At 40.0% G+C, this 71922-nt stretch overlaps 4 protein-coding genes across 7 annotated transcripts in view; 2 read left to right on the top strand and 2 right to left on the bottom strand.

Moving 5' to 3' along the window:
* LOC131240296 (MLO-like protein 1) overlaps positions 1-4351 on the top strand; it is a 7132-nt gene extending 2781 nt beyond the window's left edge. The window contains exons 7-14 of the mRNA XM_058238434.1: positions 80-154; positions 295-383; positions 773-822; positions 1972-2012; positions 2199-2408; positions 2739-2806; positions 2893-2953; positions 3847-4351. Coding sequence (XP_058094417.1) covers positions 80-154; positions 295-383; positions 773-822; positions 1972-2012; positions 2199-2408; positions 2739-2806; positions 2893-2953; positions 3847-4080 — 828 coding nt within the window. The 3' untranslated portion in view covers positions 4081-4351. The remainder of the gene's footprint in view (positions 1-79; positions 155-294; positions 384-772; positions 823-1971; positions 2013-2198; positions 2409-2738; positions 2807-2892; positions 2954-3846) is intronic.
* Positions 4352-13923: 9572 nt separating this feature from the next.
* On the bottom strand, positions 13924-29275 carry LOC131240294 (uncharacterized). Its single transcript, XM_058238430.1, has 14 exons — positions 29068-29275; positions 28832-28878; positions 24083-24153; positions 23889-24002; positions 23561-23736; positions 23384-23472; positions 23053-23170; positions 22321-22394; positions 22169-22216; positions 21247-21415; positions 17026-17148; positions 16413-16514; positions 16025-16120; positions 13924-14451 (listed from the first exon to the last, which is right to left on the bottom strand). Exons 1-14 carry the CDS (start codon positions 29149-29151, stop codon positions 14266-14268), a joined length of 1497 nt encoding a protein of 498 aa, XP_058094413.1. The 5' UTR covers positions 29152-29275; the 3' UTR covers positions 13924-14265.
* Positions 29276-32970: 3695 nt separating this feature from the next.
* Positions 32971-55363, top strand: LOC131240293 (putative protease Do-like 14). 3 transcript variants are annotated; one of them, XM_058238426.1, is made up of 11 exons: positions 32972-33126; positions 33224-33359; positions 37914-38021; positions 38116-38295; positions 38414-38541; positions 42722-42933; positions 43201-43279; positions 47503-47645; positions 54008-54128; positions 54357-54449; positions 54747-55363. In XM_058238426.1, exons 1-11 carry the CDS (start codon positions 33112-33114, stop codon positions 54861-54863), a joined length of 1332 nt encoding a protein of 443 aa, XP_058094409.1. In that variant the 5' UTR covers positions 32972-33111; the 3' UTR covers positions 54864-55363. The 3 variants fall into 3 exon arrangements, with proteins under 3 accessions (XP_058094410.1, XP_058094409.1, XP_058094412.1); XM_058238429.1 differs by having other exon boundaries at positions 33003-33126; positions 33229-33359; XM_058238427.1 differs by lacking the exon at positions 54357-54449 and having other exon boundaries at positions 32971-33126.
* A 2205-nt stretch (positions 55364-57568) lies between these two features.
* LOC131240292 (guanosine nucleotide diphosphate dissociation inhibitor 2) lies at positions 57569-66108 on the bottom strand. 2 transcript variants are annotated; one of them, XM_058238424.1, is made up of 13 exons: positions 65942-66108; positions 63942-64004; positions 63740-63823; positions 62487-62594; positions 62208-62380; positions 60833-60944; positions 60662-60742; positions 60513-60575; positions 59892-59993; positions 59383-59507; positions 58448-58658; positions 58284-58358; positions 57569-57749 (listed from the first exon to the last, which is right to left on the bottom strand). In XM_058238424.1, the coding sequence occupies exons 1-13, from the start codon at positions 66026-66028 to the stop codon at positions 57699-57701; spliced, it is 1335 nt and encodes a 444-aa protein (XP_058094407.1). In that variant the 5' UTR covers positions 66029-66108; the 3' UTR covers positions 57569-57698. The 2 variants fall into 2 exon arrangements, with proteins under 2 accessions (XP_058094407.1, XP_058094408.1); XM_058238425.1 differs by lacking the exons at positions 57569-57749; positions 58284-58358; positions 58448-58658 and adding an exon at positions 58771-59267.
* Between the last annotated feature and the right edge of the window lie 5814 nt (positions 66109-71922).

Genomic DNA, 71922 nt, shown 5'->3' with positions numbered 1-71922 from the left:
ACCAACGATTCCGCCGTAAGAGCGCATATTGTTATGTGCTTGTGTTTTACTTCATTGATTAATTTTGTTATTTCTTCAGCATTCTTTTGTCAAGCAATTCTATGCATCTGTGACCAAAGCGGATTACATCACACTACGTCTCGGTTTCATCATGGTAAGCAATCGATTTGAAATTCAAGAAGTATTATCGACTTAGTTCTTTCACATAGATTTATTATTATTATTATTTTTTTTTATTGATTTTTTTGTTTCTTTGGGAGTTTTTATTTCTCATCTATGTTATTTCTGGTGTAGACGCATTGCAAGGGAAACCCCAAATTCAATTTCCACAAGTACATGATACGAGCCCTTGAAGCTGATTTCAAGAAAGTTGTCGGTATAAGGTATATTACTAGTATCTGACAGTATTTACTCAATGTAACGATCCCAATGGTTTAAAGAGTGTAGCTTGACACATTCCATCAGTCCTAAGGCTTTTGGTGTATTGGTTGGATTCTTAACACTCAATGTTAAGGGCCTCTTTGTATCAGCAAAATCTGCCCTGTAATGAGAATTTGAGAATAACAGACTTGTTACTGTTTCATTCTCATTTTGAATGGTGAACCCGCGTGTCTGCCAGATTCCCAAACTGGCAATTTTATTTTTATTTTTATTTTAGCATGGGGTCTTGTTCATTTGGCATATATACTTGAGGATGAATGCTTCTTCTTCTTTTTTATATATATTTTTTTGTTCTGAAATTCTGATTCCTTTCAATTTACTTTCATTGCAGTTGGTACCTTTGGATCTTTGTTGTCATTTTCTTGTTGTTGAATGTTGATGGTAAGTTCAATCTCAAGATATTGTTGCTGAAGTTGATAGATGATGAATCTGTTGTTTCTATTTTATTCATAGAAAATGAATGCGAGGATCTCTATCTAATGTTTCTGTTCTTCCTCATTGAGTAATCCCTTCTGTAAGGAAAGGGAATAATCATCTTAAAGCTACTCCAATGAAGTTAAAGAGATCCAATGTTGTCTATATCACCAACCACCATCCATAGTTCTACAACTCAAAGACTCATGAGTCCGTTGAATTGAGTAACTTGGTTGAGTTTTTTGAGTCTTAAACACCAACTAGAGTTTTGATGAATCAAAATCAAGTTGACTGACAAATCTTGAACTGACTCTTGACCAGTCATGACCAAATTGAGTTTGTTTTTGATGAAATTAGTCAACCTGGCCATGTTTCAAGTCGGGCTTTTTTTTTCTTTTTCAAATATTCAAGCATAGGTTTGTATAGTACACGTGAATGAGATCCAGACCCATTATTGTTTCAATCTGGGCCCTACAGTGGATAGGATGTACCCCTGATTGGGGGACCATTGAGAATCACAAATGAGAAATTAAGAAAAGGGCAACCAACATTCAATTGGGAAAAAAAAAAATCCTCCAACTGACAGCAAGTATATAACATATAGCCTGTTCATGATAGGTCACAATGGATGAACAATCTGGATCTCTTACATGTGTGCCCTGTGTTGCCATGCGTAAGGATATCAAGAGCGTGTTAAATAACCTTGGCCCAATTTCAATTCAATGCCGAATGGCATTTTGCTCAATTTTCTACGAACCAAAATCGATGCTCGATGGAGTGAACCGACTTTCAGTTTCTGTCAAATGGCACCACCTATCCTATAGCCTGCTAACTTCAAGGAAGCCTTGTTTGATTATTAGCGGCCTATCATACCTTTTGGACACGTTTTAATAATCCTGCTTCTACCTATGCTTTAAAATCTAAATATAATGAAAATTTCAAGGCCTGCCACCGGATATCGTTACATCCAAACCCAGCCTTTGATATAACCGTTAGCATCAGACACTTTCACATTAAGCTTTTGCCGCACCAAACTATTGAAATCGAGCTAATGTAGAAAATGCTCAATTCGCTGACCGGTATTGGACTCACACTCTTTTCTATTACCTGCTGCAGGTTGGCATACATATTTTTGGATAGCATTCATTCCATTATTTGTAAGAAAGCTTACTCTCGGAATTACTCTTTCTAAGTCCATGCATTACAAATTCATGTATTGTCGTATATTCCTTTTGATTTGCAAATATTCCGTATTTCATTTGGGTCCCATTTGCATTGATCATACATACATGTGCAAGTTTCGTAAGGAACCGAAATGTGATTTTTCCGAGTGGCTTTTGTAGCTTCTGCTTGCTGTGGGCACAAAGCTGGAGCACGTTATCACTCAGTTAGCCCATGAGGTTGCAGAGAAACACACGGCGCTGGAAGGGGACTTGGTAGTTCGGCCTTCAGATGACCATTTCTGGTTCGACCGCCCCAAGATAGTCCTCTACTTGATCCATTTCATCCTCTTCCAAAACGCATTTGAGATTGCATTCTTCTTCTGGATATTGGTAAGTGACCATCCACAGCATCCGTTGTTATTAATGTCAAGATGGAAAATTCTATCAATCGTGCTTTCTCTGCTGGCTTTACAACATGGGTTGGTCAAATCTGTTTCGATCTCTTTAACAAGGGCCTGTTTGGACATCTCTCGAAAGAAATCAGAATTTGTTTGGATTTTTTTCAGAGGAATCCATGATACAAATCCACCGTATCATTTGGATTGGGTGACAAAACAGGAAACACATTGGGCAGGCGTCTGTTTTTCTGGATTTTTCTTCTCCAGAGCAGTTGCTTGCCTCTCGACATGCTATTGCTAATAAAACCACTGTCCTGTGCAGACAACATATGGCTTCGACTCATGCATCATGGGAGAAGTTCGCTATATCGTCCCCAGGCTTGTAATTGGGTAGAGATCTCTCTAACCTTGTCTCAATTCATTCATGTGATTCTGTCTGTGAAAGTTGTCATGATGCTGTGTTTGTTGGTGAATAGGGTGATTATTCAGTTACTCTGCAGTTACAGCACCTTGCCGCTTTATGCCATTGTCACCCAGGTGAGTCGCAGGAGAAATGATACAGCTGCTCAGTGATTTTCATTTGCACTAGAACTCGCTGACTCAGCTCAAAACTCAAATGAGCCGACCCGACAAGATTTTGAGCCAAGTCTCTAGAGAACTTGCTTGTGAGTGCTACTTGGTGCTGAATCAACAAAGCTCATCAAGTCATTGAGCTGACTCAGTTGACCCAATGAGATTTTGAGCTGAGTCACTAGAGAACTTTCTTGTGAGAGTGACTTGGTGCTGCATTGACAAGAGTCATTGGGTCAGAGAGCTGACTCAGTCGACTCAATGTGACTCACGGTGACTCAAGCCAAGTTGCTCATGACCTTACTGAGGAGGCAAACATCTGTAACAAGCACACTTTTGCATTGCATTTTTTAGTCGTGCATTTGGTTACACCGGATATGATATTTCCTGATTAATCAGGTACCAATATCATGAAATATCATGATATTGGTCCAACAAAACTCAGCATTAGCTATTTTATATATTTACCTAAATATAGGTATTTAAAATATTTGTTACACATCTATATATGTTTAAATTACCCAAGCCTGCCAGGCATCTAGTCTGGATGAGTTTTTCGAGTTCAGGCATGTCTGGCAAGATTTCAGCTGTTCATCATCAGGCGGATGTGGTCGTTGGTGTGCCACATCTATGAAGAAAATGGATGGTTATAAATACTTGATCAGTGGTCCAGATTTGATGTGGTCAGACAATCTACCTGATGAACAGCCTCAGAGAAATCTTGTGCACAGGTGTGGGAAGTGTAGGACTCAAAATCCTTCTCTCGAGTGTAGCCAGCAGGCTTGAAGCTCTTTCACTACAAGCTTCACTACAAAATCAAACGATAGCTACTGATGGTAACTGCCATTTTTCTGATGAAGATGGGGAGTTCGTTCAAGAAGGTGATATTCGATGAGCACGTGCAGGAGGGCCTAGTTGGGTGGGCCCAGAAAGTAAAGAAGAGGAAGGCAATTAGAGTGGCCAATGGCCGCGACAGTTCTAGCCATGTGGGATCCACAGATGGTTCTTCTTTGGGAATTCAGCTGCAGAAGGTGGGCGAGGGAGAAAAGGGGACTATTGATCGACCAACAGCCTTGAATGGGCATGACCCATGAACCCTCAAGCAGTGTAGTGCCCTCACACCATAATACAAATCAGCATGCATTGCAAAGCTGCTTGTATGTGTATGGCAAAGTGCATTTACACAGCTTGTGGTTGTCTCTTATACAAAATGTTCATACTTTGATATTTCGTAGAAAAGGAAGGCTATCATTCCCATACAGATTATAGGAATATTGTAGACAGTGAAAGGGTGTAGAAGATGAGTTGAAAATGCTATTTCAAGAGGTTACTTTTGGCATCAAATACTGTATTTCTTTCGCTACACTACCGACATTCTATGCATTTTTACAGTGAGGAAGAAGAATGCTTCAGTTTTCAGACAGGCAGGTAGGGCATGTCCCAATTGCTTTTGTCCACCAACAGCAGGGACCATCCATTCCATGGCAACCACACGCTCAAACAAATAACATTGTCTTGTTCCATCAATGGGAGCCCAAGGCACCAACCTAGTTTCGTCAGACAATGGACCTGTCATGGTTGCTCCTTGCCAAAATTCTGGATTTTGGACAGTTGGAAATTGAAATCCAGGATTTGCAAAAGGAGGTTCATTTCAATTACAAGGCGGTTACAAATTCAGGATTTTTATACTTTTTCAGTTCCAAAGGAGACCCCTTGCAAAATCTAGAATTTTGGGGTCATCTCTAACCACCATTACTACCATATCCTCCTCGCTTAAGGTATTCATATTCATTCACACCGTGGAATGTTTTCACTTACATTCACATTGACATGATGCTATAAAAATCAAGCCTATACATTATTATGTAGGCCCATACTATAGAGAAAAAATTGATAATCACCTAAAAAGAAATATAGAATTTAGTTTCAAATATAAAATTAGTGGGCACACATTTGTAGTTTACCAAAAACTTGTAATTGCCTTACTTTTTACTCAAGGCTATCTTACATTTGGTTCAATGCAATGATTGTTTCATGTTGCATATGTTAGAGTTATTTAAAGGGATTTAATTTATCATATTTATTATCCTATGAATATACTGAAAACAATTTTAGAAATCCAAGAGTCAAAATCCAAGCTCCAAACACAACTTTTGAAATCTGGGATTTTGAAAATCCGTACAATAAAATAGAACCAAAAATTCAAGATTTCAATTCTATGCTCCCGAACAAGGTGTAAAAATTTATTGGATATTGAAGAAATCCTCTTACAACCATAACAAATTCAGATTACGGCCTGAGATATTACCTCTTACAACCACAACTGATTCTGATTAGGGTACGAGAGAATACAAATAGCAACGCAGTAGAAATCAATAAATCATTAAAGATCATATGCTTTATTACTAAAAAGGAAAAGGAAAAATAAAAGTAAAGATACATCATCGCCTTCATCGTCTGAGCCTTATCCTAGACATGAATCTTGTTCCAACCAAGTTAACTTTTTTATGGTAATAAAAATATATGATAGTTTGTTACATTGTGCCTGTTGGAGTTTTGTGCTCTTGTAGCCTATGAGGGTTGCATTAAGTTGGCAACCAGAGCCGAACTTATACCACAACTTCAAGGAGGAGGGCCCCACCGTCGATTTGGATCGATGACGACATCTAGGGAGTGCCTCTTAGTTAGAAGATAGAGTTTTGGTTTATTGGAGTAGGCCTGGAAGTCAAGTAAAGTCCATCATGGGATCTCATGATCGTGGCCCTCTAGTCTGATCAATCTCATATTTTAGGTTTTGCTTATTAATGTTATTTAGAATATCATGTACGGTTTAAATTTCTTTGATTAGTTTTTATATTTGCTTACTTCATCGCCAAGTAATAGGTTGCGCACACAGCGCAAGTTTTGGGGTATAGAGTTTTCTTATAAATAGGCACCCTATGTAGTTTTTTTTATTCATTGAAGATTAATAAAAATTTCTACGTTTTTCTACTCCTCTGAGTTCTTGAGTTGTGGAAATTCAATTGGGTGCGAAGCCCTCCCTTCATCGAAAGGCTAACTACCGTGATGCGAAGCCACATCTATCTCGACCGCTCCTATCTTATATCATGTATACTTCTCACCTCCTACACCCATCTTAGCTTCGAATCCGTCAGCTTTTGCAGCAGTTCTTCTCCATACAGCCGATTTTCAAAATATAGCCCTACAGGAGGGCTGAAACTTCGGCGGAACACCACGTACAGACCGCACATCCGATTGACATGAAACTCGGAGGTTTTGAAGCCCTCCCATGGCTGACCAGAGCCAAGGAGGCGCTTTCCGCATTCGGTGCCCCCTCGCACGTGCGACGGGCCTGACCCGATGTCCGCGCGCGGGAACTGTCTCCAGGTTCAGATTTCCTACCTATTTTACTTCCCTTATACTTATTTTTCCTAACCCTAACCCTAGATTGCATTAATTTCAATTTATTTGTCCCTTTTGTAAAACTAGGGTACTTTTAAAACTGGTGAATCCCTTGAATTAGGGACTGATTACTGTGCACGTGTGGATGAGTTTTACTTCCCTTTGAGTATCGTTTGGCTCATAATTTTTATTAATCCAGCCCTAACATGTGTATGCCTGGACCCGCACAGATTCCCCTTGCTTGAATGTTTGAACTTTTGTGTGGGATGTGGAAATTTTATGTGAATGTTTCTGAATTAGTTTGATCTAAAGCCTGAGATCTTGCATATCATAATTAATTTTCATATCTTGCATCAAATTTGGTATCAAAGCTTAGGGTTTTTATAGGGGAATATATCACAAGTTTAGGGTTTAGTTTATTTATGTCCATTATACATCAAGTCTCATCACATATAGCTGTTTAGAGATCCATAAATCCTGATACAAGCGGCTGAAATTTCTGTTAACAGAAAGTTAGCAACTCACATTGCTAGAATTTTCTGTTATCCCCTTATTTTAATAGTTATATTGCTGAGTTTTAGTGACGTTGTATGGTTTTCCTCATATAAAGTCTCATAGCATCATTTAGTTTCATTTAGATGCATATAGTCACAGTAGAAGGTCCTTATGTTGAGTTAGTAGTTATATGTCCACGCGTACGGGTCGTGGTTTTGGCTTGCACCCTACACTAAACATGGAGCAATTGCAAAAATCATTGGACAAGTTGACCCAACAGGTTGATTCTTTGGGAAAGCGCTTAAAACAACATATGGACCAACGCCTTGAGCAGTTTAATGTGCGCGTTACCCAACTAAAGACCTTCCTCGGGGCAAACCCCACCATTGGGGAAAATGCTTAATCTCAAGTAGGGGGTCAGAAGGTTAGACCAAGGAATTTGTCATGGGCGCACACCCGTGCACTCACCCCGTGAGGGACATCATGATCAGTATGACCCAGATGCACAACTCCCCAAGGGAGTTAGAGTAGATGTCCTTATGTTTGATGGCTACTTGGACTCTAAAGCCTTTTTAGATTGGTTGGCAGATATGGACCACACTATTTTGAGTGGTATGACATATCAAATGCTCGTCGAGTCTGATTCGCCAAGATGAAGCTTGTGGACCAAGCAAAGAGGTTTTGGGCGACAGTAGAGCAAAAGAAAGAAAGAGCGAGAGATCTCTCAATAGTCAATTGGGGAGAAATGAAAGAAATGCTTAAAGAGAAGTACCTCATTTTCTTTTATCACTTACGGTTGATTGACGAATGACAGTCTCTTCGACAAGGTTCCATGACTGTTGCTGAGTTTATTGAGAAGTTCGAAGAGTACTTGACCCGTTGCAAGGTTGATGAAGACCCCGTACTCACCTTTGCTTGTTTTAAAACAGGCCTCCGTCCTGACATTAAGAGAGAATTGCTCGCCAAAGACATAGACATTATTGAACAATTGTATCAAGTAGTGTTAGACATCAAGCAATACCTCAAAGCATTTGTGGGAAGGTGGTTTGACTTTCGTGATTCACTGGGTATCAAAACAAACCTTCTAACAATTTTCAGCCCAGGCCCAAGGATAATAAGGGTAAAGAAATTGTCGGGTCTAACTCGCGTGGAATTGGGGCAACTAAGTGTTTTATGTGTCAGGGGTTTGGTCACTTTGCCTACCAGTGAGGTACGAAAGAGGGCACCAAAATATTCTTTATTGATGGGCAAGTAGAAGTAGTGCCCCTAGAGAGTGACGGTGAAGAGGAAGAATATGAGCCAGTAGAAATCCCTAGTGATGAGGAAGAGGGAGCGCAAGAGTCTGCGACCCTCGTGATTGTGTGTTGCATATTGGCTCAGGCCAATAACACTGATGATTGGCGCTGCAACACGATCTTCTATACTTATGCAAAATATAGGGAAAAGAGCTATAAGATGATCGTGGATAGTGGTAGTTGTGCCAACGTGGTATTGAGTAGCGCTGTGAGCCGTTTGGGCTTGAAGCTGGAGGCCCATCCTCAACCCTATAGAGTCTCCTGGGTTGATGAAACGTCCATTCCAATCTTGCACCATTGTCTTGTTCCTATTCAGTTTGGATTATATAAAGACACACTTTGGTGTGATGTTGTTCCCATGGATGTTGGCCATATCATTCTGGGTAGGCAATGACTCTATAATAGGGATGTTACCATATTTGGTCGTTCGAATGTGTGTACATTCTGGTTCGAGGGCAAAAAGGTCAAGTTAAATCCATCGCCACCCAAGAACACGACTGGAAAGGAGTTCACACAGAGTGGTGTAAGCGGCTCAAAAGAATTGAAGGATTCGAAGTCTAAGTCGAAACCACTCTATATTCTAAATGCCAAGGACTTTGAGCAAGAAACGGAGGCGGACTCGATATTATACGCCCCAATGGATAGGGAGAGTATACCAGAGGCTAGCGTAGAGTTACCCACTGAGGCCATTCAGGTAGTGCATGAGTTTCGTGATGTCTTTCCTGATGATCTACCAAATGAGATTCCCCCTATGAGAAATATACAACATGTCATTGATTTAATCCCTAGGGCAACTCTACCAAACCCCCCGCATTATAGAATGAATCCAAAAGATCACGCTGAGTTGAAGAGGCAGATTGATGAACTCCTAAAGAAGGGTTTTATTCGAGAGAGTATGAGCCCATATGCCGTGCCCGCCCTTCTTACACCTAAGAAGGATGACACATGGAGGATGTATGTTGATAGTAGGGTCATCAACAAAATCACAGTCAAGTATCGGTTTCCCATATCGCGTCTTGATGATATGTTAGATATGATGACCAATGCTACTATCTTCTCAAAAATTGACCTCAAAAGTGGTTGTTACCAAATCCGTGTACGCCCTGATGATGAGTGGAAGATGACCTTTAAGACAAAGGATGGGCTATACGAGTGGGTAGTTATGCCTTTTGGGTTAACTAATGCCCCAAGCAACTTCATGCGTGTGATGACCCAAGTGTTGAGACCCTTCATGAGGAAGTTCTTGGTCGTATACTTTGACGATATCTTGATTTATAACATGACTAAGGAGCAACACCTCGATCATTTGAGGCAAGTTTGTGGAATCCTCGGGGCCGAAAGGTTGTATGCTAACCTAAAGAAGTGTGCGTTTTTGTCTAGTAGTGTTATCTTCTTAGATTTTATTGCGTCAGCGAAGGGCGTATCGACAGATACCAAGAAAGTCAAGGCCTTAGTCAATTGGCCTGAACCTCGCAATATTCATGAGGTGCGTAGCTTTCACAACTTAGCCACCTTTTATAGGCGGTTCATTTGAGGTTTCAGTTCCATTATGGGTCCCATCACGGATTGCATTAAAAAATGAGAGTTTCAATGGAAAAAAGTATCCTCGAAGGCCTTCAAGGAGATAAAGGTCAAGATGACTGAAGCTCCAGTCACGCGACTTCCAAATTTTTCAAAAGCTTTTGAAGTCTCATGTGACACGTCAAGAGTTGACATAGGAGGAGTACTTAGTCAGGATGGGCACCTCGTTGTCTTTTTTAGTGAGAAATTGAATAAGGCTAAGTAGAAATATTTCACGTATGACAAAGAGTTCTATGCGGTAGTGTAATCACTGCACCATTACTTATCGCCATAAAAATTCGTCTTATTCTCAGATCACGAGGCCTTGATATACCTAAACTCTCAGAAAAAATTAAACTCTAGGCATGCCAAGTGGGCTCAATTCATTCAAGAGTACACTTTTGTGCTTAAGCACAAGGCCGGTGTAGAGAATAAGTCTGCCGACGCATTGAGTCATCGAGTCGCATTACTCAATTCCATGAGTGTCGAAGTCATGAGCCTCGAGTACATCAAAGAAGAGTATTCTGAGTATCCAAATTTTAGAGTTGTATATGTGTCGTTGTTAGAGAGTCCATCGGGAGCTAGCAGTGAGTACTTGATTTTAGATGGATACTTGTTTAAGAGTGACTGCTTGTGCATACCACGCACCTCCTTCCGTGATTTTTTTGTCTGAGAGTTACATTCAGGAGAGGTCGCGGGTCATTTCGGTCGAGACAAGACCATTGCCCTAGTGGAGGATAAGTTTCATTGGCCAAGCCTCAAGCGATATGTGACCAAAATTATAAGGCAATGTCGTACTTGTCAACTGGCAATGTAAAGGAAACAAAACACAGGATTATACATACCTTTGCCAGTCCCATTCATCCATTGGCAGGACATCAATATGGATTTCGTGCTTGGACTTCCTAATACTATTCGGAAATACGATTCCATATTTGTTGTTGTGGACCATTTTTCTAAAATGGCTCACTTTATTCCTTGTTATAAGACCTCCGTGCATCTCATGTTGCCAAGCTATTCTTTAGTGAGGTCATTAAACTGCATGGGTTACCAAAAACTATAGTGTCTAGCCGGGACGTGCGATTCATGAGTTACTTTTGGAAGACACTATAGCACATGATGAAAACTAGGTTCCAGATTTTCTTCTCCTTACACCCTCAGACCGATGGTCAGACTGAGGTGGTCAATAGGAGCCTAGGAAGTTTGCTCAAATGTTTAGTGGGGGAGCACACCAGGACATGGGACACCGTACTACCTATAACTAAGTTTGCATTCAATAGTTTTGTCAATAGGTCCACAAGTCTAAGTCCTTTTGAGGTAGTTACTGGTTATAAGCTTAGGAAGTCTATTGAACTTGTCCCTATGTCACTGTCCCATAGGTCGTTAGAGTCTGCAGAGTCTTTTGCGCATCACATTCATTCATTGCATCAAGAAATCAGGCGAAAGATCACTACTAGCAATGACCATTATAAATTTTCTGCAGACCAGCATAAACATTTCAAGGAATTCAATGTAAAGGACTTTGTGATGGTCTGCATTAGGCCCGAGCGGTATTCTCAGGGGGCCGTTCGTAAATTACATGCACATAGCGCTGGACCCTTCAAAATTATAAAGCGAAACGGTTTCAATACGTATGTGGTAGATCTCACACCTTCCATGGGAATTGGTTCCACATTCAATGTCGAGGATCTAGTTACTTTTCAGGGGACTACTGATACTTTGTCTGGCCCTTCGCCCACCTATCCTGATTCCCCAGATCTGTCCCTTGATACATGGCCTCTTCCCGACTTTTCTTCCCAGCTTCTACCTCCCATACCTAACCTTCAAATACCCAGAGAGGAAATAGAGGATATTCTGGACCATCATATAGTTTCAACGTCGGACGGCAGGTTTCAGAAGTACCTGGTTAAATGGAAGTTACGACCAGCTTCAGAAAGCATGTGGCTCACTGAGGAGGAGCTTTAGAGACTTGATCTTGACATCTTTGAGCAGTTCAGGAGTTTTGTTTCGCCAGTGGTAAAATCTTCACAGCCGGGGAGAGTTGATGGGGACATCACGCGCGCCGCCCCCCTATGCACGTACACAAGGAGAAAGAGGACTCCACCGTCAATCTGGATCGATGACGACGTCCAGGGAAGGCATCCTAGTTAGAAGACGGAGTTTTAGTTCGTTGGGGTGGGCCAGATAGTCAAGTAAAGCCCATCATAGGATCTCATGATCGTGGCCCACTAGTCTGATTAATCTCATATTTTAGGTTTTGCTTATTAATGTTATTTAAAATATCATGGATGATTTAGATTTCTTTGATTAATTTTTATTTTTGTTTACTTCATCGCCATGTAATAGGTTGCGCACATAGCGCGAGTTTTGGGGTATAGAGTTTTCTTATAAATAAGTGCCCCTTATAATTTTTTTATTCATTGAAGATTAATAAAAATTCATACGTTTTTCTACTTCTCTGAGTTCTTGAGTTGTGGAAATCCAATTGGGTGCAAAGCCCTCCTTTCATCGAAGGGCTAATTACCGTGGTGTGAAGACACATTTATCCCAATCCGCCATTATCTTCTATCATCTATACTTCTCACCTTATACACCCATCCTAGCTTCGAATCTGTCATCTTTTGTAATAGTTCTTCTCCCTACAGCCGATTTTCAGAATCTAGCCTTGCAGGAGGGCTGAAACTTCGGCGGAGCACCACGTACAGACCGCACATCCGATCGATGTGAGACTCGGGGGTTTTGAAACCCTCCCTTAACCGACTAGAACCAAGAAGGCGCTTTCCGCACTCGGCACCCCCTCGCACGTGTGGCCAAGCCCCTGTGCAAGTGCGACAGGCCTGCTATCCGGGCGCGGGAACTGTCTCCAAGTTCAGATTTCCTATCTATTTTACTCCCCTCATATATATTTTCTCTAACCCTAACCCTAGATTGCATTACTTTCAATTTATTTGCCCCTTTTTCTAATCTTAGGATACTCTGAATTGAAACTAGTGAATCCCTTGGATTAGAGACTGATTGTTGTGCACATGTGGATGAGTTTTGCTTCCTTTTGAGTATTGTTTGGCTCATAATTTTTATTCATCCAGCCCTAACATGTGTAGGCCTGGACCTGCACAGATTCCCCTTGCTTGAATGTTTGAACTTTTGTGTGGGATGTGAAAATTTTATGTGAATGTTTCTAAATTAGTTTGATCTAAAGCTTGAGATCTTGCATATTATAGTTAATTTTCATGTCCTGCATCATTTGGTTTAATCCTGTCCATCCAAATCAACCACATTCATTGGGGGGTCAAATACCATTCCGTAAAATTTGTCGACCATCCAAAAGATGGGTCATTTTCACTTGGGGGTTCAAAATCATAGTTTTAGAAGTCACTGACCCAACTCAAAACTCAGCCTAGTTAAATCAACTTGGCTAGAGATTGAACTGAGTCGCTTAGAAACTTGGCCTTCCATCGGAGAGACTCATTGAGTCAACTTGATAACTCGGACAATAATGACTCGAAACAAATCAACTGAGTCACTTGCCTGGTTGGTTGGGATTTTGTGAGTAAGAAGTGAAGGCATGGGCAAAGTTTGGGACCCTGCAACCTCAACACAGACAGAAGCCTGCAACCAGCAGTCTACATGCTGTTAATGTGAAGTTTGCCTATCATCCAAAAGATTGGCCATTTTCACTTGGGGGTTCAAATCATAGTTTTAAAACTCACTGACCCAACTCAAAACTAAGCCGAGTCACTTGGAAACTGAGTCTTCAGACTGAATCTTGGATCGGAGGGATTCATTGAGTCAACTTGATAACTTGATCAATTCCATTTGATTCAAAGCAATTCGGCGGCTGGCGACCTCTACACAGACAGAAGCCGGCAACCAGCAGTCCACATGCTATTAATGTGACTTCTAATGGATTTTATAGTGTGTGTGTGTGTGTGTGTGTGTGTGTGTGTGAGAGAAAAGAAGGCTATTTTATGCCTGAGTTTACTCAGTTGAGTCCTTAAAGAGTGTACCTGACCCAGATGGACAACAAGTCCAGTTGAAATAAGTTTTCAGATCTTAAGAATTATGGTTCGAATTTGATGAGATGGCACACCAAAGTACTGCAGTAGATGATGAAAAACATGGCCTCGCCAGTGTCCGGAATATTTGGAAAGATCAGATAATCCTCGTATCTCCAAAGACCGGGCAAAGATCAAACTATTAGGAAGACTTTATTCAATTCATTGGTATCGTTTGCCCATGCAGTCTTAAAAATATTTTGATAGGTTATAAATACAGGTAATGAAAATGCTATTTCCCCCCACTGAGGACAAAAATTTCTCTCACACCCAAATGCCTCAAATTCTTCCTTTTTTCAGGCCAGCTGTAAGCATTTGCCCGTTTGTGACTCAAACCTAACTAAACAAAATTGGTATGGAGTATCCCCCTCAACTGCCACAGCAAAAACAAGGCAAAATCTATTTCCTTGTCCTGTGTTTGTGGGAGCATTGATAGCTGGTTCTATGCATTCCCCTTTGTAGCATTCTCTGATCACCATGTGTTTAGTTGCTTCTGGATTTTGGAATTGTGGGAGCTCTTGCCACCCTTGTCCTTGTAGGAATTTCTAGAGGCAAAGACCTTCCGACTGCCCTGAGCAGCTGCTACTGCCCTTCGCCTCTGCTTATTCAAACGCTTCAACAGCAAAACATCGCCTTCCGCACTGTCATCGTTATCCTCCTGAAACAAAGAGCTCCCATTCAATACGATAATTATTATTTGGCTAATTTCTCGAATTTGAAAGCAACAAACATCAAGGATACAGACAAGCTACCTACCCCTGGGCAGATAATGCTATGGGCAGAAAATGTCTAATCTTCGTAATTCACAAAATGGGTGATATAAACAGCATAACCAACGAGTTCGTAGATATTATTGTCGCATTATAAAAGTTTTTCTGGGTCTCTACTCATGGCTCAATTGTAGACTGTATTTCTACTCTGAGGTCATGGGTTCGAGAACCCGTGTGGTGTGTGGGTGTGGGTGTAAGAGTGTGTACCTTTCAAAAAAAAAATTTATAAAAGTTTTTCTTCAATTTTTGTCAGTGTATTTAACGGGTTTATGGCCATTCAAAACAATAAAACATTCAGATTGAGCTCCTCTTCATTTAATTGCCCAGAGTTGATACATGCACAGCATAATAGACTTTTGAATGGAAGCTGGTGAACATCCGATACCACATGATTGATGCAAAGGAGTTCCCTTCCAATCACACAAGGGACATAGACGGCACATGGGTGGGAAATTTCATCAACCGGTGAAAGTGGTGGCGCTTCTGGTTAATTATAAAAGATCTAAATCACTTTCAGAAAATGTGAATTTTGTGAATCATTAACTGAACAAACATAAAATAAAATAAAATAAAAAGATGAAAACACATTGAATGGGGCCAACCTACACTACTTTTATTTGTATATCACAGATTCACATATGGTGAGTTGTCACAGACAAACAGCCTAGAAAGCTGATAGTTGGCAGTAATTTGCGAATGGAACACCAATGCTTGCAACAACAACTAGGCACTATATCAAGCAGTAACAAAGTAGCTAAACTTTCTCACATCGAGGCCCAGTGCTATCCAGCAGCCGAAATTTCCAGCATTGTACCTTGAAGGTATTCAGTAGCTGGGTAAACTGGGCTCTACTTACCTGGCCATTTATAGTCCTTCCTGGCAGGCTGTTGGACAACCTGGTATTACCAGATTTCAACTTTTCCCTTCAAACATTCATTTTTCCTCATCTAGAATCAAGAGGGCTATTTCTCCACCAATGCAGTTCTTTTTTATTCTTTCCCAAGCACAAAATAAATCAACCATGGGATATTGCATAAAGGCAGTGGTTGAGAGTCCTCATGGATTATAGTCCCATGGGGATTTACACCATCCATGGGCAGGACAGAGGAGCCCAAACAAGATAATGATGAGCACATGGGCCCCCGTCTTAAGCGGCCAACGATAAACTGTAGCCCCCACAGGGTTAAATTTGTGAGTGCTGAGCTGGGCCTCACTGCATAAATATCACTGCCTTTACCAGCTAAGAAAATGGCCAAGGAAAACAGAGAAGGCCACACAGAAAAGAAAAGTTGGTAATAAGGAATGTATGTATTACTTGTGAGTGGTGCCAAGTCCCAAGCTAGAGAGATTAGGTATTATCAAAAGGTTTTAACTTCACTCTTAAGACAGGAAACATCTCAATCCACAGAAGGCAGAAAACAAGAATGTTTTGAGCATTGTCTCGAAATGGACGAGGCATACCTTTTCACTTGTTTGTAAAGTTTCAGGTTCATTGCTGCCACTGGCTTGATTCTTGTCCATGTCACTCTCGGTGTCACAATTCACGATGTGTTCACACTGTAAGATCCAAAAAGAATAAGTGATACTCTTCTTGATGTATCAATAAACCAGTGCATAAAACAAGAAGAATTGGTAAGGGGGGAAATGAAACAATACACTAAGTTTTAGCAGGGACAAAAAGACCCAAAAGATTATAGTCATGATTCATTTGAATGAACAGTGATAAACAGTCTTATATTATATTTAAATTTCTATATAAATATCTGAGAATGCTTTTAGAGTAAGATCTGAAGGACAAAGAAAAAAAAGAAAAGCAGCTACACAGCTCAATCTCAAAAAGTATGAATACCTTCTCACTTGTTTCCAAAGATTCAGTGTCATTGCTATGACCGACTTTATGAGAACAGTGCTTCTCCTCCATTTCATCATCGGCACCCATGTTGTGCTCATCCTGTAAGACCCTCATAATATAAATGGAAGTCTCCTGGATAAGCCAATAAATAAAGGGAACATGCTAGAAAGATCTCAATACAGTAAGACTGAACTAATGTAGTCACAAGTTTCGGCATGGACAGTTCACAGAAAGGCCAAATATGCTCTGGGCACAATTCATGGGGATGAGGTAATCCTTGTAGATCCCAGTATAAATCTTTAAAAACTCATTTCCAGAGAAAGATCCAGGAGAAGCAAATTACTTTGCAGATCAATATTACACTTTCCAAGAGTGGCACTCATCTGAAGGGACCTTTCACTTTATGAAACGTCAATGGATGTAGTTACATCTACTGAACATGGTAGGTTATGGTCAGATTCCATTTATTGCCACTCGGCCGCAGGACAGAAAATAATCACATAAGCATCCATAACTTAGGGCATTATATCAAAATGAGCATTTTGGTCATTTGTTGAATCATTTTGTTTGTTATCTGATTAACCAATCATTTAACAAGTTGGTAACATACCAAATGCAAGGATTCCAGATTATTGACACTAGTTTTATTGTGTTCATCAGGAACGTATCCTTCTTCTGCATTCTCTTCATTGTCAGAACTTGCAATGTCCTGCTCATTCTCTCCCTCAATGAACTGCATCATGGGGATAAACAAGAACACTTGTAAGAACAAATAGCAAATGAAAATTATTGAAGGGCCTATTTCAAAATAGTACAAATTGAAGGATACATACTGTAACTGATATAACCATGAGCAATTAATCCAGTCCCACCATGGAAAACACAAGAGGACAAAATTTTGACCCAACCAATGTCTTCTGGAAACATAGCCAGTGCATTGTGGTAGTTTCCTTTATATATATATATATATATATATATTAAATCAGCATTGCATTGTGGTCTTCCACAAAAGAACCCCTTGAAAGTTTGGAAAACATACTTCTCTAAGAAATAATGACAGGAAAGAATAGAAATGTACCCCTATGTAAAGTTAAGAAAGAAGGAACCATAAGAAAAAGGAAAAATATGCAGCTGCCTAGGAGGCAGTCACTTGACTTTCTTCTAGTCCATACCTCTAGTAAGTGAATAACACTATCAATGTGCCTAGAAAGTGAATGACTTTTTGATGTAGGACTGATGCATGAACTCAAATATTGGGATAGATTAATTAATAAAAATCACAAAACTTGCTATCATCATCACAAATACCAAGATTCCAAAAGGAGATCATGCATAATTCAAGCCTAGGTTGCCAAGCATCATCCTACAAGACTATTAAATAAAGGAAACTAGGATCTAATGGATGTAGGAACATCTCAAATAGCATAGGGTTAAGTGATGCAGGACCAATGCATGGACTAAGTAACATGTGAGATCAAATAGTCGAATTAAGATATTTAACAAAAAAAATCACAAACACCGCTATATTCATCACAAATACCATGAAAATTAAAAGAAAATCATACATAACCCTGGCTTAAGCTACCAACATTGTAACACAAGATCATTAAATAAAAATGAAACTAGGATCTAATGGATGTAGGGACATCCAATTAGCACAGGGTATAACCTACTTCAAAATAGAAAACCTAATACAACCTAGGGTGAAAATTAGGGTTTAGATAATTTGGAAAAGTAGGAAAATTAGGAATTTTAGGTTTATGGTTAGAGTTTCAGGGATGGAAGAAAGATGTTTTGATATAATAATGGTGGGAAACCAAAAGGGGCATGTGGGATTCACACGTGTGGTCGTACAGTCACACATGTGGCGTGGGATGATGGGTTTAGGTCGGTTAGGGTTTGAATTGTGGATGGGTATGAGAAAGTAGGGTTTGGGAGAAGACGAAGATATAGGATGGAGAGTGAAGAACCTGAAGAAAAAACCTGGATGGGGAAGAAAATAGAAGATGGTGTGGGAGAGATCCCGCACCTCCATTGATAAAGATTAGCCTTGGATAATCTTCCTTCCAAATCGCATGGAAGTATCTTCAAATCGTATAAAGATGGGAGACGAAAGTAAGAGCTTTTCTCTTCTTTGTTTTTTTAATTTTTTATCACAAAATCCAATGGGAGAGAGGTGTGGGAGAGACCCCGCACCTCCGTTGATAAAGATTAGCCTCGGACAATCTTCCTTCCAAATTGCATGGAAGTATTTTCAAATTGTATAAAGATGGGAGAAGAAAGTAAGAGCTTTTCTCTTCTTTGTTTTTTTAATTTTTTACCACAAAATCCAATGGGAGAGAGGTGTGGGAGAGACCCCGCACCTCCGTTGATAGATCCAAGAAGTTTCAAAAATTATAATAACCTCTCTGTCTTGTGAATTTTAACGAAAATAACCCTAGTCTAAATAAAATCAACTAAAACACTCATAATGTGTCCAAATATAAAATAATAAAAAACTAAATCATAAAATATGATAAAGTCTAAAATTGATATGGACGATCAATGATTAATGGCCTGATCATGTGATCCAATGGCCCGACGTCACGTCTCTCCGATCCAATGGTCTGGATCACTCCATAAAGCAGCCCATGTGCATCTTTCCAGTATGGGATCTTCCAGATGCTCGCACATGCACATGGGGTCTTCAGCACGATCACGGGTACTCGCCTAGCCACAGGGAAATCGATGCTGCCCTCCTCCTCTGATATGTACGTAAGGGTGTGCGTGATGTGATGTCCTCATCATTTAGCCTATCTCAAAGGTCCGTCAGAGGCGAACTCTTCTTAACCGAGGAAAGTTGATGATGACATCACATCACGTACACCTTTGCTACATATTAGAGGAGGAGACGGGCCATACCGATTTCTCTATAACTAGGCGAGTACCCATGATCATGTTAAAGACCCCGTATACATGTGCGAGCATATGGAAGACTCCACACTAGGAAGATGCACATGGGTTGCTTTAGGGAGTGATTTGGACCATCGGATTTGAGGGACGTGACAATCGGACTGTTGGATCGCATGTATTACATGATCAGGCTGTTGATCATGGACCATTTTCATCATAAACCCTAGATCTTCACAATCTTCAATTAAACCCAAATCCCTACATTCCCTCCATCCAAAACCCTAATTCCCTTATCCTAGTACCTAACCCTTTAACCCCTTTACCCAATTTACTCCATTAATTACACAGAAATTTATATAGAAACATGGTTGTGGCCTTCTTTTTTTTCTTTTTTTTTTTTTGAAAGATAAAGGGATTTTAATAAGAGGGCACCCAAGATGGCATCACAAAACTTACAGCCCTATCTAGCATAAAGCAAAGAAGCATCTTTCAAAAGCAAAATACAAAAAGTCCAATTGGCAACAAAAGATTTCCCCCTACTAATTACAAACAGTGTTTTAAATAGCTATGCTATGTAGCGTGTAGCTTATGCTACGTAGCATAGTATAGCTTTAACGTTATGTAGCTCATGAAAATAGCTTAAGTCGCATGTAGCCTACGCTACATCATAATTTGCATACGCTACACGCTACGTAGACTATGCTACACGCTATGTAGCTCACATGATGTTTTCAATAATTTGATACATTTTTCCTTTTTCGAATAAAAATTAGCTAACCTTTGTAGTGCTTTCAGTAAAATAATATAAATACAATATTAAATTAGTTTAATTGCTCTTTCTTTACCTTTATGCTTAATCATTGCCCTTTCCTATTACTTTAGGTTGCATTTTGTTGCACCAAATATCATGAAATTTTGTTAAAGTTCATTATTAATCAGTCTAATCTGGCATAGAATATCATGGCATTGGTGCAACCAAGCACCTTGAATTAAAATCTAGACGTTGCGTGTAACTTACGCAACATGCTATGTAGCTTACGCCTCATGCTTTGAAGGGGTGAACGCTGTGCTACACACTATTTGCTATTTAAAACGCTGATTACAAAACCGACTTCCTTAGAAGAATCGTAGTAGTACCGACCATTCCTCTCACCCTAAATAGCCCAAAAAACTGCTAAAATAGCCAACCGCCACTTTGTCCGAGCTTGCTTCAGAATACAAACCCCATGCCCCAACTCCAAAAGGCTATCCACCAAAACAAGCATGCACCACTGAATCTTGAACGAATAGAGGATAGAATCACAACTCTTCTAAGAAAAAGGACAATGGATGAAGAGGTTATCCACTGACTTCTTGATATTTTTACATAAAATGCACCTATTCAGAATCACCATTCCCCTCTTCCTAAGATTATCAATGGTCAACACCCTCTATCTACCAAAAAGCCATCCGAAGGCTATTGCATATATATATATATATATATATATATATATATATATATATATATATATATATATATATATAGAAAATATATAAATAATACAAACAGATACTCCCTATAAAAACTTTGATATAGAAGTCTTTGGCTTATTAGGCACATCCACACAGTTGTTGATGTACTGGAAATCCTTGACTTACTAGGACAAATATGTTGCTTGCCATTTCTTTTATTTTGATGCAGGACAATTAACCACTTGCTCGAAAAGCTCGAACTGATAAAGCATGGCAAATTAATCCCTTTATCTCATAACCCAAGCCCTAAATCCATGGGTTAGGTCCTCGGCCAAACCCTCCTCATGGGCCCCAAATCCATGGGTTCCGCCCTACATGAGCCACCCGTCTCACACGGGTCCCAAACATAGTACTGAGAAAGAATGGTGTCACATACAAGCAGACCACACAACATTAGTTCACGGAGAGCGTATCACGAATCAGGTACCTTTTCAATCTCATCTTGAGCATTTCTTGTAAACCCGCTGGCAGCAAGTTCCTTGTCCAGAAAACCAGTAGATTTCGCTATTGAAGAGAAGCAGGGCCTACCATTTTCTTCAGAGTCTGATCCTGATCCGTCATCCTCGTCGGAATCCTCATGATAACAAAGGTTGAATCTGGAAAGAGGAAAATGCAAAAATACAGGCTAAGATGGAAGCAATCACAGGAAGAGATTTAGCAAATCTTAAGTTTAGTCCCCGATATTTCTTAATTATTTTTAACTTTCTCCTTCTCTTTTCACTACTGTTACGAGTGAGAAGATCCAAACCTTTTTTTTTTTTTTGAAACCTCAAACCTGAATTTATCCACATTAGATCTCTTCAAACACCAAGTTTAGAATTTAGAACTCAGAACCACCTTTTTTTTTGGGTGCATCGGGATGAACAGATTTCCCCACGTTATTGAAAGATAACATTATATTGCACCAGGAGATTGTTTTTCTCACCAAAAGTTGCAAATGTTGTATTTGTTTTCAACTCTTGCATAATCTGTGTCATATGCAATGGATATACCTATCTTGCGATTCTCATTTTGCATATGAAAATCCACATCACCAAAAATTTTGGTTCTGAATACCCAAATGCATTCTTTTTGTGGTCTTTGTGAATGAACTTTCAAGGACCAACCCAAGTAAAAGACAACAAGCTGAAAAATGTATAATAACATAGTCGCAAATAAATAACAGAATGAAGATGCAAACGATTTCACACGTTATTTCAAACCACATCTGGAAAATGCTTAAAGATGCTTTGCAATGTTAGAAGAGGATGTTGAGGAAAACACGCGTGCGCAAAATGTAGTTATATCAATCTATTTGTAATCACGTAGAAGACAATCATTAAATAAATTCAAGGATTCCAGCTACTGACCTTCTACTGAAGAACTTGTAAATGCATTCAACATCACGATCAAAGTACCTGAGACAAGGGGAGGTTTTCAGAAATATAATAATTGCGAGGACGGTTGTTAACAAGTAAATAATGGGCTAACAACTTAGAACATTGGAGGATGTATTACATACATTTGTGCGTTGCGATGCGAAACAGAAACCATTTGAGGGAAATCAATCATTGTAACCTCCTCATTATCATTGATCTATAATAAAACAGTTGAGTCAATTGATTAAAGGTGAGTATAATTATCAAATGATGCATAGCTGACAAATAATCCATAGATTAGCATAGCTGAATATATATTGAGGAACTTATAATGAGGAGGAGGTTGCTTACTAAGGGCTAAAGCTGATAACTATGAACAGGGAAAAAAGAAAAGAAAAGAAGAGTGACCAGCATTGCTCACAACTCTGCACACATGCATGCCCACACACACATGCACACACAAGTACACACACACACACAAAATGCTTACAACAAGTTCACACGTGTTATACACACCCACCTGCACGCACACACACACGTGCATATTGCTTGCAACAACTTCACACACGTGGGGCACACACACATGCACACGGAAAACATAAATACAATAAAATAGCTACATTCCCTATATTTGTATCATATGTTTATTCAAGAAAAAATAACTTGCATAGAAATCAAGCAAAAGCCGTTATGAACTCTTCTATGATGGAGTTACAGCCACATTAAAAATATCATATCTAGAAAAAGAAAATAAATAAATCATGATCTGCTGATGATAACACCCAAAACCAAAAGTCAGGATGACAACAGAATTTCAACAATTCTAAGGAAATGTAAAAAATGGAATCATTTGCTTATCAGAGATAATTGCATACCATAATGTTAAATTCATTGAAGTCACAGTGTATGAGACCATGTTCTGCCAAACGAACAACAAGACCAACAATTGTGTCAAAAACAGTGTCTGGGTTTTCCAATTGCTTTACCTGTACGCTGCATGGAGACAACTCACTGAATCATAAACTGTCATTTTCCAGCAAGCCAACCTCAGAAAACATGTAAGTTTACATAAGGATAAAGAAGAAAACCTACACTTCTGATGCATGTAGAAAAAACGTTCTACATGTAAATCAAACATCCCCTAGTAGCCAAAAAAGGTGGGCTTCGAAATCAAGAGTATTTCAGAATCTTAAAAGGAAATCTTACAGTGGATAACCTTGGACAAGCGACATAATTACACAATGCCTATTGCAATCTACAGCATCTGGAACAGGAAACCCATGCTCTTTTAACGCCTGTGAAAGACGAGAGCAGGTATTACAGAAACATCAATAGAAAGGAGATAGCACCGACATCATATACCAGCAACGTCAGACAACAAACCTTCATAAAGGCAAATTCCTTGAGTGCAGCAAGCCGTGATAGGTAGAGCCAGTTATAACTACTGCGATGCATCAGATAATCACGCTTAGATTTGACAGCCCTGAAAGAGATCCTGCCTAGCCTGTGCAATTTCATTGCCAACACTGTGCCATCTTCTGTAGCGACTTCAAATATATCTTCACATCGGAAATGGATCATCGTAAACATTAATGTAGGTATAAAAAAAACGAGCACCAAAAGTTAGGGTGACAAACATAAAGTAGACAAACGTGTATGTACAAGTAATAGCATGTTCCTATTGAAGCAGAAGGAATTTCTATAATGTTACCTGACTCTTTTCCAACGCCTATTTGGCGACCAACGGACACAAAAACGCCTCTGTTAACCAGGGTTTTAATAGCTAAAAAATCATATCCTAGGTAGGTCAGCCGAAACCCATCGTCTACAGGGAACAAAGAATAATTAGAAGAGGACCAATTGAACCTGCAAGACTAGCTTCTCAAATAGGAACTGACGACTCACATTTTGAGGAGTCATGATGCACCAGCTTGTGTTTGAGCAAGTTCTTCAACACTTTGTATGTGCCTCCATGCCTGTATGTCAATGGAACCATGACTGAGATTGAGAGCAGGAATGTGTGAGTGTGTGTGTGTAGATATATGTCTACACACACACACACACACACACACACACACACATATCTACACACACACACACACACACACACACACACACATATCAAGTGAAGCCACAATGAATCATGGCCTTGATGGAATAGGGATAATGATTATGCCGCTAATGTCCAAGCAACTTTTTGCTTTATAAAAGGAATTTGGAAAACTAATCTATGCACAGATGACAGAACAAAGGTCTTATAATCCTCTTGCTGCATACATAATCTCTTAAACCTTCAATCAATGGTCTACAAATAGATGGTTACAAAAAGAGAATGCAGCAACGGTCCACATTTATCAAAAAATCATCCAATGATTGAAGGGTTAAGATCCTCCCAAATCCGGAAGATTTTTCTCTTATCTATCCAGTCTCACATGCGTGTGGGAACACTAACAATCCACATGTAGCCGCATATGTCAATATGGGATAGCTGCTTCGATCTTATATTTGAATCAAGTGGGAAACATCGTTTAGGTTCTTCTAACCTCAATATCAGCACATTTTACATATCAGGTGGGCCCCGGAGTAACAAAAAAATTGGACATTATGATCAGACTTGTATGTCTTCAACTGCCCATCACATTCACCCCACACATGCCACAGTTACACGTGTGTTGTATGCAAGAGCACCAATTAGATGGTCATCTCAATGCATCTGTCCTATACCAAAAATCAGTCTGGCCCGCTCATCCAGCGAGTGACATATGCACATTGAGTGTGGATTGTTTGCCCCGACCAGATAAATGGACCGATCGGAATTTTTGGCTTAGTAACATTTACCGTATGGGCTATACTATGAACGCTCTGGATCCCACATCCATGTGCCATTGCTCGCACTTGTGATGCATTTGCGTTTAGCATTACTCCTATCTAATAACTCCAGAATCATGGGATCATAGCCCATGAGTCAAACATAATCAAGGCTTTAAAAAAATATCAAATGCAATGTGCACTGTCCAGAGCATGCTCATCCATGAGTCCAGATTTTACATGTGCACAGCATCCGTGTAGCATATGTGTACATCAAGAGTCACAGTGCACACACTAATCTGATACCATTCAAAAGCCAAGAGTAGGAATCCAATCCACAGCAGATTTTCTGAAAGGAATTCTTACTTAAAAAAGAAAAAGAAAAAAGAGGGCTACTTACCTTTCGTGATGAAAATATTAAATTAGAGATCCGCCGTTGAGTTGCTCAGATACAACTGATAGGAAGTGCAGAAGAGCGAGCCCTCAAGATCTGACGGTCTACACGATATGGAACCTCCACAAAGCTGAAGATGAACGGTCCAGATCTAGCGGTCCGCCTAACCACTACTGGAGCAAATGAGTCTAATCACCCCTCTGATTCTACGGTATAAATGGCCTCGGATTACGATCTATGGCTTAAATCGTCTCAAGGACAAGCTAAACGGACAAATTTCTATATACCACTATTCCTCTTTTTACTCTCGTTATTCCTTGATATCTATTCACGAGAGAGCCTTATCCTATTTATATGAAAGGATGGGGAGTTTGGATGAGACCAGGAATTATCTGGTCTTTATCTCTTCTCCTCTTTTTAAATCTAATGATAATGTTTATATGTGTGACATAATTAGACTTGATATGATTAGACCTAAGCCATTTTTTTTCATAGTCGAGTAAGAAACAGACATCCACAACTCTTTCATCTATGGAGGCCGAGTACATTGCATGTTGTGCTGCAGTTCAGGAGTATGTATGGGTTCGCAAATTTTTACTAGGTCTGGGTGTTGTACCGAGCGTTCGTCAGCCTATATCACTGAAGATAGACAATACTTCTTCCATTGATTTGGCAAAGGACCCTAAACACCACCAGAAGTCCAAACACATTGAGATCAAGTATCATTACGTCCGTAATCAAGTGAAAGATAAGAAGGTCACCCTCAGCTACATTTCTACTAAGGAGATGATGGTTGATCCCATGACGAAACTTATAGCAAGAGATCTATTTCAGGTTCACGTTAGAAAGATGGGATTGAGGAAAGGTTGAGTAATATGCTTGTATCTAGTACCTTTGATCTTTCATTAATGAATAATACATTCCATTTATTCGGTATTGAGTACTTATATTAACTAGGTAAGTAGATCATTGGCATTTACCATAAGATTATGTAGAATTTTTTATTTTTTTTTGTCGGCAGGCCGGTCACCCACTCGAACGGGTTGACCAACCTTGAATGTACAAGAGAGGTACATTTGGGGCAATGTTCATACACTGAGGTATGGACTTCTCTTTATTGTGAATAATAAAAGATAAGGATATGAGTGAGTCGTATCCGCCTACAATCTTAAAAGATTGAAGATGAGACTGATCAAGTTGAATAACATAATTGCATCATTCATTTTCATGCAATCAATGTTATGGCCTGAATTAATAGCCAGGTTGTGAGGTTATGAGATGAGTCGCACCTCATGTAGAATAACCTGTGTATTGTAAACCCAACATATACTTAGTATTATCTACTTTACGACGTGGATTGTAGCCACGTGTTGTGATCTTTTACCTACAGATTGCTTTGATTCGATCTAATTATTACAATGTGCAAGTAGCCAGTCCCGTAAGTGACTCTTTGTGTCCTTAGCTACCCTCCTCTTGTGTATAGGAAGATGAGATTCCTCCTCTTGTGTATAGGAAGATGAGATTGAGTGTAGCTACTTTAGTGTACTATGACGAAAAGTTCTTGATTAGCCAGACTCAATTACACTAGGAAAGTAGCTTGATTGATTCCAAATTACACATCTGCGTGGGGATGATCCCGTGACAGCTACACCAAGTTTCTAAAACTATAAATATGCACTTGAAGACTTATCCGCTGGCAGTATCAAGTTATTTTCATTAGACTTTGCAAACAATATATATATATATTTTAAAAAAGCTAAGTATTGTTTTAAATTGATTTTACTCAAAATTTGAGAAAAATCGAGTTTTTAGAATAACTCGATGAGTTAGATAAGTGCGTATGTTGGTCGAGTACTTCAAATCGGGAGTTAACTCTATCCGGTGTGGTCATGCAAACTAGGACAAGCATTGCAAAGCTTTGGTTATTGAGTACTAGTTAGGTAGTCACTTAGTACTTTAACACCTGTGAGAAGATTACGGTGATCCAGCTGGTCCCACGCCTCTGATTCTTTTGATCGCGATGTTTGACTTTGATTATTATTAGGCGAGTTAGATGGACAAATTTTTGTACCTATCCCACAATGTGATTGAGTGGAAGATGTTAGACATAGGCCAGTGGGGCCCACTGGTGGGCAATCACTAGTGGGTGGGTCCCATGAGTTCAGGCCTCTTCCGTTAACAAATGGATTTCAAATTCAAGTCTGAATTTAGATTTAAAAAGAGGAGATAGGGATAAGACTAGATAATTCCTGGTCTTATCCAAACTCTTCATCCTTTCTTATAAATAGGATAAGACTCTCTCGTGAAAAGATATCAAGGTATAACGAGAGTAAAAAGAGGAATAGTGGTTTATAGAAATTTGTCTTTTTAGCTTGTCCTTGAGACGATCTAAGCCATAGATCGTAATCTGGGGCCATCTATACCGTAGAATCAGAGGGGTGATTAGACCCATATGCTCCAGTAGTGGTTAAGCGGACCGCTAGATCTGGACCGTTCATCTTCAGCTTTGTGGAGGTTACATATCGTGCAGACCGTCAGATCTTGAGGGCTCACTCTTCCGCACTTCCTATCATAATCCTTAGTTCCTTACTACTTAGATAATCATATCTGTCTGACTATTAGTCATAAAAGGTGGTAGAAAGAATATCATCAATGGCCACAACACAATGGGAGAAGGTTCGCAGATCAGAAAGGTAGAGTGCCCTGATCATTTCTGAAAAGTGACCCATCCAAGATTGGACTAACACCTCAAATGAACAGCCCTGATTGCTGAACTGCCATGGTGCGCTTCCTTTCTTTGTGCAGCACATGGCATTACAGCTACAATAGGATGGGAGAAGGTCCAACAATCAGAAAGGTAGAGCACTCTGATCAAGTCTGAAAAGTGGGCTGTTCAAGATTGGACTGACCCACCAATTGAACCACCCGGATTGCTGGATTGCTGAACTGCTGTGACGCACTTCCTTCTTTTGTGCAAGACTGAGACATGGCATATATAATCCACATTCTGTGAGAACTTAGAGAAGTTTGTATAAGAAAGCTTGCAACAGGACATGTAAAGTGTCCCAATGTACGTAGTCTGCAAAACTGCACCCCAGGGTCCAGTAATCCAGGCCATCAATCTGATAATGGGGGGTGACCTAAACTAAAAATCTACCTGATTGGAGCACTCTAACCATTTGGTCAGTGGCCTACAGACACACTTTTAAGTAAAAACAAAGCGCATCAATTGTCTGAAAAAAAGATCAGATGGCTAGGGAAATCCAATCTGGGAAACTTCCAACCCATTCATGGCCAATCAGATAAGCTGACAGAAGCCCATCAGGAACACCTTATAAGTAATCGCAGAAAACCCTAATTTCAAAACAACCCCAATTCAGAAAAAGAAAAAGAAAAAAAGGAAATAAAAAAAGAAATAAAGGGATCTCAAAGAAGTTAAAAAAGGCACGTACTTGAGACCAGCGATTCGATCGATGAGCTCTGCTGGTACAATTTCATGCTGAAATTCAATAAACATCCATTTTCAGAACAAACAGAGTAAAAATTCAACAATTACAGAAAACTAGCCAGCATTCATATTGATGGAAACCGTTTTCGAATCTACGAATTTGCACGAAAAACATAATCCTAGAAATTCTACTCTATAGAAAGAGAGAACGAGAGAAGGAAAGAGGGAGAGAGAACGGACGTTTCTCATTCCCATCTCGACGGCAGTGAGAACCCTAAAATCATCTTTCGTAAGATATCTGAGAACGTTAACGTCGAGCTTCATGGCTTCTCTCTGTTACTGAAGAAGAAGAAGAAGAAGAAGAACGAGGCCGTTTTTATAGTTGGTGAATCACAACACCCGCCAGAACTCGCTCTGTAAACTAGGGTTTATGGCCTGAGGTTGCTGGCTACTGAGAAGTTATGGTGAGGAATTATATGATACAAGTCCGCGATCTTTCAACAGTACACGTGCGTTTTCGATTCTAACCGGTGGAGCTCATATTTTTATAATCTGGACCGTTGATCTGTTGCGTCCCACCGTGGATGGACTATTTAGTAAAAATAAAAAATAAAAATGCTTGATGAGACTATCTCAAACTTACTACTAATGGCTGATGGATAAGTGGTTAAGATTAGGTTTACAAGGATGGGACACGAATTGCCTACCACGCTCGTTGCTGGGGAGACCGGGCAACAAAAACGCTATGCGGGGGGCCAGCCTAATGTTTGTGTGACATCCAGTCCGTCCATCAGTTGATTTATATCATGATAGAGTGTGAGCCCAAAAATATATTCAATCCAAGATTCAAGTGGGCCACTCCACAAAAGAAAGGTGGGGATGGGAATGTCTACCGTCGAAACCTTCCCGCGGCTCACTCACGTTTTGGATCAACCTGATATTTAGTTTTATCATTCATCCTAGTGGACCTCACCTTATCAACGGATTGGATGGAATAGAAACATCATGGATTGCCCGAGCATAGTTCTAAGACTCGGATGAGTGGGATGCGACTCGTACAAGTCGACTCGAGTATGACTCAGCCCGAGTAGCCGAGTCCTTTAATCAGGGACGTTGCCCGTTTGAGGTCTGGGTCGGCCTGATTTTTGCTGTCGTGGCCCAACATGATTTGGTGCAGTCGGATGGATGGAGTGGATTCACATACACATCACGGTGGGCCCCACGTAGCTTAGCTTTTTGTTGCATGGGCTCCCTAGGAGCACGCCTCTACGAACAGCGTGGCAAATGGGACCCACCACAGACCCGAATTCTGCTTAGGTCGAGGCCAGATCCATTTGGGCCCATGAGCAGCTGGTCTGAGTGTGGGCTTGAACCTATGAATGGTTGGTCCAGCCTAACCCTTGCCAGGGATTGAAAACCTGGCTCCTTTGACCCACTTCTTTTCTCAAAGTCATTAACTAACGGCCTTGATCCACCCAAACCCATCAGCCATACACGTCTTGATCTCAAATTGCTCTGACTTTGAGTCAGTCCACCTGATTAAGTGGGCCACCTGTACAAAACAAAGGGACCGGTGATCTTGTAACTTAGGGCCTGTTTGGATGGGCGGCCTGGATGGGATTGGATTGTATTAGGATGGATTGCACGGCTTCCAAGATGGCATCAGTGGATTACATGCAATCCCACTGGATTGCTACATCCAGTGGCCAGCTAGTGGCGTGTTTGGACGGGCGGGCGGCTCACGGGATTGATGGAGTGATTGTGTTTGGACGGGCGTGGGATTGCATGCCAAACATGGGCAGATTCGGTTTAGATGACATCCAAACTGTTTATAGGGTCATTACCACTTGTGAAATTAAAATATGAAAAAATAGCCTCACATAGAGGTTTTATGGTTTCAAGAATTTTTCAACGGTTCTCAGTGAATCCTCGTTGTTTCCTCTCATGTGGCCCACTTGAGTTTTGGATTCATCTCATTTTTGCTCAAATAGCATAAAATAAGCTCTCAAAGATGATGAAAGGGATAGATTTCTGCACCATCCGATCAGAAATGGCGAGATGACCGAGCGAGAGGGAGAAAACCTGATAATGGGAAAAAGAAAATTAAATTTTTTTTTTTAAAAAAAAAACCCTCTTCTTCTTCGATCACCTCTCCTCTCCCTTCCTCAATCTTTGTCAAACGGTAAATAATTCTCCCGACGATCCGCCTCTTTGATTCAATGATTGAATGCTCGTTCTTCGGAAATACATCATCTGCCATCCATGGATTCATCAAAAACCCTTCATCTAGCATCTCTCCCGCCACATGCAAACCCTATGAAGGGATCCTAATCCAACGAGTTCTCCAACGCGGGATTTCGCAATCCCACAGAAAGACAACCGAATCCACCGAAATCTGCACACCGTCTTCAATCCCTTGCTGCCCAAATAGACCTGCATACGGACGGGATGGGATTCGACAATCCAATCCCACCTACTCCACCCTACTCCATCTTAAGTCGCGCGTCCAAACACGCCCTTAGGGGTCGTTTGGAAGCTTCGATCCGACGGATTTGTAGGAATTTCTATTTTTTGAGATGTTTGGGCCTGAACTTGAGGCCCGCCCATGATCCATAGACATTGATGTTAATGGGCCTAGATCGGGCCTGTTTTAAGGATCAATTACAAAATGTTGTGAAGTTGATGTTAGGGACTGCCCCACTTCGTTTTGTTCAAAACACTAGGCCCAAGCGCGGCCACCATGCCTTAAAATTAGAGATGTATAGAGTCGAGTTCGCTCACTCAGCCAACTCGACCCGCATTGGCTTGAAATTAGATTTAAATCGAGTCAAGTTGGTTTTTGGAGCTCGAAAAAATTTCAGTCAACTTGATTGGAATCAAATCAAACCAATGACTCCGTTATCTTAATATTGATGCTGCTCACCAAGTGTTTGATGAAATGACTTAAACGAATAGTGATGACCTTTATATTTTGATTTCGATGTTGCTCACCAAGTGTTTAATGAAATACAATAAATTATAGTTACAGTTTTACATTTTGTGAGAAATTAAGTATACATTCTATATCTTTGAGAAAATATTGCATGGGCTTGAGCTCGACTTGAACTAGCCTGCGCTGGTTAGAAATACTCGACAACTGAGCCAAATTGAGTTCAAGCTACGGCTAGCTACCAGACTCAATTTGATACGTACACATCTGTATTTAAAATATTAAACCCAAGTCTAACTCTTGGACCATAGCGTACCAAGGAAATAATAGTGATCGACAATTAACTGCTTCTTATAAGCCCCGTTAGGCTATGATTAGGCTGATATCTGCGTAGTCCCTCCATTTAGGTCTTTGTGACCTCATCGGTAGGTTGGATGGCAAAAAACGAATCCGGTGGCCCTTGGGAAGTTTTTGATGGTGGGTGTTCATTCACTATTGTTTCCTATGATGTGGTCATCTGATATTTGAATCTGCTATTTTTATGGAACTTCCAATAAAATGATCTATCAAAACGGGCAGAAGGACGACGTAGATTTAAGGCACACAGATCAAGGTGGGTCCGCAGACGGATCCACCGAAGCCGCGTCTACGCAAATCTCCCGAATCGCTTTATCACATCTTTCTCCCCCTAGGGGGAAACGGATTGGTATGTGTTTCATTCATGCTGTCCATCTATTTTTATAAATCATTTTATGGTATGAGACCAAAAATGAGATGTATTCCCATCTCTAGTGGGCTATATTATTGAAAACAGTGTTAAATGAATGTCGATCATAAAAAGCTTTTTAGGCCATAAAAATTTTGGATCAAGCTAATCTTTATTTTTTCCCTTCAAAATTTTGGATCAAGCTAATCTTTATTTTTTCCCTTCATCTAGGTATTTACAACATAATCAATATATTGGATGTCAAATAAAAAGTAGATTGGGCCTTAGGAGGATTTTAATGGTGGATATCCAATCGCTATTGTTTTCCTGTGGTGTGGTCCACCCGGGATTTATATCTTTCCATTACCAAAGACAAAACCCTAAAATGATCTTTAAAAATGGATGAACGGCATGGATGAAACATATATATCATTGTGGGGCCCACAGAACACCGATCATCAGCCACCGGGCTAAGCGGCGGGGGAGCAGCCAATCCGTTTCCGCTGTAGGGTTTAAGGGAGCGTTACAAAGGGTTTAAGAGCGGAACGCATTTTTTTCATTTCTTCGTTTACTCCTCTCTTCAATTTTCATTTTCTTTATTGAAAGGATCGAAGCAGAAACCCTAATTCGCGCTGCAGATCCAACGCCCATGACACGATTTCTTGTAAACGGATTCTCAACCTATATTTCCATCTCCAAATCAAGATCTTTTTCGAATTGCGATTTCGACGAATTCATTTCTGATTTATTTATTTTCTCAGAGAAGGCTGTCGCCGCTGCTTCCCAGGAGGGATTCTGGAAGTGCAGGTGATCGGAGCAGGGCTGCGCGGCTATTAGCTTTGGCTGCTGTCGGCACAGCTGGCTTTATATGTTCCAATGACTGCGACAGGGATACCAGTAAGCATTATGCTACTTCTCGTGAATCATACAATTTCCCGTTTGTATTATTTCATGATTTTTTTTATTTTTTATTTTCTGAATTTTGAAGCTTTGGACGTGTATTTCCAAATTTCCTAGTTCAATTTCATCCTTAGGTTGCGTGATATGAATTATCTACCCAGTTATTACAAGAAGGACCATGGCTTGGTGGCTTAGACCGTGCAGATGGACCCCGCTGTGGATGGATCCTAACAGCCTGATCAGTAATGGACTGGGGTTAAAAAGTGGCAGATATGCTGTGGTTAGGATCTGTCCATCTGTTTCAAGAGATTTTTAGGCCATGTTGCATCCACTGTGTGGCCAATCACATGAACGGTCTGGATTGGAAAAAAAATGGGCCTATCTTATTAGGACTAGGTGTCAGAGGATATTATGCATGTCGTCCGCTGAAGGATCGTCAGATCACCATTGCTGCTCATGGATCATGTCATCCTGCATTCATAAGAAACACTACTTGTATTTTTTTTTCTAGAATTTTAGTCTGCCTTCAGAAATTCTCAGTTTCCTGGGACAACATGACAGACTAGTTCTGTGTAGCCGTTCTCTAAAGTAGTCGTTCTTCAAGATAAGTATTCATCCTTCCGTTGCATTCTCATTTCTATGTATGGTTCTAATGATGATTCTCTTAGACCTAAATTCTGGGTTGAGCTGACTGCCATCAGACAGTCTTATTCAGGTCCTTGCTGTTATGTGGGCGATTTCAACGTAATCCATTTCGCTGAGGAGCACTCACGAAGAAGGAGACCTACTCTTGCCATGCAACTTTTCTCTGACTGGATTCAAGCACAAGAGCTGGTGGACTTGCCTCTTTCCGATGCCAAATATACCTGGTCCAATGACCGCAGATCTCCCACTCAGTCGCGATTAGATAGATTCCTCCTATCTACGGACTGGATTGACGAATTCCCGACTGCGTCTCAGATTGCTCTTCCCAGATTGACTTCTGATCACTGTCCTATTCTCCTTTCTATCAAAATCGATGATTGAGGCCCTAAACCTTTCAAATTGAACCTCGATTGGCTGAGTATCGAGGGTTTTAAACAGATAGTTGTTGATTGGTGGGCCTCGTTTTAGGCCGATGGCTTTGCAGGGCACCGGCTAATGTGCAAGCTTCGTATGTTAAAGGAAAAATTAAAAGTCTGGAATCAAGACTATCTTAGGAAGAGAGACCGCGACACTGAAGCTTTATTCGCTGAGTTGCAACTGCTCGATTCTGGATTTGATGGCCAAGACATCCCTTTGGAGATCTTAGCCAGACGAATTCAAATCATTCAATCCATTTCCTCCAGATCCTTGGAGGATGAACTATCTTGGAAGGTCAAGTCGAGATCCAAGTGGATAGCTGAGGGCGATAAGAATTCTAGGTACTTCCATAGCCTTGCCAATATGCAAGCCCGGGCCAAGGTTATCCATAACATCTCTGTAGAAGGCAGACAGATTGATGATAAAGATGAGATTTCAGAAGCTACTGTGTCCCATTTCAAATCTCTTCTTTCTTTTGAAGGCTGGTCTAGGCCTCAGTTGGATGGGATCCTTTTCCATTCTCTTTCTCTGGCTGAAGCTGATCGCCTGGAGTCTCCTTTCTCGGGTGAGGAGATTAAAGCAGCTATCGATGCGTTGGATGGGGAAAAATCTCCTGGGCCTGATGGTTTCCCTATGCGTTTCTTCCACTCATTCTGGGACACCGTGCAACCGGACGTGGTGGATTTTCTAAACGAGTTTCACGCCAGGGGAAAGCTTTCTAAGCGTATTGGAGCGTCCTTCATTGCCCTCATTCCTAAAGTGCCGGGGGGCAAATTCCTTCCCCGAATTCAGGCCCATTAGTTTAATTGGTAGCTTGTATAAAATCCTGGCTAAAATCCTATCCATAAGGCTTGCTACTGTGATGGATAAGCTGATTTCCAATCACCAAAATGCCTTTATCAAGGGTAGACAGATCGTGGATGCTGCACTTATTGCCAATGAAATTCTTCACACCTGTCATAGTTTTGGGATTAAATCAGTCTTTTGCAAGCTTGATATAGAGAAAGCCTACGACCATGTGGACTGGAAGTTTCTTCATTACATGCTCTCCCGAATGGGTTTCAGTAAAAAATAGAGGATGTGGATAAAGGCCTGTGTTGAATCTCCTCTCTTTTCGGTTCTCCTCAATGGTGTCCTTAAGGGCTTCTTCCCTAGTTCGAGGGGCTTGCGCCAGGGATATCCCTTCTCACACCTCCTTTTCCTCTTGATTTTTGAAGCTCTCTCCCAAATGCTGCTAAAGGGCCAGAGCGGTGGTCTGTTCAAAGGCATCTCCATGCTAGGGGTCTTCACGCCGATTTCTCATATTCAATTTGCAGATGATATGTTGATCACTTGCGAAGCCGATACAGAAGCCATTGATAATCTTCACACGACTCTTCGATGTTTTGAGGCAGTGTCGGGGCTGCGTATTAATATGGCTAACTCCAAAATATTTGGGATCAATGTTGCCGAACAGGACTTAAATTCCTTTGCTCTAATCTTCGGTTGTTCCACTGCTCTTCTGCTGACTTTCTTTGTTGGTTTGCCGCTGGCCATTGGCTCCCCTCCTCTTTCTATGTGGGACGGTGGTGGTGAAATTCCAAAAATCTCTGGCAATGTGGAAATGCAGGTACTTGTCTTTGGGGGGTAGACTTACACTTATCAAAGCTGCTTTGTCTAATATTCCCATCTATTTCATGTCCCTCTTCATCTACCCTTCGGCGTCGGATTGACAAACCGAGAAGTGATTTTCTGTGGAGCGGGAAGGAATATCAGAACAAAATCCATCTCCTGGATTGGCAAGAGGTCTGTACGCACTTCAAAGAGGGAGGCGCAAGTGTAAAAAATCTAAAGGTGATGAACAAGGCTCTCCTGGGCAAGTGGACCTGGAGACTGGGATCGGAACCAGAAGCTTTATGGAACAGCGTCATAAAAGGGAAATATGGGTCCTCGGGAGGTTAGTGGACAAGGGATTCCTCCGCATACAGAGCTTCTCGTATCTGGAAAGGAATCCTTCAATCTAAAAATCCGGTTTTGGAGAATATTGCTTTTCATTTGGGAGACGGGTCGGCAATTCGCTTTTGGGAGGACCACTGGATTAGGGAAAGGAGTTTGAGAGAGAGCTTCCCCTCTATTTACCGTCTTGCAGTTAGGAAGGACAGGCCTATCAACAGCTTTTTCTCTCGATCTGAAAATGGCATAGTCTGGGACATCAGTTGCCGCAGAAACTTGTACAATTGGGAGGTTTCTTAGTTTGTTGATCTTCTTGATTGCTTATCTAGGGTTTCCCCTTCCCTGTCCGAGCCGGATAAAATCATCTGGACCAAAGATAAATCCTCCCAGTTTTCAGTGAAGTCCCTCTACTCTACCCTTCTCCGATCCCCTCCCCCTGCATCGTCGGTTTCATCGTTTATCTGGAAATACCCCGCCCCCCCTAAATATATCTGTTTTACTTGGTTGGCCTCTAGGAATCGGATTTTAACAATTGATAACCTCATGAAAAGAGGAATGCAGCTCGCCATCATATGTCTTTGTTGCATGGCCTGTGATGAATCCGTCGATCACCTCCTCATGCACTGTCCTTTCGTCTCTCAGATTTGGCTGGACTTTTTCTCAAGATTTAATGTCAGTGGCTGCGTGCCAGCTTCAGCTTCCTCTTTCCTCGCTTACTGGCATGGGTTCAAGCTGGGTAAAATCATATCGAAGGTTTGGAAAATGGCAATCATGGCCATTTGGTGGGCAGTTTGGAGGGAGAGAAACGACAGGTGTTTCAACAATGCGCACGCTTTGGTTCAAGTTGTCGGTTCAAGAGCCAAGCAGTTGCTTATCGAATGGGCTTCTGTTGTGCCTAGTCTTAAAGATTTTAATTTTCTCTTTTTTAGGCTTGTAGTTTCTTCTTTTCTGGTTCTGCTTCTGCTATCTCAGCAGTCCCCCTTGTTTCTCTCTTTCGTTTTTTAATATATTCTCGTTGCTTTTAAAAAATAAAAATTAAAATTAAAATTAAAAAAATTAAAAAAAAAAAAACATGACAGGCTAGTTCCAAAATGCAATTGGCATATGTTTGGGGACTTCCTTTGGATGTCTATGATTTGAGATGGGAAGAAGGAAGTGTTCCTTTTGCGATTTCCGTTTTCCGTGCCTCACCAAGCTCTAAGCATGTCTTAGCTTGGGAGTCACGCCAAACACAACTTTGCTTTCTGCCCAAACACAGCCTTTAACTCTTTTTTTAGGTGGCAACTGAATTTTATTAAAAAGGAAAAGAACAAGAAGCCTGAGGAGCCAATACTATCGGCTAGGATGATAAGGGATAATCTTAGCAAAAACATGCCCTGTGCCTCTCCACAAAACATTCATTTGCTCCCTGCTCAGACACTGAAAGGGATTGAGTCATGACTCACGACGCCGAGCTGATAATTCTGCTTAGACCCTTAACCTTACAACTTAAGTATGCACTTTGTTTCTTTTTCCCACTGAAATGTTTGTAATTATCTGCAATGGATGAAATTTCAGAAACGAGTCTGTCGGTGTCCAAGCCATTGCTTGAATTGCTGTTGCAGTCATGGAAGTCTCTGCTAGAGCTTCCTTGGATGTATTCATGGGACAACTTCTCGGTATCAGGTATGGAACTTACCAATATCCAAAACTTCAACCCCCTTTTGTTGTTTAGATGAGTACTTCTCTCTTTGATATTATTTTGCACTTGCAATTCTAGGGAATCTTCCGCTACATTTTTCCAGAGCAGGTTCTCTTCCATCAACTGATATGAGGAAGGGGGCTTCTGGAGATGTTGGAGATAGCACTAAATGCTGTCCTGGGTGTCTAAGTAGAGATTCCATTGCTACAGCTGCTGCTGTGGCTGGTCCTGCTGTTGTTAATATATCAGTTACACAAGGTGATAGCTTGTCTCTGGAGCTGTTATGCTAACAATTCAATGGTGATCTTGAATGAAGGCATGCATACATGGTGAGCTATTGATTTTTAATAGGCTATCTTTTAAATGCTTTATTCAGGTTTCCATGGGATGACCCTTGGGAAGAGTATAGGCTCTGGAACAATCATAGATCCTGATGGTACAATCTTAACTTGTGCTCATGTTGTGGTAGACTTCCAGAGCAGGAGAACTATTTCTAAGGGAAAGGTTGGTGGTGCTTATTCTAAAATCTATACTTAGCTTTCTTTCATGTAGCAAGTTGCATTTATGCTTGTGCACAATTCTTTTGACTATTGCATCCCATAAACATTTAGCCGGTTTCTTGACACATATAGAAAGGTCAATTTAGGATGATGGAAGCTTACTGATCAAGGTGTGCCGTAATGGTAACGGCGGGCATAATGGTTCCCGCCGTTACCATTACGCATAACGGGAGGCATAATTGGCCCTTATGCCCCCGTAAAGGTTAAAAAATCCACCAAAAATCTCGAAAACATACGTTAAAAAAAAAAAAAAAAAAAAAGATTCAGAAGATTCCAAATATGTATTCTTTTTGTGGTTTTGAACATATTTATGGTGTAACAGTTTATTCTTTGGTAAAAATGTTGTCTCAGCCTGTCTTATGATTTTGTTAAACTGACGGGCTTAGATTGATTGTAAATTGGCTTAAAATTTCTAAAAGTTATGTCACTCATTCCACTAATTCACATCCCTAAGGATTTGACATCAGTCCTAAGAAATTTTAAGAAAAAAATTAAAATTAAAATCAGAAGAATAATGTCGCCGATTTTGGGAACTACTTGAATGCCCCTAAATAGACACGAAATTCATATAATGTATGACATTCATTCCACTAATGCATATCTCTAAGCATTTGACATCACTCTCCCCAAATAATTATAAGAAAAATTACAATTAAATTTGGATTAATAGTTTTGTCGATTTAGGGGGCCACTCAAATGCCCCCAAATCGACTCCAAATTCATGCAAGCTATGAAACCTATCTCACAAATGCATATTCCTAATCATTTGACATCATTTCCCAAATAAATTTTAAGAAAATTTTGAATTAAATTTGAATGAGTAGTGTTGCTGATTTGGGGCCAATTTGGCGGACCACTCAATACCCTAAATCAGCTTCAAATTCATGCAATCCATTGGACCTCATCCCACTAATGAAATTGGCCCCAAATCGGTGGATATTTACTGGACGGTGAAGAATGAAAAATATCCAATGGTCCTATTTCAAAAAACAAGTGTCTGTAAATCAGTGGTTAGGATCGTTCAAGCAATTTGATTTTGGGATTGTGTTTTAGCAACAACGATTCTCTTATTTTAATTGGTTAATTTTGAGATAATATATGCTATGTGTACAATTTCCTGAGTGCAAGTGCATCAAGCATCATACCCACTAGAGTATCATATTAGGAAAAAAGAGGCGGTCTCAAGTCAAACCGGTCGGACCACAAGGTATGGTCCACCCAGTAGATAACTTCCAACTAGTTGAAGGCATGTGAAATCCAACCTTTCCAATAGATTGGCCCCAAAATGAGGGTCACCTAGTGCAAATCTCATTCACATCTACTCATCAAATGGGCCACAACATAGACAAAACAAAATATAGCCATTAATAAATAGCAAAATACAAATGTGGTCCAGTCAGAGAAATCCATCAAACATATTAGAAACTTTTTAAGCATGAATAGAGAGGAGAGAGATCGGTGGTTAGCGATTGAAGGAGAGCTGCAAGGATGTGATTGAGTAATCCTTCAAGGCCCCGAACGGCGTGGACCTGTCCTCTGGAATGTTGTGTGAGATGGAAATTACCATTAAAATTTGGCCATTCGTGAGATGGAAAAATGAAAGTTTAGGAAAATCTCCTAGAGCCTTGGACCTGTCCTCTGGAATGTTGTGTGATCCACACATGCCTATGAAACTTGTGGAAACATTTTCTAAGACAGCTATTCGATTGGTTATGCTGTGTAGGGCATAAGTGTTGGGCAGTAAGAAGGCAATATGTGCAAAGCATGTGTTGCAGAGTAGAGAATGTTGAGATGAATATGTGGGAACTATGATGGATGGAATTAAAAATGCTGCCATACGAAGCAGCCTAGGAGTAGCCCAATATAAGATAAAATGGACTGCACACTGAGATGGTTTTTTATGTGAATAAAGGAGACTTGGAGATGGCTCGGGCTAAACAGTGGACGAGAAGATAGACCTAAAAGGACTTGAATTGAGGTGGTGAGAAGGGAAGGTGTTTTCACTTGCTGAGAATCGGGCCTTACAAAGGATTGATTGGCGAGACATGATTCATAAAGCTGACCTTGAATAGCTGGCACAAGGTTATGCTGTGGTTGATTCTGGTGGTGGTGGTGGTGATGGGGATGATGGTGAAGGACTAATGAGGCTTGCCAATTGGTGTCCCTTGAGAGCCAACAATAGCAGGGTGGCCTGCTGGTAACTTTGACAGATGTTCTCTTAGGGTCTGTTTGGGCGGTGGGATTAGAAGGGATTAGGTGGGATGGGATTCATCTGGTTCTATGCCAATTCCACTCCATGTTTGGGAAGAATGGAAAAGCTTGGAATTACATTAAATAGAATTGCATTGGGTCCCGTGCCAATTTCACTCAATGTTAGCAAGTTGTTGTAGGTCCCACCATGATGTGTGGGCTATATCCACACCATCCACCCATTTATCAAGATTATTTTAGAGTGTGGGCCAAAAAATTAGGTAAATCTACCGCTCAAGTGGACCCCACCATAGAAAGCAACAGGGATTGAATACTTACCGTTGAAAACTTCTTTGGGGCCACATAAGTTTTGGATCTACCTCATTTTTAGGCCCATGCCATAAAATGAGGTTATAAAACAAATGAACAGATTGGATATAACAAATGTGTGTTATTCTTAGTAATTTCAAATGATGGTGGGTATATCCATTCAACGTACCACCGTATTATCAACAAAGCAGGGCATTAATCTTATCCCATGGCAACAGGGGACAATCCCTGCCATGGGTAATAATTATGTTTTTTGAATCCCATCCCACCTAATCCCTTCTAATCCCACCGCCCAAACAGACCCTTAGTAATCTGGGCCCTGCAGTTTTGGGGTTTGGTCTTCAATGGCAACGGGGAGATTTTAGTTTCCTTATTGGGGCCTATCCCGGACTCGGGACTATGTAGAGGCCTCCGTCCTTTGGAAGACAGTCAAGTCGGTGGCTGACCTTAAGCTTAGTCCTATTATTATTGAAGGAGATTCCTGGAATGCAATTTCATTGTTGATGGGTGGGAGCTATCCTTGGAAGTTTGTGGATATGGTGGAGGTTCATTACTTGAGAACCAAGCACGATAGCTTGTTTGTTCACACCCTCAGAGAAGCAAACGGGGAAGTGGATGTTTTAGCCCAAAAGAGGGTGCCTTGGCAACTACTTTCAGGTTTGAGGAATCTAGGGATAATGTGTAACTAGGGTGGGGTGCTGTTTTTTAGGTGTGAGGAATCTAGGGATGATGTGTAACTGAGGTGTTTTTTTTTTTTTTTTTTTTTTCATTTTTTAGCCTGTCTTGTTGCTGGGATCTGGCAGGGCTGATAGGTTTTAGTTTGGGGCTCCGTCGGTGCCCCATTCTCTTGGTGTTGTTATTTCGCGTTCTTCCAATAAATCTGGTTATTCATTAAAGAACCCTTGAGAGATAATGCTGGTCAGATTAACTTTTGTTTTTTCTGCCCATCAAAGACTATCAACTCTACCAAAGGAAAAGCCAGGGGCCATTTAATTTAGCATTTGCTCATCAATCACCACCTACTATGTAGTTTTTGCATTGCCAATATTCGTAAAGATGTCATTCCATCATTCAATCTTAAAAGTTCATACATTAACCCTCATTAACCCTAAAGAAGAAGAAGCAGCAGCATTTGTTATCCCTTATCTCATCTCCAAAAGAAGTAGAAGAAGTGGCATTTGTCATTTAGTCTTAATGTTTATGCAGCCTTCTTCTTCTTCTTTTGGAGATAAAGACATCCTCCCATCATAGAAGAAGAAGAAATCATCCCAGCCACTTCTTCTTCTTCTTCTTTTGGAGACAGATGTCATCCCATCATAGAAGAAGAATATGTTTCAACCCACATTAGCACTGAAGAAGAAGAAGAAGCGGGTATTTGTTATCCGTTTTCTCCAAAAGAAGAAGGTTGCATTTATCTTATCTCCAAAAGAAGAAGCAGCATTTGTCATCCCTTATCTCCAATTTTTTTGCAGGAATGATACCGAGTTTGTTATCTGTTATCTTTACTGTTTTGAATTTGAAGAATTAGTATCTTATGTACGACAGTTTTCATTTATTCTTGAATTTCTTATAACTGAAATGAATTAAATGATTAAATTGGACAGGTTGATGTTACTTTGCAAGATGGTCGAACATTTGAGGGTACTGTTGTAAATGCTGATTTGCATTCTGACATTGCTGTTGTAAAGATCAAATCCAGAACTCCACTGCCAACAGCAAAACTTGGGTCCTCGTGCAAGCTTCGTCCTGGAGACTGGGTGGTTTCTTTGGGTTGCCCGCTTTCTCTCCAAAATACCATCACAGCTGGGATTGTCAGGTGCCTTAAAATAGATATTATGCAGACATGGTGCCTTTCATTTAAAAGCACACAAGTTTTTCCTGGTCTGTTGAAAAGTTAAGTTTAGATAAATCAAGCTAGACCAGGCTCATTGTTCCCCTGAAATGCCTCCTCTCTACGACATATTCACATACAGTAATTAAGCTAGGTGATTCTTACCAGTATTTAGGAACATTGTCTTGGTAGAGTTTTGGGAGTGCCCTAAGGCTGAGCCATGCTGATTTTTCCCAATGTTTCGTGCACTAGCTGTGTTGACCGCAAAAGCAGTGATTTAGGCCTTGGAGGTCAAAGGGAGTATCTACAGACTGATTGTGCAATCAATGAAGTAAGATAGCGTATTCCTTTCTGATGCCATATTAGAACTTGTTATGCATATATTTTCATATGCACTGCAATTTGGCTTGGGCCTGTTTATTCATAGAAATTGAAAAGGTAAATTTACTTTTTATGGACATCAAAATTCCCACTGTTTGTTTTTCCTTTTCTTTTGTTTTCCAAAGTTTCCATGGAAATTCAATTTCCACTTTGACAAAATTCAATGAAAATGGAACTTTCAATTTCTATTTTAAAAGCTAAGAAATACCATTTCTTCACTTTAGATGAAACTCTATGTTCCTTCTTCTCCTTCTGTATCTCAACCCTACTTAGCCTCCTTCCCCATCTCAACCCTATTTTTTAACTACCATTGATTTAAGAAAATTCTTTTCCATTCTCACTTTAACAAAGCATTAGTGGTTGATCCTAACCACTTCTATTTCCATGTGGGGGCTACTGTTAGATGATCCCAAGTAGGGCCCATTGGTAGATGATTTTAACCTATGCATATTTTCAGTTGGGGTTTCATCATTAGAGGACCCTAACCATGTGGGTCTATAATTAGTTGATCATAACCATGTGTATTTCCATGTGGGCTTATCTTAGATGAGCATAACAATGTGGGGCTCAATTGTTTGATGATCTTAACTATGTGGTGTACATCGTCGTTCATTACTGACCATGTGTATTTCTATTTGTGGCAAATTCTTGGATGATCTTAACTCTGAAAACTGTGGCCATCGTTAGTCAATCCTAAGCATGTATATTTCCATTCGGCCCATCATCAGGTGATCATGACCATCTGCAGCCCGTTGTCAGTCAATCCTAAGCATGCGTTTTTTCCTACATGGGGCTCATCTTTAGATGATCTTATTCCTATCATAGCAAAGTTGGCATGTGTGAGATGACGACAATGGGCCATGAATTGCGGATATTTACTGATATGTTTGCCAAGTCATAAATTTTCATGGAAATGAGTGGGATGCCAAACAAAATACGTGGAAAATGAACCAGTTTCCATGGTAAATTTTGTAGAAAAGCAAACAGTGGAAATAGTGTTTCATTGCCAATAATTTTCCAGAAAATACTATTTCAAGACCAGCAATTTTCCACTTTTCAATTTCAATGAATCCAAACAGGCCCTTTACAATTCTTACTTGGATTTTCTGGAGTTTCTATACATGTTTATATTTAGTAGTCGACATTTATTTTCCCAAAAAATGAAAAAAAAATAAAAAATTGGTGTTTATCATGTGTCAAAACTTTGTGATTTCTTGAGAGCTCTTTCAACAACTAATGGATTTAGTAATTTCATTAATCGATGCTTCCATGGTGCAAAGCTGTTGGTAATTGGTCGAGTGGGTCATGTTTCAGTAGGTTGGGGTTTGCTGAGGCCTGGGTCATTTACGAAATGGGCCAAGAACTTAAGCCCGTGGCATGGCCCTTAAACAAATTGTTAGGCCAAACTCATTCAGGTTACTTAGTGGGCCTCATTTCAGGCCCATCAGTACTATTTAAGAGGTTTGGGATCACACCTTTCTGTTACTACTTATAATATAACCTTCTTTCAAGCAGGCTTGGTCAGCGCCGGCACTGTTTTTACTTAATGGGCTTCATTTTCAAGAGAGAATCCAATTGTTGCCCCAATAAATGTGGTCTGACCCAACTAAAAAGTGGATCAGGCTAGCTGGTCTGTCAGGTAAACCAAACCCTTACATGCCCTGGTAGTGCAACATTGGCCCCTCTTGTTTTACAATTTCTTGACTGGCAGGCAACATTGTCTCTCTTTTACGTTCAGTGTAATAATAATTACCAAGAGATGTAGAGATGCCTAAAGAAGTGAAAATTGAGAAGTTTAGTTTCTGTCAGGTATTGTTGTATGATGCAAATCAGACAAACCGATGAGATGGTAGTGAGGCATGTCTAATTTGTCAAAACTAATATTTAGTTTTGTGGAACAATATACTTGTTACTGTAGCACGGAGCCCTTGATCCAGAACCCTTCTTATCATGGATTTTCTATTGCAGTTACAATTACAGAAGGGGATGGGGTTATTTCTATTGCAGCAAAAATGGAGGGGGATATATGCCAATAACTCTTGTTATCATGGATTTTCTAACCATGCTTGCCAAAACTCTGAACCTAGCTGGTGCCATCTAAATCATTGTCCCAGGTAGTTTGATGCCACCATCAAACATTAACATTTAAAGTTTGACAAGGTGGCAGGTGTCATACCATATATTTTCCTGAAGTATCTTTTCTACAATATAGGTTGTTATACTGTAGCAGGATGGGAGGACCATGCCATTAAAAGCATTGTCTTCAAGTACCATTTCCATAATATAGGTTGTAATCAGTGTTTTAAATATCGACGATATCAGCCAATATATCTCACGATATATCTTGAATCCCACCTGTGCGATACGAAACACATAGGTAGTGTCGATATATCCCACCTATTCAATCCAGTGAGCATTTTCAATTTCCGATCCATGTTTTTGTTGTAAATCTTGTTAAACCAGTGTCAAATGGTTACAAATCTATGATTCTTCATGTTTTCCCTGAAAAATCATGGATTTGGAACTTCGACTTTGAGATTTGGGGGAGATGAAGTGGGTTGCGGAAAATTGAGAAACATCAAAATTACTCAATTTCTCAAAAATCAGTTGCAATCTTTGTATCCAAACGCAAAATTAAATGTGTATGTAACCTGATCTAGTGATTCTTCTTTTGCTTTTGAATGTATTGCTTGTGTTTCCATACATGTCTTCTTACGTTTATAAATTATATGAATAAACTTTGGATATACTGGCATCAATTTAGTTGGAAAGCACAAATATTAGGACCCCATACAAAGGAAACCCCAATTATGTGTACTTTTTTGTAATGTTTTGATTTCTAAGTGTGTATTGATGTCATTTTCAACAATTCCTGAAGTTTCATTGAAAAGTTCAACCAATTTCCCAATGTTCCCATGTTTCCCAACAACAATGATACATTATGCGATACAACCAATGTATCCCATGCGATAACCGACATTTATCCATATCCCAAGGGTGCGATGCTTACGTGATAACGATATTTAAAACATTGGTTGTAATAGAAGGTCACCACCTTAAAAAGACTAAAGATTTAAATTCAGACAACCGTTCCCATGCTTTACAGTGTAACATTTGATTCATTCTTCTTATCATGGGTTCTCTTAACTAAAACACTGATCCTAGCTGCTGCCATCTGAAGCATTGTCCCAAGTAGTCTGATGCCACCATCCACAATTAAAATTTAATGTTTGACTGGGTGGCTGGTGTCATCTGCCAGCTTGCTTAATGACTAATTATTGTTATCCTCCTGTGGTTGGTCAACTAGGATGAATTCCTTTGTCCTGTGATCTGCATAACAGCTGGCCTCCAATGTCAGAAGACCTGTGAACATAAAGTTGGGATTTGTGAATAAGAGTTTATCATCACCTCTTTTTAACAATGTTTTGAGTTAGTCTTTAAAAAGGAAAAAAGAAAAAGAAAGGGGGGGGGTAAGAGCAATTCCCAGCAAACTTCTCTTTCATTCTCCCCACATTTCATGTTTCATTCAAAAGCTTTTTGCATTATGGGGGTGGTTATTTATTTATTTTTATTATTGGAATAAATGACCATATTTTATTGGAAGAAGAAAAGGATGCAAAAGAATCAACTCAAGGGAGAGGCAGAGTGTCACTGAAAATGAGTGGCCCTCTCATCACTCCATTTCTAGATAAGGATCTGGCAGCATCATTTGATGAGTGGTTACTAATCAGAACTTTCTTAGTTGAGAGTTTGATGTGGAAGTAAACCATCAAAGGATTTAGTTTTTTCCACTATAATATGAATTTTAGAGTGCTACTCATAAAAAGAAAAAAATGAAAAGAAGAAGAAGAAGAAGAAGAAGAAGAAGAAGAAGAAGAAGAAGAATACAGCTATCCATTAAGGTAATGATACAGACTATCAACACCAGGTAGAAGTCTAGAGACAGCTTCCTTTGCCAACACATCTGCAAGGGGATTAGCTTCTCAGATATTAATAAACATTTTCTAACCTTTTTCTTTGATTGTTATGATCTTTCTTTCTTTCTTCTTCTTTTTCCTCTTTTTCTTCTTCTTATTCTCATTCTTCTTCTTTTGAATGGCAAGAATGTTACAATCTTATTTGGTTTTTGCAACTATTTGTTTATCATTTCCCTTATATCCTTTTCTTGTACAGGGTAACTCTGGGGGACCCCTTGTGAATCTTGATGGGGAAGTTATAGGAGTTAATATTTTGAAGATTGTGGCTGCTGATGGTTTGAGTTTTGCAGTACCAATTGATACGGTTGCTAAAATCATTGAGCACTTCAGGAAGAAGGGGTATGCTATCTGTCTTGGCATAAATTGTACTTGCTTTTTTTCTGAACCACCTCCATCGTCGTCATCGCATTAGCTACCATCCTTCATCAATAATTCGTCGTTGTTGTCTTAATCATCTTAGTGTTTCTCATTTTCTGATGTGTGCTACTTCTAGCTCCCGATTTGGGGAAGTTGTTTTCACACTTGAGTGATATAGTTCTTGGTCATGATATGCAACCAATGCTGCAAAATATCCATAATCATGTGAGTTTTGCAACTAGAGAGAAGGTTTCCTTTGAAACTATTACAGCTTCACCTCTAGAAGTAACATGATAAACCGTTCTGGTTGAAGGTGTGTAAGAGAAATGGTTCGTGTATAATCGCACGAAGCGTGAAGCGAAGCGGCAACAAATTTGGGTGCAGGAGCGGGGAAGCATGTCTCTTTGAAAATGTAAACAAGTATAAACAGGTAGAAAGTGGGAACGAGAGCAAGAGCCCAGAGTGGGGATTCAATGTAGGGCTGCAACTTGGTTAGATTGGTTCAGGTAGAGGGTCATCCCTAGTGTTCAAAATGTCAATATTATCGCCGATAATATCGGTGTCACTAGTCTAGCGATACCGAAACCCCAATTTTTCGTCTCTCCTTGTTATCGGCGAAAAATTGGAGATATTGTCGATAATTTTGGATTATTGCCAAGAATATCAACCGTAGCCACCAACCACATAACCTATCAATGGAAAACTGTAGCCAACAACCTATTTTTTCAATAAATAGGTAAAAATAAGGAAATAAAAAATAAAAAAATCGCTTTGATTTCGCTATTTTTGTAAATACGTGAGAGTGATCGCGTACCTGGTTAATCGGAACTCACAACTCGAAAGAATGCCTCCTGTCGATCTTCGAACATTGCAAAGAGGTAAGAAAAACCTCAAAATTCTCTTTTCCCTTTCGATTGGAAGCTTGAAATGTCGGCGAAAAATCAACGATTTTGGGAATTTCCTCGCGATTTGGGAATAATATAGGGTTTCGAAACCCTCCCTCAAAACCCCCTTTCTTCGGCAAGAATCCCTCGTGAACGACATTTCAGGGTTTTCTTCTTCTTCTTCTTCTTCTTCTTTTCTTTATTTCGAGGCTCGATGATATAAGGACGCAGATTAAGCTACAGACAGAAGCGGATTGGCTAGTGTACCTTACACCAGCTATATAGCTGCTGTATTGACGTCAGCAAGTTCAGTGGGTCTGATCATGAGGTATGTGTTATATCCAGATCGTCAATCCATTTGGTGAGCTCGTCTTAAGGCTTTAGAAGAAAAATAAGATAGATCTAACTATCAAGTGGACCACATTGCAAAAAGCAGTGAGAAATTGAACGTCTACCATTGAAACACTTTTTGGGGTCACAGAAGTTTTGGATCAATATGAAATTTGTTTTTCCTCTTCATTCAGGTCTTTGTGACCTTATGAACAAATTGGATGGAAAATAAACGTTATGATGGGCGTTAGGATGGTTTCAACGGTGTACATCAATCTTCCCGTTGTTTTGTCTGGTGGGTTCCACTAAAGCTTTGGGTCTGCCTCGTTCTCTGGGTAATGCCTTAAAATAATATCTCCAAATGAATGGACGTTGTGGATACAACACGTACACATAGTGGGGTATACAAAACTTGGTGACGTGTAGCGAGTCTCGCTACTCAACCTGTCAGTATCTAATCAGCGTCCAGTTTTTACGCGGAAAGCAGATTGCGTACTGAGTTACTCAATTCGTATTGAGTAAACTCCATTAGGCCCACCTTGAATGTATCTGGTCTATCCACGCCGTCCATCCGTTTTTCCATATTATTTTAGGGGTTGAGACCAAAATTTAAGCATACCCAGAGATTAAGTGGACCATACCATTGGAAACAGTTGGAATAATAACTTCCACCGTTGAAACATTTCTTGGGCCTACAGTGATGTTTATTTGTCATCCAACCTGTTCATAAGATCACATAGACATGGATGAAGGGAAAACACAAATACAAGCTTGATCCAAAACTTCTGTGGCCCCCATGAAATTTTCAATGGTAGATGTTCAATTCACACTGTTTCCCATTGTGTGTTCCACTTGAGGTTGGGATATACTTCATTTTTAGGCTCAAGCCCAAAAATTATCTATTAAAATGGATGGACGAAGTGGATAAAATACATAAATCACGGTGGACCCCACAAAGTTTACTCAGTACGCTTAGCCTACTGAGTTACTCGGTACGCAATCCGCTTCCTTTTAACGTGGTGTGCGGGTGCGAACATCAGTGGCGTGTGGACATCACCAAGTTCTGTGGACCCCACCATGATGTATGTGTTTTATCCACATGGTCCATCCAATTAGCGAGATCATTTTAGGTAGTGAACCCAAAAATGAGGCAGATCCAAAGCTACGGTGGACCACACCGCCAAGGCAGTGGGGACAATGATTCCTACCGTTGAAACCTTCCTAGGTGCTATGGCCCACAGTGGTGTTTATTTGTCATCCAAGTTGTTCATAAGATCACACGGAGATGGATGAAGGTAAAATACAAAAATGACATGGATCCAAAACTTTTGTGGCCCCTAATGATTTTTCAATGGTAGGCATGTTCAATTCACATTGTTTCCTGTGGTGTGGTCCATTTGAGCATTGGATATGCTTCATCTTTGGGATCAAGCCTTAAAATTGTCTTGTAAAATGGATGGATGGGGCGGATAAAATACATAAGTCACAATGGGCCCCACACAGTTGACTCAATACGATAAGCGTACTGATTAATAGGGTGCACACATGTCACTTGTTTGTATCCGTGGATTGATGGGTCAATGTTATGTGGGACCATCATAATGATAAATATTTTATCAATGTTGTCCATTTATTTTGATAGATAATTTTAAGGCATGAGTCCAAAATGAGACAGATCTGCATGACTGCATCTCAGGTGGACCACACTAAAGGAAACAGTGGTGATTAAATGCCCACCATTAAAAAGTTCATAGGGCCATTGTAATGGTATTTTTATTTTTATTTTGTCATCCAACCTCTTGATTAGGTCACACAGATCTTGATGAAATGAAAATAAGGTTTAGATTATGTTAGAATTTGCCACATGTACCATTTTCAAATGCTAGGTATCAAGTGTCATACGCAGCCAAAGTATCAAATACCACACTGATTGGATAATCTAATCCATCCTTGATTTGGCGTCTTTGAGTTCATTTACTTTTACATATCTTAATTACTATAAGCCGGCTGCATTTGTATTATATGAACTCATTTTGGTTACTATTTGAGTAATTTCTTACAACAACGCATGCTTTTTGGCCCCCATTAAATGGAAACTTCTAATTTAATGCATTCTTTTTGCAATTTTTCCATTCTTGAATATGTAAATGTGTATTTAGGCATGTCCTGAAGTTTCACTAAAAAATTTCACCATTTTCTCCATGTTTCCCCCTTTTTCTCTGCATTTCCGATTATCGGCGATAACGATATTATATCTTTATCTCCGGGCAGCGAAACTTATAGCGATACCGACAACTCGAACACTGGTCATCCCAAGCCAGATCCAACCTCAAGAAGACCCAATCCACAACCCAACCCAACCTGAATTCCAATTTGAGATGCCCAACCCGAAACCAACCAGAATTCCTCTAGACTCGACCCAACCTGACCCAAATGTCCCAACCTGACCTAACCCGATCCAAATTTGCTCAACGCAAACCCAACCCAAGTACAAATCGGGGTGGTGTTTTCCAACACAAAGCTAAACCAAGGACCTTGACAAGTTGACCCAACCCAGCTTAACTTGGGTTGGGGTTGACCCAAACCCAAGTTGCAGCCATAATTCAAAGTGAGAGCAGCATGCTTTTTTTTTTTGGAAAAGTGACTAAAATTTTCTTAGCAGTTCACAAGAAGTGAGACAAAAACAACCAACAAGCCGAACAACTTTGAAAATAAGACATGCCAGGACCTCTTTTACATACAAAGTCCACTCCTATACCATGCGCTTCCCAGCTCCCCTGCTCATTGCAAAAACATCGCCCATTCCTAGACCCCCAAATGGTCTAAAAAGAGCCAATATAGTCAACCTTCACACTTCTCTACCACCTCGCCCCACTCCTCCCCCGTGCCAAGCCCAAAGCAAATCTTTTGCCGACTTTGGCATCGCTCAAGCAGTGTTGAAAAAGGATAGGAAATAATGCCACACACTAGCAGCAAAAGGGCAAATGAATAAAGAGGTGATTGATGGTCTCATCATTTTCCATGCACATCAAGCAGACGTTGGGGAGAACTAGGGCCCTTCTTTGAAGATTATCAATTGTCAGAATTCTTTTCCTACCAACAAGCCAAACAAACACCGCAACCCTTGGAGGAGCACCATAAAACCATTGGTGAGGATGAGATGTGGGAGAATGATGCACTGGATCTGAAAACATATTGCACAAAGATTCGATGGAGAACTTTTCGGATTTATGAGATCTCCAAACTATCTTTACTCATATTGACTATCAGGCTTGAGGTTTCTTAAGAAATCAGCAAATTGATCGAGTCAAATATCTCGTTGTTTGTTATGTCTCTTTGGAAAGGAGGGCCCAGAATATTAACTCACCATTGATAGAGAAACAGTCGGTCACTGTAACGAAGTGCTCAGAAGCCAACCAAACAACTCTAGGGAACAAATCCTGCAAGGCCTTATCTCCACACCATCTGCCTTATCTCCACACCATCTGTCAACCCATAATCGGATATGCTGCTCATTGCCCAAAGCAAACAAGATACCCCTTCACACCATATGCCGTATTTAGAAGCAATTCACTCCCTCCATTTGCTGCCCTCTTCTGTCCCGAATATCCAGCTCCATTTTCTAATCAATGCCAAGTTCATAGCAGCCAGTGGCCTAAGATTGGCCCCTCCTTTTTTAATCGGCCTGCAGATCTCATCCCACTTGAGAAGATGGAACTTCCTCCCCTTGCTGTCTCCTCTCCACAGAAAGTCTTTTCTTAGCTTCTCGAGGCATTGCAAAATTGATACAGGGCATTTGAACATATACATGAAATACACCGTCATGTCAGAAAAAGCAGTTTTGATAAAGAGTTGGACGCTCTTCCAAGGAGAGATTATCAGCATTTCCAAGATATAAGTTTCCTTTCAATCCTCTCAATAACTTTTATCCCACAAGTGTTTGGGAGGCTTCCCAATGCAGAGAGGAACTCAAGATATGATGAAGGGAAGGCACCTGATTTGCATCCGAAAATGTCTGCAAACGCCTTAAATCCTCACACATCACACACCCGACATCTCGGATTTGGCCACATTGATCCTTGGACCTGAAGCTACCTCAAAGCAAACTAGAATCTTCCAGAGATTGTCCACCGACTCTATCTCAGCTTCACAAAACAACAAAGGATCATCCGCATATTGGAGGTGACTGATGCATTCTCCCTCTCTAAAGCCCTTGAATCCGCAGAACAAACCATTTTCCTCCCCTTTCCGGAGCATCATGCTAAGAGCTTCTTTGATGACTACAAATAGATAAGGGGAGATCAGGTCACCCTGCCGAAGAACCGTTAACTAGCACAGAAAAGGAAGTGGATCGAACACGTGCTCCAATCCACTCTCCACTTTCAGTTGCACCCCAGCATATAATCAAGAAAACCCCAGTCAATGTGGTCATAGGCCATTTCAATATCCAGTTTACAAACCAACCCATTCTTTTTGTCCTTGAACTTACTATCATATCAATGCATTTATGGGCAATTAAAGCATTGTCCTAGTTAAAAGGGTCCTGCGACTAGTGGCTGATGAATCTTGTATCCTTAGATTTAGAAGCAATCGATATGGTCTCTAGTAGTGTCCCATATTTTGGTGCATCTTTTCAACACCATGTGATTGGTTTACATCTTATCAATTAGCTTGTGTTCTAGACTCCATTTTTCAATTTCTGTGTGGTGTTGCCAATTCCTTTAAGCAGACAATGAACATGAGGAATCTGACAGGACCAATGTAACTTCGTTTTCTAGAACAGCCCAACTATTTTAGTCTCCAGATTCTCAGAGGCCTAATACATATGCAGTATTTAGCTTATAGTTTGTTCTGGATAGGATACCAGAACTCATCTTTCAGGAATAGCCTTAGATGGAAGCACTTGATACTACCTTTCCAGAAACGGGTTGGTTTGTATTTATTTTATTGCTAATTGATTTGTGTAGCTGCCCCATCTTTCTAGTCAGTATTTGGGCCTTCCATATGGAGAGGATTGAGCTTGTTTTGTCACTTCATTTTATCGCAACCCCCAACAAAAGAAGAAGAAGAAGAAGAAAAGAGTCTTTTGACATGTCATTCAGACTTAATATAGATTCTACTGCTATGCAGGAGAGTTGTTCGGCCATGGCTTGGATTGAAAATGCTTGATCTCAATGAAATGGTTATCGCTCAGCTTAAAGAAAGAGACCCTACTTTCCCGAATGTAACCAAAGGGGTCCTCGTACCAATGGTAAGCCTGTTGTATTGTTCTGACTTCTTGGGTCATATGACAGAACCTATATCACATTGTTTAAGTGCTACTGTGGAAGTCATTTATAAACAAGCAGACTGTATTATAGATATGCAACTTTGGATGCATCCACTTTTGTATTTGTGCATGTGCACAGCTGTGTCTATGGCTATGCGCATAGGCACATATTAATGCATGATTATATGTTTACATCGAACTGTCAACCAGGTAACTCCAGGGTCTCCAGCTGACCATGCCGGATTCCGCCCGGGTGATGTTGTCATTGAATTCGAGGGGAAGCCTGTCGGAAGCATCAATGAGGTATGCCATATTGCTTTCTTCCCAGCCAATAGCATGTGCATGCTCATTGACACTTGATGCTCGGTGAACTCATCTAATTGTATTGGGATTCCAATCATGTGTTTGCTTTCTGGGTGTGATGGGATTATTTCCCCCTGTACATATGCTTCTAATATTTGTCAGTTATCCATCAATACAAGTGCCAACCACGATAAAAGAAAGTGATGCAATCTCACACACCCATACCTTTGCATGCTATTGAAATTCAGCACCCTTAAAAAACAATACTTTTTTTTCTTCTTTTTTTCCCTTTTGCAGATCATCGAAATAATGGGGGACAAGGTCGGGCTGCCCTTGAAAGTGCTAGTGAAACGAGCACATAATAAGATGGTGACTCTGACTGTGGTGCCAGAGGAGGCCAACCCAGACATGTAACACCACTTTGTTTTGCACATTGAATTGTTTCACAAGGCATTCTTCAAAATCATCAGTGAACATGGAGCACCTAAATTGTACCAATAAAATGTCAGAACACACCTGGCACTATTGGGAGACACAAGACCTGCCTTGTTGCAAGAAAAGAGAAGGTATTGCAGGAATTGAGATAACGGGATTTTCTAGACCAATTGAAGAAATGAGCACTGACCTCACACAGCAGTTACAACTCTTCCTCTTCTTTTTCTTGCTTGATGTCAATTGACTAGAAACTTATACAAGATCCCTGATGGGTATACATCTAAGAAATGCCCTCTCAGAATTTGCAAGCTTAAGAAAACTGGTCGAAGCATGTGGTTACCCAGCTCATTGAATGCAATTATAATGAGAATAGTAGTTCACTGCTTTTAACAATAGGTCCTGGAGACTTGGTTCTTCATACTATTGCTCTAGGTTTTCATATAACTACATTGATCTCAGTAAAATGTGCTTTTGATTTCGGTTATGGTTTTCATGATGACGGTCCTGGACGTGGCGGTACTTTGTGATATTTAAGCTTGGGAGCTACAAGCTGGACAAGCTCCCCCATCATCAACAGTTCTAATTGATGCAATTGAATGAGGAGGTTTGCAGATGTTATTGGATGATCTTCCATGTTCTTGCCAAGAGTTTTTATCTAGCTCGGTGTGATGACTCAAGTTGAATAAAGAATGCCCTCTTCTTTTCTTTTTTTTCTGTTTTTTTCTGATCCCTGTGATGAAGTTCATTGATGGTTTAAGAACTTCCCAAATTGCAATCAAGAATGCCCAAAACACTCACTATACAGGTTCATCTAACATGGATCTCTCTCTCTCTCTCTCTCTCTCTCTCTCTCTCTCTCTCACCGTGTACATGACAAGACGTGAGAGAACAATGGACGGTTTAGAAAACCTGAAAAGGTCTAGAATCAACGTATCTGTGGCTGACCTGAAAAGTTTTGAGCTGATATTTTTTGGCTGGGCTCTACGTGGTAGGGCCTGCATTATGTTTTAATCAGATGTGTTTGTGCTAGCAAAGCTCTATACAACAATGCTTTTTCAAGCAGAAAATGGACATCTCAACCATTAAAGAAACAAACAGAAGACCGATTTGAATTGAGCGTATTGTTTTTTTTATAATAGTTGCACTTTGTATAATACATGCATACTTTATGCACTTGTAAATCATATCTTGGCCACTCGTCAGGTGGGACCAACTCAACATATTCCCTGGCCCATAAATCAGGTCCATCCATTAATTAAATAACTCACACAAGTATAAAAATGATCAAAACCAGTAGTGCCTTATTAACCCAAAAGTGTGGCCCACCTGATGAGCAGGCCAGCACGACTTTTGGTACAGGGCATATTCAGATAAGATTCTAGCATGACACATGGGCTGTTCCTTTCACACATGCCATATAGGGTCCACGGAAATTCTTCTGGATTTCTCTCACGCTAACCACCTAGCATCTCTTCAACTCGGAAGGTGTCTTTTTTGAGCTTCTACGCTGCTTGGTTTTTGGCTTGTACATGTGAGGCCCTGGCTCATTTAACCCAAGGAGTCCTTTGGATGCCTGTAAAGGGATTACAGTTAATCTAATTACAGTGGCTGTTTGGATGCATGTATTTGCCTGTAAAGGCTTTACAGCTGTAATATGAAACCTGGTATTATTATTTTTTTTTTTTTAAAAAAAGAAAAAAAAAAGAAGCCATGTTTCAAATTACTAGTTAATATATGCTCATGATATGTGGGGCCCACCATAATGTATGGTACATCCAATCTATCCATCATATACTTCCCTTGATGCTCTCCTCTTGCCCTAAAAAAACAGCTCATCCATTATCAAATAGACCGCATGAGAGAAGAACCGGACGTCTTCCATTAAAAACTTCTAGATTACATTCGTGGCCCACTGTGATGGGTGGAAGACATCTAATATGTTTAGTGTGTGCATGCTTTATTGCTCTCTTAGGGCTCTAACAAAATCAAGCCTTTCTTATGTGATTTGCAGATTTTGGAAGGTTCACCACCCAAGCTCTGTGGTATGAATACCTACTTTATTCATTGTAAACACTTTACAGGCTAGCCAAACACAATTTGTTTACTAGTAAATAGATTATCACTTAAAAAGCCAAACCTGAAACTCTTTTCAGGTGTATAATGTGTTTACAACTAGAAAAATTAACAACTCCTATGCCTCTAATAACATAGGCCCCATTCTTGATGGTCTCACGAGTCCAAAACCTTCCAGACGGGAAAATCCTGACCCTTCAATTGGTAGCCTATGAAAAGAGAAAGGACAGATTCAATGGTTAGGATCTATCCCGGTCTAGCAATTTTCAGTTCATGGGCCATCCACAGCAAAGCCTGTAATATCCAGAGTCAAAACTGCTACCAAACAACCCGACTTGTACAAACTTAAAATCCAAACATATTGTTCAAACAACCAGTCGGGGCATGGATTGACGAGCAGGGTCAAGTCTGATCTGTTTTGGCACCGCGAGTTGGGATTGAGAATCGAGGGTGACTTGGGCCCAACTTGAACAAGTCCCAACTCAAGATTCAGGACTGAATGAGCTGGTCCAGAGTCTCCAAGTCAAACAAACACACCCACACACACCCACACACACACCAGCTCCTTATATGGTAATGTCAGGCTCAATAAAGAAACTACTCAACAAGAATTAAAAATCACAACCATCTTTAAAGAAACCAGCCCTCATCAAGTGGTGGCCCATTACATAATTTCACATCAAGACCATCTTATAAAATTACGGAAAAGCTAAGCTAAAAAGCTGTTACTGGCTAGACATCTCATTCCTCAGCAGCACTGGCAGCACTTAGATCCACGCTAAGGTCGACAACCTGCTCACAAGCAAAAAAATACTCATGAGAATGCATAAATGAACAAATGCAATCCGCAATCAAGCATTAAAGTCTGATAGTTAATTTATATCTCAATTTATAGTCAGGAAGCTGGTTATGAAGGCCTAAATTGATGATATATGCAAGCCAGCCCCAGATTGATCAAGGTGGAGAGAATATTTGAATGTGCACCAGAATGGGAATGGGATCCAATCTGGTTGGGTCCATGCTCATTTTGCAAAAGTGGAGACAATTAGGGCATCCATAAAATGAAGACGGCGGCATGTGCCAATTTCTCCTGTCTGCACACCCCAAAAACGAGAATGCGATGACAATGGATCAGACGAGTTGTCATCGCATTCTCAATCAATGCAGCTTACACCTACCATTCGTGTTTGACAGACATCATGGAACATTCCAAACATGTCCCTAGGGGGCCAAATAAACTTTGCAATGCTTGTCACTTTGCTTAAGCAAAATAATAATAATAATAATAATAATAATAATATAAACCAAAACAAAACAAAACATTACCTTCCCAGTAATCATTGTGTACATGGAAAGCACATCCATAACAGTCGACTCGAAGTGTGTCGTGGCATCATAACTCTGTCGATGTCCAGGGAATCATCAGTATGCATCAGGATTGATAAGCAATGGCCAGATAAAAGGCAAAACACAAAGTTAAACAGACTCACCGTCGAGATAAAGCAGTTATCAAGAGATGGTTCATTGACAGGTTCATATCTGTCATAAATATCAAAAAATATCTCATCGATCGGACCCAGAAGATCGATACCTGGCTTTAGTTCTACCTCGGGCTGATCTGTCTCCGCTTCAGTTGAGACGAATGCAATGAATTTGCCTTTAGGAGCAACATTGTGAGAGTATGAACAGCAGAACAGATACCTGTTTGGGCAAAACAGGAAATGCATTATAACTATCCACTGTTCCCATGTATGAGGTTTTCTACACCAACCTCTACATGCACCAGACTTGCCAACCTGAAATGTGTAGGAGATCCAAGCCGCCTATCAAGTGGAACCCACTGGAGAGAATTTCGACAGAAGTCAGGATCTTTAACTATCAGGTAAAGGCACAGAAGTGTGAAAACTATGGATGGTCTACAAAAACTTTTATGCTTTTCTTTGTTTCCTTGCATGTGCGGCCTACCTGGTGGCTAAACAGCCTGAATATTTGAACAGACCATCCATATAAAACTCAGGATCTTTAACAATCAAGCAAGCCCTAAGTGTGCACGGAAGGTCTAAAAGAACTCAGCTTTTCTTGCTTTCTCACGTGTGGCCTACCTGGTGGCTGAACAGCCTCAATATTTGAACACATCATCAATACAATTGGATCCCACCTGATACAGGGCTCAGACATCCTGCCCATTTGCTAGGTTTGCACGGGTAGAGCATCTAGAGGGGCTTGTGGGGCTAGCCTATCTCCCCCATTTGTATCATCATCATAGCCTTTTCCCAGCTACTTGGTGTCAGCTTGGCAAATCGCCTCCATCTATATACATTGACCGTAAATAATCTAAACTTTCATGGATGTTGATAGGAAAAGAAAGATATGACCACATATTACTTGAATTCTGATTTTTTAGCCCCCTCGTCAAAAAACTTACATGTCAGATCTTCGTCCCAGTTGTTTCTGGGGCAGAATAACTTGCACTGAGTGAGATTCATCGGTGTTTGGGATGGGATGGCTCATGATACAAATCGCCCTTGCAACTCTTCCGACCTTCCTAACCTGTTCCAATGATTGGAAGCCTCTCAGTAAAAGAGTTTTTGAGTCTTTTCAAGCTTCAAGTTTCTTATTAACAAAAACTAGGCTGGGTTTGAACTCAACATGAATTCTTCAAACTCGCCGATTAACACGAAACTCAGTTAAAGCACCTTGGCTTGGCTCAGTTCAGTTCCCAGCATTGAGTCCAGTCTCAATATTTCACAAAACCAGCGAGTTTTTCAGTAAGCCATGACCAGGTCATCAAACTCAGAAATTGAAACCAAATTCTAGTTCAAATCCAAGTTTTTGAATGATGCACCGAACTAGAAAATCTTTGGATAGCTTAATCAGTCAAAATCATAACTGGGTTCCCAGGAAACAAGCTGACATGAAAAGGAAAGCCAGTACCTTGTTTTGCAAGTATGAAGGATCACAAACCACTTTCTTGCATTTAGCTGTTTCCCCTTCTGATGTCACTCCACAAACTTTTCCTTCTTCATTGAATTCTACCTGCGTTCAATACAAGCACACTTCATATCAGCCTCCCCTCAAAACAGAGGGGGAAAAAAAAAAGGAAAAAGGAAAAGGAAAGTGCAAAGCAAGATCCTCCACAGTAAGACCAAATTGGGCATGTTTAGATAGTGGGAAAAGAAAAGTAATGTGTTTGGATAGCCAAGAAAATGGAGGATTCCACATAGCAATGATTAGCCTTTTTCCATGGTCAAATTCTCACAGATAAGATACGAGGTGATTATCTCACAAATATGAGATTTCCACTTGCTATCCAAACAAGACCCATTAAAACTATCCATGAGCATCCATATTTCAATAGTACTCATGGAAATCATCATTGGATAATTATTACATTTTCGTTTCTTTTCTTTTCTTTTTCTTTTCCCACTGATTTCTCAATGACTATTTCCCAATCAAAGGTATGATACTTAGTGTGGTAACAATATTATTTAAAATATTGAGATTTCTTCATGAGATTTCCCTCTCTATGAATTATAGACAGCAAAAAAAATTTACCTTGCACTCGGGCTTATTCAACATATAGGTTCCGCCATAAACCGCACTGAGGCGTGCAAATCCCTGAAAAATGTTGAAACAGCCGCTTCAAGGTTAGTGGATGAACCTTTACAGTATTAGCCTTTATATAGATGATCACCAAAACAGACCTGTGGTAGCTCTCCTAAGCCATATAACGGATAAATGTATGGCGATCCTCCTTGAAACCGTGCAACAGACTCGGCATAAAGCTAAAGGGAACACAAGTCAACAGAAGCAGCAACAAGTCATCACATGATCTCAATCTCTACAAAAGCATAAGAATTCCAATGGTCTCTTACCTTCATTCTCTTCACAGTATCCAATGCAGGTTCATCTAGATAGTGGTCATCTCTATGAAGTGCTACAGCATGGCCAATAAAGTCTACGGTGTTGTCATCGAGACCATATTTTCTGCCAAAAGGATACCGGATTATAACAGGAAGGAAACAGGGTGTTTGATACATTTGACACTTAAATAATAGAGATGCAAACATGTGAAAACTGTAACCAAATTGTGAGGGGGGGAATGTCTATATGAGCTTCAAAACTGATTACAGGGCACAACAACCATTCAACAGCAGACATAAAACCCATTGTGAGAAAGCAATTAACTATCGCATAGAAAAAAGAGCACTAGTGGCTTCTATAACAGATTCACCACGGGTTAAATTTTCAAAACAAAAGACGTGGAAGATTTGAGTGCCAGAAATCATATTAAATTCTAAAGTATTTTCCAACAGAAAATAATAAACTTAGCGAACAGTCTTTCTTTACTGAATTTAAGTTTTGGGGTGATACTCAACCTCTGTACCAAGTTTCTAGCTCTCTTCCTTGAATTTCTAGCTCTTTCTTTTGCAATAATCTAGTCCATATTTAGAAAAAATGATGTTGTGATGGTAACAAGCAAAAACAATTAGCAGAGATCTGCCCGGAGAACACGCAATAAAATGCAGATAGCTCTCAATTGACAACCTATTACATTAGGAGACTGGATCCACTATAAAGCTTTGTAGGTTAAGCTTAACCCAAAATGCACTGTGTGGGGCTCTTTGTATGTGTGCATGACATCCCATCTGTCCATCAAGTGTGCCCCTCATGTTCTCTTGGCACCCAAAATAAGGCCAATCAAAATGAAGGTGTGCCCACACCAAAAGGAACAGTTGAGATGGGCACACCTGCCATTAGAAGCGTTCCAGATTGCATATGGGGTCCACAGGTTTTTGTATATTTCAGAGGATGCACCAACTAGATAAATGGACACCCCAAACATCAGGCCATTCCAAAACTAAGGTGGGCCGCTCCATGTGATTTTTTATGTTTTGAGCATGATTTTGCAAGGTATGGTCCACTTGACTTTCGGATCAGCCTATTTTTGAGAGCCAAGGAGAACATGAAGGGGCACATGATGCACTGATTGATGTCATGCACACATCACAATGGGGCTCCACACAATGCATTGTAGGTTAAGCTTAACCTACAATGCTTTGTAGTGGATCTGGCCTCATGACAAAATCATACAGACTGGTTTGAACTTTAAAAATCCATGTGAGAATGTGAGTTGTTCAATTCAAGGCACATAAATCAAAACTTAATAGTAGATACTTCCATGATTATAACAAAGTATTCTCAATATGAAATAATTTTGTATATGCAAGTGAAAGATCAGGAACATACGCGATAAGTTCTCTAGTCGTCACTCTTGTAAGGTCCATCCCTTCATGCGTCTTGGGGTCATTTTCTACATAATTTTGGACATAGATGAAGAACTTACGAGCACGACGCTTTTCAAATAAGCCCATCAATGGAGATTTGAGGGCCTCCATGTCTGTTGCTGGAGCCTTGTGAACCTGTTGCAACGATCAGCAAGTGTAGGCGTAAGAACTGCTGAAAGCCGAAGTGATGGCAGAACAGATCATCAACGCTTTGAAGTTTAACGAACAGAAATAGGGTTACCTTTCCTTTGTTAAAGACATAGCTCCCGTCCACAGCTTTGAAGCTTAGGTACTTTGTAACTTCCGTATGAATAAGAACCCGAACTAGAGTACCGTTCGCCATCATGAACTGGACCAACAAATATTACTCAAGCAATCTTCATCATACAGAAAATCAATATTCAAACACTTGCCATCTCAGCAAGATGACCTGTCAGCTAGTCTAGTTTTATTGAATATTAACTGTAAACATGCATCAGCTGCACTGTTTAATTCAATTGAGATGGCAAGGGTTCACCACAAATACTTCTAATTTCATCCAATATAGGAGTCCTAAATCTAGAGAATTCTAGTACAGAGATATCAAATTTCAGAGAAAATCAATGACACCAACAAACAAATAAGAAAGCATGAATGCAAGCTTGCACTTTTGTGTTATTATCAACATATCTGCTTGCCAGCCCAGTGACTGTTCCAAAAAGAGAGTGATATAGCGGCACATATCCATTAGCCTGTAGAGTTTGAACCTCAACAAAACATGAAATATGAAAGGAACAAATATGCCTAAAAAGAAGATAACCGGGTCGATCAGATTGGCAGACATTTGCGCATGGATATGTTATCCGCTAAATAATTGGGTCTCTTTTGTTTTCCATTACATACGATAAAAAAAATGAAAAGTGATCCAGGAATAAAAGATATCAATAGGGTAAATGAAGCGGTTAGCTCAAGGAAAAAACACCCAAACTGACTTTCTAATTATAATAAAATGCTCAAAAACTTGCTCACACTCTAGGCCAATCTGTACTTCGCTTTCTTCTGCTTCTTCTGGGGAATTAGGACAGGAAAAAAAAAAAAAACTAGCACTGTTTATCATCATCAGCCAATGGCTACGATCTTCAAGCAAACTAATATTATCAAGGAGACACTTGAACGGCATAGAACAGAAACTGAAAGGATAGATACAACCACTTGAACACTGTTCTGCAAGCCTCATGCCACCACCACCATGGATAACTGTTTAACAACTGAGCACAATGAACCCTAGGATTAAAGTACATGAGTAAACCGTCAATCGGTTATTCCATGCAGTTTGATGGAACTTAAAAAGGATAGAGAACGAGCGCCTATACAGTGGCACCATGAAGAAAGAGGGCATGTCCATCATTTAGTTACTGACAGAATTCAATGTAAAGTCAAACTGCGGTAGCTGAGTCAATATGTAAACCAATCACTAAGAGGCAATGAGTTCAAGAGGGACGTGAAGAAGCTAACCTTTGGAATCATGTCAACATTGTAATCCCTGCTCGAGCCCAAATGGGCAGGAGGCTTGTCATTTCCCCTAAACCTTTTCCAAAGCTGAAAATGGAAATGCTTGAAAAAGTTAAAAGGATAGAAACAAAATATTTAATTGTATCCCTAAATCCTGTATTAACTATGCTTATGAGAATTCTCTGGCTCGCCCCACAGCTATCACCTGAATGAGATTGAGTGAGCTAGACTCTCCTCCATAATAGTCATTCCTGTCCATGTGTAGGACCTATATCCAATCGAAACAATCAGTGAGTGTAAAAATATGAAGAAGAATATCACAAACAACTGCCAATATAAAATAAACAATACGGATAAAGAAACTAATCAGGCAACAAAACAACTGCTGATATAAAATAAAGAACTGTAAATGTGAAAGAAAAAAAAAAAAAACACCAATACTCCATTGTTCATATATTGGTCGCAAGAAAACTAATCAATATCATCCAATGGAAAACCATATACAACTTGGGCAACTGCAATATATCAAACTATGCATGGCAAAAAAAAAAGGCTTAACAAAAGGCAATCTAATAACCACACTAAACAAAAGGAGAAATAGACAGTGGAGAAAGAGGTAACATAGAGTTCTGCATACCACGACAATTGACAAGACCATTTCAAACAGAACTCAACTAACTATTTAAAGTTTTACATAGTCACTGATCTAGTACAAACACTGTGATTTAAACTCAATCCGAACAGAATAGATAATAGTAAAAGACTACCATTTGAGAAAACACTTCAAAGTGCAATTGGGGCTTATTGAAAGTGCCTATAATCATCATGCTTGAGGATGGGGAGATGAACAGAAGAAAAAAAAAAAATTGTGTAAGTAAATTGCATGTGATGCAACAGAATTCTGAGATCAAGACTGTTCACACATGAATCATAAATGCCCATATTCATATTCAGTAGTACTGCATGTTCTGAACTTGAACCAAAGTAAGAACACTCATTTCCATAATAATGTGAAAAAAAAAAAAAAACAGATTTGGGCTTCTTTTAAAGAAACTACAACTATTATGCATCAGCAACTCGAAGTAAGCACAGAAAGTCAGATCCTGCGAGTCAAGGTCCAGATTCATCATGAATAAAAGTTGATATCCATTTCTAGTTTAACATGAATTCATTGATATTCAGCAGAAACTGTCGTCCTTGAAGTGATATGATTGAGAAACAAAACTATCCATTTGAGATCAACCTTCAAAATGCTTGATTGGTGGACTACTTCAAAGCAAGGATAACCATCACACTCACCAACGGGGAAAAAGAGCGGAAGAAAGGTGGGAAAGCACATATTCTAATCAGAATGCCAAGATCACGACTGATCACAGATGAATCTTGAAAACTCATTAAAGGTTCAAAACAAAACCGTTGACATTTAGCCAAAAGCATATGATACGAATCTAAATGAGCTGAAACTAAGAGTGCCTTTTTGTATAAGGCCTTGAAAACGCAAATTTTGAAAACAAAGAAACCATGATTTAAAGTCAATTTGGATCGAAACAAAGACTACCCACTCCAGAAAACACATCAGAACACATAATTTTGAGGCTTATTCAAAGCTACAATAATCACGGGAGAACAGGGGGTGCACCGGGGGGAAATCGCAACAATCATTTTAGCTGTCATCAGATCACAATCGAAGTTACACCCCCCGCCCCCCCCCCAAAAAAAAAAAAAAAAACCACCCAATTCGAGATTAACACGAAATCGCCAGTGTTCAACACAAACAGCATGATTTGAAGTTATTTATAAGAAAAAAAACAAGAACTACCAATTTCAGAAACTACTTCAAACTGAAAGATTTGGACTTGTTTCAGTTCCTTTTCAATCATAAAAACTACCGATAGATAGAAAGAAAGGAAACAAAGAAGAAGAGAAAAACATACAAAAGTGAGGAAATCACGCGTGATCTGATCAGATAATTGGTATCAAGACTCACAACAAGTAAATTCGAAATACCCAATTCGATTTGCATGCCAAATCAGCAATATAAGTTACAAACTGCTTCATCCAATCTGACATTAGCAGAGAAGCAAGGATATCCAAAAGCATATATATATATATATATATATATATAGAGAGAGAGAGAGAGAGAGAGAGAGAGAGAGAGAGAGAGAGAGAGAGAGAGAGAGAGAGAGAGAGAAGGAAAGATGAGACCTTGAGACCGTCGACGGAGAGAAGACCGCTGAGGATGCATTCCTTGAGTCCTGTACCGAGCACTATCACATCATACTCTTCATCCATGGCGACTAGAGAGAGAGAGAGAGAGAGAGAGAGAGGAGCGTTCGGCGGAGCTTATAATGCTATAAAATAATCTTAGAAACTAAAGAGGAGAAAAGAGATGCCTTGTTGATTGAAGAGGGAAGCTAACCTGTATTTTGGACCGTCGCGATTAACCTGTGTTTATGCTATTTTCGGCTTTCTCCCACTGACCGCAGAACCTTTGAAGGGTATCTTCAGTAAAACACCCAAGCCGTGTGGGTCCCAACATGTTTTAAACATAAATCAACTCCGTCCATCAGGTGAGAAACATTCTTCTAACGTAGATTCAAAATATCATTCCCATAAGAAACTCTTAAGGGCAACAGAAATTGGAACAATGTAAAACTTCTCTTACAACCTATACGTTCAAGGACCGTGTCACGCCTGACATCTGGATCATGCTGATTTCTGTAGTCCCATTTCATCCTTATGACTTATACATGATTAACGGTTTAGATGAATGATAGACACCATGGTAGCCCAACACACAAACCTATGGTTGGAATTCCTTCCTCATTGTTCACTTTGGTGTGGCTCATCTGAGTGGTGATGGATATCGCTGATTTTTCTCAAAGTTTTATAATGGAGGACAGAACCTGATGGACGGAGTGGATTTCACCTGCATAACGTTGTGGATCCAATATTCTTTGGTGTTTTAAACGTTGCCTAAAACAGATGTTATAGAGGATTCCAGTTCATCTTGACCGGGCATCCTGGTGGGTCCTATCAGGAGTAGGTCATTGTGTAAAGCGTTGGACCGATTGAATGATGCTAGGCATCGATTAATAGACTGAGAGACGCAAAGGTTAGATAGTAGATACTGCCTGCCTGCCTGCAAGGCAGGTGCTGCTGGTGCACATGTGTGAGACATCTTGACGGTTCATCAGTTCGGCCATGCATGTGAATTGAATTTGAACCGTTTGTTCTTTTCAACTGTCCATATTTGTTCGAGTTAAGTGGCACCTCGTAGACATACATGGTCAGAAGTGTGTTTTCCCAACAGTGGGACATTGTGTGAGGCCCACTAGATAGACGATCTCGATTCACTGATTAAGACGCCCGCGCTTGCGATCGGGAGTTGAAAGTTGTCAAGCTTAAGTCCATCGCGATAAACCAGGCGTCAAGAGAGGGCGACTCTTTTGGCAAGACGGATCCCAGAAATACTATACTATACGGTACCGCATAACACCGTACCGTACGGGATCGCTTTTAACGCCGGATTGCATCTTAGAATATGATCTGAACCGTTCATGTTCTCAATACTGCCTTGTAAAAGGGACACTGCTTTAGCGGATCCCACAATGTGGGTCCCAGTATGATATATGTGCCTTACATCCACGCCGTCCATCAGTTTTGAAAGCTCCTTTCAGGAGATGATCCCAAAAATGAAGCAGATCTAGATATCAGGTGGACCGTGCCACAGGAAACAGCGGTGATTGACCGTTTAAAACTTCTTATGAGCCACAACAGTTTTGGATCAAGCTGATATCTATGTGGTCCCAATGAAGTTTTCAACGGTTGTTTCTTGTGGTGTCGTAAAGCTTGGATTTAGATCTGCTTAATTTTTTGGATCGTGCCTTAAAATAAACTGTCAGGGTAGATGAAAGGCGTTGTTGTAAGGCACATAAACCAAGGGCCCCCACATTCAATGATCCACCGAATCGGCGTGTTAGGGCGGTGGGATTAGAAGGGATTAGGTGGGATGGGATTCCAAAAACATAATTATTACCCAAGATAGGGACTGTCCCCGGTTGCCATGGGATAAGATTAATTCCATGCTTTACTGGCAATATAGTGGTACATTGAATGGATATATCTATCATCATTTGAAATTAATAAGACTAACATACATATATTATATTTAAACCGTTCATTTGTTTTGTAACCTAATTTTGTGGCATGGGCCTAAAAATGAGGTAGATCCAAAACTTATGTGGCCCCAAAGAAGTTTTCAACAATAAGTATTCAATCTCCGCTGCTTTTTATGGTGGGTTCACTTTAGCTTTAAATTTACCTAATTTTTTGACCCATGTTCTGGAATAATCTCAAAAAATGGATGGATGGTGTGGATATAGTCCACACATCATGGTGGGACCTACACAACTTGCTAAAATTAAGTGAAATTGGCATGGGAGCAATGCAATTCCATGTAATCTAATTCCAAGCTTTTCCATTCTACCCAAACATAGAGTGGAATTGGCACAGAACCAGTGAATCCCATCCCACTTAATCCCTTCTAATCCACTGCCCAATCACGCCCTAAGACGCAGTCCGCGTTGAAAGGGCACCGCGTACGGCAGCTCTATCAAGTGAGAGCGGATTCAGTGAGGTCACGACGTGGGGCCCACCTTGATATATTTGTTGTATATCCACGCCGTACATCTTTTTTTCCAGCTCAGCAAAGAGCATAAGCCCAAAAATGAAGTATGTACATATCTCAGGTGAACCACACCACAGGAAATATTAGAGATTGAACGCCTACCATTAAAAACTTCATGTGGAAACGCAGACTTGCATGAAAGAGAAAATAAAAATAAAAATAAAAAGACAAATATCATCTTGATTCAAAACCTTGGTAGCCCACATGAAGTTTTCAATGGTTGGTGTTCAATCATCACTGTTTCCTTGATGTGGTCCAGCTGAGATTTGGACCTGCTCCATTTTTAGGCTCATGATGAGGTGAAAAAACATACGGACGGCGTAGATATACACATATACATCGAGATGGGCTCTACAGTCACAGCCTCACCGATTCCTCTCTGAATCCTCTCTCGTATGGACGCGGATTGCGTCCTACCCCGCCGTCCGGGCAGGCATCTGTGGAGTCCACAGTGATGTAAGTGTTTTATCCACTCCGTTCATCTTTTTTCTCAGATCATTTTAAAGCGTGTCGCTAAAAATGAGACAGGTAAAGGCTGAAGTGGACCACAAAATGGGTATTGGACATCCACCATTAAAAACTTCTTGGGAGCTGGCGAAGTCTCAGATCAAGCTGATATATTTTTTTTTTTTTTCATTTCATCCACGTCTACATGACCTTATGAATAATTTGGATGGTAAAAAAACATCACGATGGCCCTTAGAAAGGTTTCAACGGTGGGTGCCATTATCACTGCAGCTTCCTTTTTTTGTGGTCCACTAGAGCTGTGCACCTGCTTTATTTTTAAGTTCATATCTTAAAATGATATGAGAAAAACGATGAACGTAGTGGATGAAATACTTACATCATGGTGGGCCCCACAGAGCCCTGCCCGGACGGATTACCGTCCGGGTGGGGGTAGGACGCAATCCGCGTCCCTCTCGTATATGGCTGTAACATATTACCTCGAATACATCCAGATATATTGCAGCACGATGCGTCGGGACTTCATCTTTTCATTACCAGAGTTCCAATGATCTATACTCTTTATACGACTAATCTCACCTTTTGAGGTGGATTGAGTAACTAATAAATCTCTCATATTGGATTACTTTAAAACTTTGAAATGTAGTTCTTTTGCTTTTAAAATGGGCGTTTATCATATTATTTGAGTAATAAAGGGGTTAGAACGTTATATATGAGGTATTTTCTTCTGATCGAACATCCAATATAATATTAATCAATGAACAGTTTAGATCATTTAAGAAGGAACTCAATTCTGGTGATACAGTCCCGACGTATTACGTAGCCATTCGTTGCGATGTATTCGAGAAAACCTCTATTAAAAAAAAAAAAAGGAAAGAATCGTGGTTAGGTGCTTAGTCGCGTGGAAAATAGCCATCCGTAACTTGTCTAGATGTTCATGTTTAAACAAGATCTTGTCCTTTAATAATGTCAGACCCATATATTTAATTACATAAAATACAATAATATCTTCTATTCTTATATCATTTTTATGATAAAAATGGATTATTAAAACTATCTAGCGTCCATATTTAAAAATCATCATAACTTCATCATTTGTAAATATAATCATATTTATATTTACTAAACAAATATATATGATGGTATCAACATTATGAATGGTTCAGATTTTAAAATAAAATGAAATTTTATCGCATCGTGTGAGACGATTCATACTACAATCTAACGCGGGAGAGTGGCGTACCAGCACCAGGAAAAAGAAGGGCACTTGAGAAAAGATGGAATTGCAGGCACGCGCCTTGAGGCTTTGCGCAGTACACGCGATTTAAAGATCGCACAAGTGGGTCCCATGCTTGAGTAATTCAGACCATTGATTTGTTGTATTCTACCATAGATAGGCCACTTAAAAAAGAATATACCTTGATAAAGTAATTACATCCTTCCAATCCATCTCCTACAAATAGACGGTTTTCAATGAGTGAAATACAACCATCCAATTTCAATTCCAAATATTGATGGTTATGATCATTCTTCTTGGAATAATTTAGGGAACTATTCCATCTTTAGTGGGACTCCACATAACAACGGTGTGGATTACCAGATCATGGGCCATACCTGTTATTACCTAAATCTCGAGTATATTTCCAAAGTCTCTGGTCGCGATTCTTATAATTCCTCGGCAGAAAGAAAGGCATCCAAGTAATGACCGCTGAATATGCGGTTCAATGTTGGATGAGATTGACCGCTGATCAGATGAAATTCGGAAGCGGATTGGCTGGTGTACCACACACCAGCTATAGAGCTGATGGAGTGACCTCCGCAAGTTCCGTGGGTCCCATCATGAGGTATGTGCTATATCCAAACCATCCATCCATTTGGGGAGCCCCTATTAAGGCTAGATCCGAAAAATAAGACAGATCTAAAGATCAACTGGACCACACTGCAAAAAGAAGTGGGGGATTGAACATCTACCATTGAAACCTTTTTAGAGGTCAAAGATGTTTTGACCTTATTAACCGATTGGATGAAAAATCTTATATTATTGGAAGTTACAAGATAGGAAGCATTTTGAAACCGAAATTGGAAACTTCTTCCGGGATGACCCATATTTATATAAATATGGGACTGATAAAAATTTTAAACGTTGTATCTTAGAGGATGAAGTTCGGAGTGTTATTTCATTTTGCCACATGGAAGCATGCGATGGCCATTTTTCTACTAAGAAAACTACTGCAAAAATCCTACAGTGTGGTTTTTATTGGCCCACCATGTTTAAAGATACCCACACTTTTCTGTGTTACTTGTGATAGATGTCAAAGTTGGAAAGAGTGTCGTGGTGCAACATGATGCCTTTATCCCCAATTTTACCATTGAATTTTTTTTATTGTTGGGGTATTGATTTTATGAACTCATTTTCATTTCCTTTTGGATTTCTCTATATATTGGTAAGTGTGGACTATATTTCCAAGTGGATAGAAATAGTTCCAAGTAAGACCAATGTTCGTACCCCAAGTATAGGGTTGTGATGTAGTAATAAATTTAGTAAGACCGAAGTCAAATCCACAACGATCGAAACCTTTACATAATCTGAAGGTAACCAGAACTAGAACTAGAATAAGATGTAATCTAAATCAGGGATACTTGAGGGAATAATGGTGAAAATATTAATATAAAAACTAGTAAAAATCAGAGGTAGGGAACTAGGGTGCCGAAGATCCACTTGTAGAGATCAGGGAGATCTACAGTTGATTCATGAAGTCAACTGGATTTTGAGTCCCATCTTCATCCAGTTGGAAGATATAACCATGAAAATCAATCTGAACGTCTTTTGATCTAGTTTTCAAGAGATAAGACGGATGTAAATTAAAATGGATTCCATCACCAAACCATGCCCATGCGACAAAGTAAACAACAGAATTAAACCAATCCACAGCCAATCTGAGAGATGTATGAATGTTAGGAAGGATTCCATCATCCAACCATGTTCAAGGGGCTATGGTGAACAACAAGGCTTCCTAACTTCATAATCAAA

This window comes from Magnolia sinica, chromosome 3, assembly GCF_029962835.1.
Source record: "Magnolia sinica isolate HGM2019 chromosome 3, MsV1, whole genome shotgun sequence".
NCBI lineage: Eukaryota > Viridiplantae > Streptophyta > Magnoliopsida > Magnoliales > Magnoliaceae > Magnolia > Magnolia sinica.
Note: the sequence above shows the minus strand (reverse complement) of the source record. Positions and strands in the feature narration are given on the sequence as shown.

Excerpts from the sequence above, each read along its gene's own strand:
- LOC131240292 (XM_058238424.1), bottom strand. The coding sequence starts at position 66,028 with ATGGATGAAGAGTATGATGTGATAGTGCTCGGTACAGGACTCAAGGAA. Across the intron at positions 60,945-62,207 it reads ACGACTAGAGAACTTATCGC|AAAATATGGTCTCGATGACA; the intron begins GTATGTTCCTGA and ends TCCTTTTGGCAG. Across the intron at positions 59,994-60,512 it reads TGAATAAGCCCGAGTGCAAG|GTAGAATTCAATGAAGAAGG; the intron begins GTAAATTTTTTT and ends TATTGAACGCAG.
- LOC131240294 (XM_058238430.1), bottom strand. The coding sequence starts at position 29,151 with ATGAAGCTCGACGTTAACGTTCTCAGATATCTTACGAAAGATGATTTT. Across the intron at positions 28,879-29,067 it reads TCGAGATGGGAATGAGAAAC|CATGAAATTGTACCAGCAGA; the intron begins GTCCGTTCTCTC and ends ATTGAATTTCAG. Across the intron at positions 14,452-16,024 it reads CTTTACAAACAAGTGAAAAG|GAGGATAACGATGACAGTGC; the intron begins GTATGCCTCGTC and ends TCTTTGTTTCAG.
- LOC131240293 (XM_058238426.1), top strand. Across the intron at positions 38,296-38,413 it reads TAATATATCAGTTACACAAG|GTTTCCATGGGATGACCCTT; the intron begins GTGATAGCTTGT and ends TGCTTTATTCAG. Across the intron at positions 47,646-54,007 it reads GAGCACTTCAGGAAGAAGGG|GAGAGTTGTTCGGCCATGGC; the intron begins GTATGCTATCTG and ends ACTGCTATGCAG.